Below are 72,089 nucleotides of genomic sequence, written 5' to 3' on the forward strand. Positions count from 1 at the left end.
CATTGAGCAGATGGGTGAGAATTTTGATGCTCAAATGGCTAGTTATTTTGAAGATTTCAAACAATCCATGAAACAGAGAATGAGAATTCTAGTCTCATTAGTGGAATGATATGAAAAAGATATTTTCTTTCTAGTGGATATTGATTATACCTAAATTCAAGAAGTCATTCCTAGAGTTAGATGGCTTAGACCACTAGGCTATGAACTTGATGTGGATCAGGCTTTAGCAACTATTATAGCATTACTTACAAAGGAAATTGATAAAAATGTAAAGCACTTTGGAACATATGACATTTTCAAATCAAGAGTGGTTACAGACCTCAAGATAGCAACAACAATCAAGAAAAAGGATAAGCTTTTAAAGAAGATTGAAAGGAAATTGGGTGTTGAAGAGACAGGTACTATAGAAGAAGCAGAAGAAATAAGTGACAATAAAGAAGAAGATGACAATGAGGACAAACCAGAGCAAGGGCCACTTCAGTTAACACAAAGACTAGGTGAAGATGAGGATGAAAGTGATAAGGAAGGTCAAGCTAAGGAATAATCCACTCAAACCAAGGTCACCAAGAGAAAGGAAAAAGCACCACCTAGTCCTTAGTCCAAGACAAAGAAAGCGACAAAGCCTACACCTAAGAAGCCTACTACTAGAGCCACTACAAGGGCTACTACACAAAAGGAAAAGGAAGAGGTAGCTAAGAGGAAGAAACTCACTAAGAAGATTGAAGAAGAGCCAAAGAAAAGAAGAAAATCTATGGCTCAACCTGATTCAGATGAAGAAAGGACAGAATCAGAAGACCACAGTCAGTTTAAAGTGGTAAGTCATCCACCAAAGTCTTCTATTGATAAATTATGTGCTAAGATTAGGAATGGAGACTTAAATTATTTGAAGAATGTAAATTTTAATAAGCTCACAAAAGATGAGCAAAATAAAATAGAGATATTTATCTAAAATATGATGGTAGAATATAAACATACACCTCTTGAACTGGATAGTTCATTGCCAAAGGAATTATATAAGATTGTAGAGGACAAATGGCATTTTTTTTCTGCAAACTAAGAAAGAAATAAGGGAGTCTACCTTAGCAAGGATGTTGCCTGATTTGACTAAAAGTCAAATAAAAAATGTAGTCAAAAGGCACAATAGTAGATTTACTCCCAAATACAGGGCATTTAGTATTCTACAAAATAAAATTGAAGAGGTTGTGGGAAAAACCACAAAAGTATGGAAAATTATTTACAAGAAAACAAATGATGTATTTGATGAAGAATACAAGGAAAAATCAAGTGTCAAAGAAAAGGGAATAAAAGAAGCAAGAAGAAAGAAGGTAGAAGAAAAGAAAGTGGAGGAAGAAAATAAGGATGAAGAAGAAAAGGAGGAGGAAATTAGTAAAGAAGAAGAAAAGGGGATAGGTGAGAAACAAGAACAAAGTGTATAGGACACACAACTACCACCTCCTAGCCCTCCTCATTCTACCATCACACCTACAGAGACAATCAAGATAAAGGATGTCATTGACACTTCTGGTCAAAAAATCAATCCATTAACTACAAAGGATCTAGAAAAGATCCTTGACCAATCAACACAAGTACCTAGCCTATGTTCAAGCCCAATATTGGTTAGTGTTGATGAACTCATGAAGGCAGTAGCAAAATTAAAGGAAATCAAGGTGCAAACACAAGAACCATCTATGATCACACAATCTTCTAGACTTCTACTTCTTCTACCACCATCTCCACCAAAAGTAGTCACAGTTGCACTTTAGGAGCTGAGTGTAGCAGTAGGGAATGATAAAGACAAATTAGTACAGTCATCAGGTACACCTCCAACCAGAATGACAGAAAAAGAGAAACAAATTGAAGAGAAAGAAGAGACAAAAGATAAGGAGGAATCTACAATACAAACTTTGGTTGAACTACCCAAAATAGGTACTCCTACAAAAACTCTTCAATAGCTGAGCACTGGAAAATTAGAATTGCAAATTAGAATGCTAGGCTCGAGCTCCACTAGGGTAGCCAGGACAATTCATTATGGAATTCCTGAGCTTGATGAAGAAATAAAGATACCCTATTATGAATCTAGTACTCTCACTAAGGAAAAGATGAATGAAATTCAAAGTTCATTGGAAAGAAGAAGGAGACAAGAGGCACTTAGAAAGGACTACAAAAATAGGAAAGCATTGAATGAAATCAAGGACATATTCATGGATGCATTCAGCCTATAGTCCCCAGATGAATCAAGACCAATAATAGAGCAACTATTAGATGTAGTTGATCAAGTAACAAATGAGGACCATGACACCAATGCCAAACTAATGGAATGGTCAAAGAAGAAATTCCAAGGTAAGGTCAATGAGAAGATAGAAAATACTATCATTGTAGGACAAGTTGACCTAGCTACAAAAATAGAGAGAGTCAAAATTGTACTACAGAATATATTCTCCCTTTACAATTGTGATTTTTCAAACTTCACACATGAGACTAGCCAGAAAATAATGCGCTTGGAGAGAAATCTAAAGATTTCTAGTATGCAACTCCCAAAAAATCTAGCTCAACGTGAGAAGCATTTTTCTCGGATGCTTCATACTCAAAGAGAACTAACTATATTATTAGTAGAGGAGGCAAATATAAAAGCTAAGTTAATGCAAATTCCATCCTTCATCACCCCTCACTTGGAGATACTCCACAAGGAGCAAATGCATGCAAAGATAGTCACGAAGAAAGATCCCAATCTTTCTACACATGAAGGACTGGTAGACCTAGCAGTAGAGCTTGCAATCCAACACAAGTCATTGGATACTACATTAAACAATTGGGATGGAGCTCTGAAGATACTCCTTGAGGTTAATAGCTTATTTTTGACTAAACATGGAATTACTCCATAGAACCCTTTGACATCAGTGTCAAAAAGGGGGATATAATATATATTATAGAGGGAGACATGGGTGATTACCAAAATTTTGACAAATTTTGATAATTCATTTTGAAAATAAATTGGAATGATTGTATATAGCCAAAAAAAAGGTGCAGACAAAGAATAAAGAAGTAAAATTTTGGTATTCATATGGAATATAGGGACATCACATAGATCAGATGCAACATCCAGGCTCAGAATGCAAAAACAAGTGAAAGGATAGAAAGGATCAGGCATATTGGCACATAATTTCAAATTCAAAGGCACAATCAACTTAGGGGGTGTCATAAATATTGCTACTCACAATTTTATTTCTTTTTTTTTTGAGATTTTGCATGCAAGTTGAGTGAGTAAAGAGTGTACTCAATAAGGTTAAGATCATCAATGCTTAGTTAATTTTTTTTGATACTCATGTAAAAGGGGGAGATTATTTATCAAATAAATAGTATTGACAAATGAGTGTCAACACACTTAACCATTTTCACTATGTATGTTTAGTACACAATAGATGCTGAGCCAAAATTTTAATAGGTGTCGAGTCACAGTTAGTGCAGAGCAGATTATAATATACTATGTGACAAGTGATCTAAGAATTTTTCATGTGTTGAGTAATAGAATCATTCAGATGCTAAGTGATATAGGTTACAACAGGTGCTGAGAAAACCAAAAAATGTAGTTGATGCCAAGCAATCCAAAAATAGTACATGCTGAGCATCAGTAATACTTCATGTGTTGAGCAACATAGGATCAACATAAGAGTTTGTACTTGTAGAAACTAAGATGTAAACCATTTTTGGAGCCAACTTAGAGAAATTTTGAAGGAGAAAAAGGATAAGGATGAGTCATTTGTATTCCCTATGAAATTTGAATGCAACCAATCAGAAAAATGGTGAAGGTGTGCTACCAATGAGAAAAATGCAAAATATGAGTAGGAATTTGATATTCAATTTGGATTGTACATCCATACCTAGCCCTAAGTCTTCACATTCTTTATAAGGAGGAATAATGCACCATTGTATTAGAGGAAAAAAACATAAAAAAAGGGGAGATTATAGTGAAACTTCAATGTGAATAGGAAAAGACTTAGTGGAAGGGATATAAATTATCTAGTTGATCAAAACTAAATAGAAGACATATTCAGAAGATTAGATCAAGCAAGGATTAGAAGAGAAAGAGTAGATCAAGTGCCTAAATCCAGTAATTTGAGATTGCATTAAATTAGGTCAAATGTTCTAATACTCTCTCACAATTGTATTAGAAGTTGAAATCCTATGGTGATAGGTTAACTTAATAGCTAGGTAGGAGTGCCTTTGGAGAAGGACAAGAAAATCCTATGTATTAGGTAGGTTTAACAACCTTCATGTAAATCCTTTAACAGGGTGACACCTCATGTAAAGTGTTTGTAAATCCTTTCAAAAAGTCACATTTAATAGTGTGTTGTAGCCTTTAACAGGGCAAGCCTTTAATAGGGCAAACCATTAAAAGTGGTTGAATTCATTACTGCAGTAATTTTTGTGGGTGTCATCCCCACCCTAGTTTTACCTTCTTATTACTGGAGGGTTTTTGGGTCACCAAAATATCTTGTTTTATGTGTTGATGCATGCTCTCATTTTATGCTTATTTACTTTGATACATGTTAATTTTAGTTATATGTTATTAAGGGTTTGAAACGATAATAATTGGTACTTCTGATTCAACCCCCCCTCCCCCCTCTCAAAAGTATTCTTCTCATTTGAATATTCCAACACTTGTCTTCTAACTAGCTATCTCTATAAATAAAGAATTAAGATCTTTTACCACTTAAGCACAATCATCCATTTTAGGGTTAGGCAGGATACAATGAATCTACCCACTTTTCCATTTGGTCCCTCTAGAAACTTTTTTTTTAATCCTCCTTGAATTCACCTCAAAATAGTTTACCTTAAATTATGTGCCACCAACTCATCATAGTTATCTTTCACATGCTTCACACAATTCAAGAAAACAAAATAGTCAAATTTTATTTGTCAAATCTTTGATTTGGCATATTTACTGGCACTTGACATCAACATGATATCCCTTGGCTTCTATATTGTTCTTCCACTTGGCAAACACTAGTTTACTTGGCAAACACTAAAGTTTACTAATGCTCGACATCAACCAAACTTTACTCGATATATACTAACAATCACTTGGCTTGCACTATTATTCATCTTTACTTAGTACCTCTTGTTTTTCACTTTGCTTCCACTAATTTCTGCTCAGCTTACACTAGCTACTCGGCAAGGCTCAATAGATATTTTTCAGACTTGATTTTTTTCTAGTCTTAACTTGAGTAACCTTTCATTTTAGACTTTAAGTAGATAAACAATATACTATAGTATCAATATCTTACCTGGTCTTAGGGCTTCTTTTACATACCAAATAACTCAACCTTTCTCTAGGTGCTATTGTTATCTCCTCTTCTCAAATTCTCTTCATCAATCAAGTAAATAATAACTTTTAGACGAAAAAGTAATTGTCTCATTAGTAGGTAGCAGCTTTTACATCATTGACAAAATAATGATTGTTCAATTATAGGCTCTTCACTTCAAAACAATCTTATATCAACAATCTCCCTCTTTGGCATTGATGGAAAGCCAATATCAACAACAATACCAAAAGAAAATAGATCTTTGAAATTTCTCCCTCTATCAGTGTAGTATATGTTCTTCCTCTATGTAGGGTAATGTAAGCTTTTTCAAGTTCCTATATTGTTTACTATATCTTCTCCCTCTAACTTATATCACCCTCTTATAGATTATCACTCCCTCTATTCTTCTCCCTCTGATTTACATCTCCCTCTTGTAGACTATCACTCCCTCTTTCTAATATTTAGGTGTATCCATATCTATCTGCTATATTCTTGTATCTCCCTTAGTAATTTCTCCCTCTTACTAGGTAGATGTATATTTCTTTTCCTTTCTTAGACTTATATCCTTTAGTACTTTCTCCCTCTTTAACAACAATGCCAAAGACTTGTCATTTGTATATGCAGATATAGTCAATTCTAGATTCTCCCTCTATCACCTTTCATGTGATTGTAAATTCTCTAATTCATCTCCTTACTTACTTTAGACAACTCCTAAAGTAATTCAAGTTGTAAGATGCAAAATTCATCTTAGTTGATGCAGGGCACTACTTATGCTTCTTAAACAGCCTTGGATAGGGTTATCACCCCTTTTTAACCTCTTAAATACTCATGAGCATCCTTAGGTAAGGATTTTGTAAGATATCAACTATCTAGTCTTTCATATTCATACATTCCATCCTCACTTCTTTGTCTTGAACTAACTCTCTCAAATAATGATATTTGATTAAAATGTGATTAGTATTTTTGTGCATCATAGGGTTTTTTGATATATTTATAACACTTTTATTATCACAATAAAGTACCACAAGTTCAGTGATTTTCGTCTTTATATCTTTGAGTAGTTGTTTGATCCATACAATGTTTGTACAATTTAGAGCAGCAACCACATTTTTAGCTTTGACAGTAGATTGAGATATAATATTTTGTTACTTGCTGGTCCAAGTGTCCAACCTCTTTCCTAAGAAAAATGTTCCACTACTTGTGCTCTTTCTATCATCAATGTTTTCAGCCCAATTAGCATCAGTGTAGCCTCTCAACTCAACATTTTCACTTTTCTTATAGTATAGACCATAGTCTAATGTTCCTTTCAGATATCTCATAATTCTCTTAATAGCCATCAAATGAATCTCCTTAGGATTAACAGAGAATCTTGTAACAATCCAATAGATAATGCAATTTTAGGTCTATTATGCACTACATATTGCAATTTCCCAATCATAGACTTGTACAATCTTTGATTCACATCAGCTAAATCATCATTATTTTACAACTTGTATCCTATCCCCGTAGGTGTGCCAATTGGTTTGAAATCTTTCAATTCAAAAAAATTCAATATTTCCTTCACATACTTAGACTGAGCAATGTATATGTTAGCATGAATGTTGATGCTATGGGGGAGCATTGTAGAACATTCATATCATGTATTTATAAATGTGTTTGTCATTGATGACAGTGTAGTAATAAGTTTATAAAAAATTGATAGAGTACTAGATAGTGATTTCAGTATTGAGAACATTATATTACTTATCTAATGATGTGCAGTTACTAGTCCATACTACATTGTGTATTTGTTACATAGGATAGTGTGTAGAACTTGAATCAACAATGTACAGAAGATATGGTTGATCTATAGAGAATTTTATGGAAACAGAGTATTAGGAAAGCAATTTCTATTATATGATTGCTACAGTTCATTACAATTGTAGTGAAGGGTTATGCAATCAACTAGAAATAATACACTAACCATTGATGATGTCAGAGAGTACACATGTATGGAAGTTCCATGTGTGAAAGTTTGTATATAACTATGAGCTGAAAATATTAATTAAATGCTTATTTTATTTAGTTAGTGTATGATAATGAACTGTGAATTTGACTCATGAATTTAATATTGAGTGTGGTATAAAGGAAAGATATTTTCCATGTCTTAAATGTGTAAGAAAAAATAAGACTTGTGAATTACTAAGAAGTAGAGAAGAGTGACTTACTAATACATGTAGGTGACCTTAAGGGTTACAACTACAGAGTTTAGAGTTCCAGATCTGATTGTATGATCTAAAGGTGAAAGAATCTAATGTACTAGACACAGGAAGAAGTGAAAGCTTGTTATACATATATTATTTTGAAAATAATATTACCAAGGTCAATTGGATAGCGGGTTTGTTGATATGATCCTAAAGCTATTTGGATAGTGGGTTCAACTAGCTTCCACAACTCCTAACAGGGTTGGAATCTCCTAACAGAGACTCTTGTACTAAATGTTGTAATAGACTCCTAATAGGGTACATCCTCTAACTAGGAATATTCATATTAGTACATCATTTTGTGGGCATAATTCCCACTAGGGTTTTCCCTCTAATCAAGGGTTTCTCTAGTCAACATATCTAGTGTAATTGTGTATGAGCATCTCTTTATGTTTTTTGTTTATAGTGGTTGATTTGTCAAGATTGTTTAAGAGGATAAAAGATTTAATTTTCATATAACTAATTCAACCCCCCCCCCCCTCTCAATTATCTTGGTAAATATTGTTTCTAACAATTGGTATTAGAGCCTCAGGTCCTTGAAGAAAAATTTTAACAACTTTGGGAGATCAATGTCAAACATGTTTAGAAAGGAAAGCCTAAGATTTGATGGCACAAATTATGATAGCTAGAAGGATAAAATGAAGGCTCATCTTTTGTGCATGGCTTTAGGATATTGGCTTGTAATCAAGGCATCTAAAAACATTTTGGAAGAAGACAATCTTGAAAGTTGTACCAAGGAACAAAGAGAAGTATTTATTTGCAAGAAAAGGGCAAGAGAAGAAATATTGTTAGCTCTACCTAAAAGTGAGTATAGCCAAGTAAAACAACACAAAACATCTAATGAAATTTGAAAAACTTTAGAAGCTAATTATGAGGGTGATACACATGCAAAAAGAGTTAGATTACAAAATTTGTATTTTGCATTCCAAGATGCTAGAATGATGGAACATGAATCTATAAGAAGCAATATTGGTAGACTAATTAAGATTGTTGCAAGAATCACATATCTTGGTGGAAAGAAATTTGATGATGAAGTAATATGGAAGATCTTGAAAAGTCTGACACCACCTTTTAAGAAAATAATACAATTGATTCAGGGGATGATACTCTATACTGCTAACTTCACCAAATAAACATTGCTTGGTAGATTGGAAGCTGAAGAATTTGATCTAAAACAATCTAGAGAATTAGAAAAATTTGAGAGAGCATTTAGTGCATTTAATACTAAACCTAGTCTAGCAAGAAACACAAAAGTGCAAGGAGACATTTCTCTTAGCAGCAAGTCTATTGAGGAAAAGATTTAGGAAGGAATGGTTCTTCTCATGGAAGGAGAAAAGGATGGTAAGAATATTTTTGAATGTTGGACATGTAATGAAAATGGTCATTATGCATCTAACTGTCCTAAAAGAGAAAGAAAGTATAAAGGAAGATTCAAATCTAGAAGACCTAGAAATTGTTTATATGCTAATGAAGAAGAAGAAGAAGAAGAATTTGACCAAAACAAAAGTAAAGATGAATTAGGATTCATATCTATAAAGGAGGATGATCTTGATAGATAAATCATAGAAGAAAGTGTTCTGATCTCACAAGTTGAAAGGAAATATTGGATCATTGATAGTGGTTGTTCACATCACATGACTAGTGATATGAGCAAATTTGTCAAATTCAAAAGCCATGATGGAGGAATTGTTAGGGTAGGGAACAATATAGCTTGTCACATTCAAAGAACTGGATCTATTACACTAGATAGTAAAACAAATACTGATGATGTTTATTTTTTTGATGGACTAAAAGATAACCTTTTAAGTGTTGGACAGCTTACAGACAAAGGTTACCAATTGCAGTTTGGTAATGACACATGCATTATCAAGAACAAGGAAGGAAAAATACTTGGTATTGGCACAAGAACTAGATGTAATCTATTTTAGTTAAACTCCACTAAAATAACATGTTTAGTAGCTAAGGTTGACAACAGTTGGTTATGGCACAGAAGATTTTGTCACAATAACTTTGATAACATTGTGAAAGCTAGTAATACACTTGATGTGAGAGATTTACCCAAGATCATTAAGCCCACTGACATTATTTTTAAGGAATGTATCCTAGCTAAGAAAAAGAAACTCTCATTTTCTAGTGAGTAGTTTGGTACTACACAAAAACTAGAATTGGTCCATATAGATTTGAGTGGTCCCAGAAGAATAATAAGATTCTATGGAGAGAGGTATTTTATAATTTTTGTTGATGATTTTACCATAATGATGTGGGTAGCTTTTCTTAAAAATAAATTAGAGGCATTTGGGAAATTTAGGATATTCAAGAATAAAGTAGAAAATGAATCTGGAGTTAAGATCAAGAGATTAAGATCTGATAGAGGAGGAGAATTCATTTCTAAAGAATTCAATATCTACTATGAAGAACATGGAATCAGGAGATAGTTATCTTCACCTCATTCACCTAAGCAGAATGGGATTGCTAAAAGAAGAAACAGATCAATTGTCGAAGCAACAAGAGCTATGTTATTTGAGAATGATGTACCAAAGACCTTTTGGAGAGAAGAAGTCAAATAGTAGTATACACACTAAATAGAGTAAAGATTAGAAAAAGTATGGAGAAAAAACCTTATGAGTTATGGTTTGGTCACTCACCAACAGTAAAATATTTTAGAATATTTGGAAGAAAATGCTACATCAAAAGAGATGATGATATCAATAAGTTTGATCCTAGGAGTGACAAAGGTATGTTTCTTGGCTATTCATTAAAAAATAAATCTTATAGATGTTTCAACTATAGAACAAAAACTATAGTAGATTGTGAAAATGTGAGAATAGATGATGGATTATAACTCTAATGGAGATTATTATTATAGGGTGACCAAAAGATGTAATGAATTATTTCTCAAGACTACCAATGACTTGCAGGATAATGTGCAAATTGAAGAAGTAAGAGAAGAATAGAGTGGAATACCTAAAATAAGAATTGAAGCAACAATTCGTACCCCAAATAAGAATGTAATAAAAAAATCATCTTGCTGATCAAATATTAGGAAGTAAAGAAAAAGGAGTAATGACAAAAAGTAGAATCAATGAAGAACTGTTTCTAATATCTCAAGTAGAACCAAAAATCACAAATGAAGCAATCAAGGATGATCATTGGATGAAAGTAATGGAAGAAGAACTTCAATAGATAATTAAGAATGACACATGGGAACTAGTCCCTAGACGTAAGAAAAAAAATGTGATTGGCACAAAATGGGTATTGAGAAATAAAATGAATGAACAAGGAGAAGTAATAAGAAACAATACAAGATTGGTATGCAAAGGCTATTCTCAATAAGAAGAAATTGACTATGAGGAAACATATGCACTTGTAGTGAGAATGGAAGCAATTAGAATGTTCTTAGCATATATAGAAAATAAAAACTTCAAGGTATATCAAATCGATGTTAAGTCAGCATTCTTAAATGGAGAACTTGGAGAAGAAGTTTATATTGAGTAGCCAGAAGGTTTTCCTTTTACAAAAGAGAAGGATATAGTTTTTAGATTAAAGAAAGCCTTGTATGGATTAAAGCAAGCACCTAGAACTTGGTATGCAAAGTTAGATAAATACTTAACAAAGCTTGGATTTGCTAAAGGAATAGTAGATAGAAACTTGTACTTGAAAGAGATAGAAAATGGTTTGTTGAAAATCATTGTATTTGTTGATGATATTATTTTTGGAGGAAATGATGAAGCCAATAACAAATTCTCAGAGGATATGAAGAATGAATTTGAGATGAGCATGATAGGAGAAATGAATTTTTTCCTAGGATTGTAAATTGTTCAAAACAAAGAAGGAATCTTTATTTCTCAGAAAATGTATTTGAAAAATTTATTGAAAAAATTTGTCTAGAAAATTGTAAACTTGTTGGAACTCCTATGGTAACTAGTCACAAGTTATCAAGCAAGGATGAGACACCTACTATTAAACAAAAGAACTATATATCTATGATAAAAGGATTTTAGTATCTAACTCATAGTAGACTAGAAATAGCTAATGTGGTTTGGATCATGGCAAAATTTTAGGCAGAATATCATTATGAAACTATAAAAAAAAGGATATTCAAATATTTGAAAGGGACATCTGATTATGGCATTTGGTATGATAGAGGTAATGATTTTACTCTTTTTACTTATACTAATGTTGATTGGGCTGGATATATGGATGACAGAAAAAGCACTAGTAGAGGAGCATTCTTTCTTGGAGGAAGACTAGTTTCTAGGCTCAATAAGAAGCAAGATTGCACCGCACAAAGAACTACAGAGGCAAAATATGTTGCAGCAATGAACAACTATAATCAAGTCATATGGATGAAAAAGATGATGAAAAATATTGGAATTACATTCAAAGAACCTATTATCATTTACTATAATAACAGTAGTATGGTCAACATGTCTAAGAATCATGTTTTGCATTCTAAGACTAAGTGCATCACTATAAAGTGGCATGTATTGAGAGAGAAAGTTTCAGAGAAGGAGATCAGACTGGAATACACTAGCACTATGGAATAGATTGCAGACATTTTCATGAAGGCCCTACCAAAGGAAACATTTGAGTACCTAAAAGGTATGCTTGGGGTTATGCCCCTACCTAATCCAGAATAGTAGATGCAAAAGTGCATCAGTCCAGGGAACAGAGCACTATTGATAGACTAGACTGAATGTTGATGCTTCCTATATAGGGGAGTATTTGAGATGAACAAAGTTAGCAAAGGACTCTTGATAATTGATAATTGGTATGCAGCAATGTCTTTAGACACTTGAGTTGTTTATGGATTTATATACAAAAGTTGTAAAGCAACAGACTAACTTGTGGTCATCCTAATAAATTATTGTATGTTCAAGAAATTGAACCATTTGTGTACTATCTTTTACATTTATGTCAATGAGGGAGAAGTATGGCATGAAAAACATTGTACTATGGGGGAGAAGTATTCCAATAAAGGATTTTCATAAAGCAAGATTTGATTGGTGAAAAGAAATTGAGAAGACTTTTTGGTATGCTTGGAACTAGATGTTTTTCATCTATGTTGCCATTAATGCCAAATGGGAAGATTGTTAGCATGAATGCTGTTGCTACGGGGGAGCATTGTAGAACATTCATATGATGTATTTATAACTGTGTTTGTCATTGATGACAACATAGTAATAAGTTTGTAAAAGACTGATAGAGTAATACACTATGATTTCTATATTTAAAACATTATATTACTTATCTAATGATGCATAGTTACCAGTGCATACTACATTGTGTATTTTTTACATAGGAAAGTGCATAAAACTTGAATCGATAGCATACGAAACATATGGTTGATATAGAGAATTGTTTAGAAACAAAGTATTAGGAAAGTGATTTCTATTGTATGAGTGTTATAGTTCATTACAATTGACATAAAGGGTTGCATAGTCAACTGGAGATAGTATACTAATCGTCGATGATGTCAAAGAGTGTGCACATACAAAAGTTGCACATGTGAAAGTCTATATATAAATGTGAGTCGATAGCATTAATTAAATGTGTATTTCATTTAATTAACATATGATAATGAAGTGTGAAGCCAACTCAAGGATTTATTATTGAGTGTGGTATAAAGGAAAGATATTTTTCGTCTCTTAATTGTGTGAGAAAAGAGAAGACTTGTGAATTACTAAGTGGTAGAGTAGAATGACTTACTAATGATCGTAATGAACTTAAGGGTTATAGTTACTAAGTTCAAAGTTCCAGTTCTGATTGCATGATTTGAAGGTGAAGGAGTCTGATATACTAGAAAAAGGAAGAAGTGAAACCTTTTTATACATCTATTATTCTAAAAATAATAGTACCAAGGTCAATTGGATAGTGAGTTCATTGATCTGATCCTAAAGTTACTTGGGTAGTGGGTTTAGCTTCCTTCCACAACTCCTAATAAGGTTGGAATCTCCTAAAAGGGATTCAAAGTCTCATAACAGAGGCTCATGTACTAAATGTTGTAATAGATTCCTAACAAAGTCCATCCTCTAACAAGAAATATTCATATTAGCACATCATTTTGTGGGCATCATTCCCACTAGGGTTTCCCCTAGTCAACATATCTAGTGTAATTATGTATGAGCATCTCTTTATGGCTATTTTTTACATTGGTTGATTGTTCAAGATTGTTTAAGAGGATAAAAGATTTAATTGTTGATTCACCCCCCCACCCCCCCTCTCATTTATATTATTAACTATTGTTTCTAATAGTACATACCATATTTCATCTGATATTCTTGCAAACCAACAAAGAACTTGATCTCTCCAAACATAGACATCTCAAATTATTTCTTCATTTCATCTACAAATTCCTTACATAAAATATCTTGACCTCCAAATATGATATCATCAACAAAAATTTCAGTTAGTAAAATACCATTACTTCCTTCTATCTTCAAGTATAGATTGTTGTTATCATCAGTCTTCTCAAAAGTCTACATAACCTATTCTTTTTTTTAGCATCAAAAAATCCTTTTGGATGTTCTATGTAAACCTCTTCTTCTAATATGTAATTTAGAAATTTTGACTTCACATCTCTTTGATAAACTTTGAAACGTTTAGATGCATAGTAAGCAAGTAGAGTTGTTACTCCTTTTGATCTTGCAATAAGGACAAATGTTTCTCTGTAGTCTATTCCTTGTTCTTGTGCATACCCCTTGCAAACTAATATTTTCTTATTCCTTATGAATTCACCATTTTCATCTAACTTGTTTCTGTACACCCAGTTGGTTCCAATCACATTCTTGTCCTCTAGTCTAGGAACTAGAGTCCATGTCTTGTTCTTCTCAATATTCTCAATCTCTTCTTTCATGGCCTTACTCTAGTCCTCATTTTCTAAGGAATCTTTTACTATCTTAGGCTCATGAAATCTCAAAAAACATGTATCACTTCTCATCCTATTTCTTGTAATTGGTCTAGCATCTTAATCTCAAATAATTTGTGCAACAGGGTGATGTCCCATGACATACTTTGACAATCTTTGTTCTACTCTTCTTTCGTCATTAGGTCTATCAACTTCAAAATCACTATGTACTTCTCTATCAAGTAATTCAAAATATCCTTCATGTACACTAATCTTAGAATTAGAATGTGCCTCAACTTGTGTTTGTAACCCAGTTCCTAAATGTAACTCAACATTCATTGTATGTGACTCAACAATCATTGAAACTTCTTGTTGATTTTCATCTTGGTTTACAACATCTTCATCAGTAGGCATACCTTCATAAAATTATACAACTAATTTGTACTCTTCATGTTCCTTCATAGGTTCAACTTCTTGTACCTCTGTATATTCATCAAACTTCACATTTTCACTTTCCACAACTTTGTTAGTGTTAGTATTTAAACACTTATAATCTTTGCTTCTTGTAGAATAGCCATGGAATATACATTCTTCACTTCTAGCATCTAATTTACCATTCTTGAAATCCTTAAGAATGTACCACTTGCTTCCAAATACCATAATTCAAAAGATGTCGAATGAGTACCTTTCTTGATTTTCACTTGGTTCAAGGTATAGATAGTTGTACTTACATTCTCTCTCTAGTACTTCAAAGAAACATTCTTCTCCATCATGAGTGTCCTAGCATAGTCTATTATAGATTCATTCCTCCTTTCAATAATCCCATTATGTGGAGAGGCCCTAGGTGCAGATGTCTATCTTTTGATTCCTCTATCATTACAAAACATCTCAAAATCATTTGGTGTAAATTATCCACCTCTATCAAATTCCATATATTTCAAGCTTTTTCATGTCTCCTTTTCAATTCTAGCTAAGTTTCACTTAAACATTTGGAAAGGATAAAATTTCTAATTCAGAAACATAATCGTCATCATCCTAAAATAATCATCAATAAATAGGATAATGTACTTGTCATCGTTGTAGCTTTGCACACTAATTTCTCCACACAAGTCAGTATGAACAATCTCAAGAATTTATTTAGAGGTGTGAGTCTTACTTCTAAAAATAGATTTTCTCATCTTATTTGCAAATTATATTCTCAAGTTTCTTCAATTTAGGAAAACCTTTGAATCTTTTCATGTTACTGATACTAACTAAGTTATCAAAGCTAACATGACATAACCTCGTGTCATAAGCACACATCATCAAATTCTTCAACAAAACATGTAGCATCATTCATATCAAGATAAAATAGATTACCTCTAGTTTGAGCACCTTTCCCAATTAGTTTCCCATCAGTGTCATAGAACTTTGCTCTCTTGTTCTCAAACTCAAATTTGCAATCCAAACTATTAAGTTGTAACACACTCAAAAAATTATAGTTAAGTACTTCAACATAATAAGCATTATCACACATGATCTTTTCTATGAGTTTTTTAGATCATTTTCATTTTATTAGATAGGGTACATAATTACAAAACCTTACACTATTTCCATCATAATAGCTCAAGGTATTGAACTCATTTTTATCTCTAGTCATGTGATGTGAACACCCACTAACAATGATCCATTTTTCACTCTTGTTCACATAAGACACTAGTGTAGTTGTCTCATCCTCATTAGAATCATCCTTCATTACAGCATACACCACTTCATCATCATGGTTGTTAGATCCATCTTTGGTTTCCTCTTCTAAAATGTAGCAAGATTTCTTTCCTTTATGTTTGTAATCTTTGTTGCTTCTATTTTAGTCTCCACTCCTATTATTCTTCTTCTTTGGACATCTAGCAGCAATATGACCAACCTCATTGCAATTAAAATACACGATAGGTAACTTACATTTGAATTTTTCTTTACCTCTATAAAATATCCTTGCTAGCAGTGCTTCAAGTTGTTCTACATCTTCCTCATATGTATCACTATCAACAAAAACATATTTGACCATTTTCTTCTTCTCTTTAGGTTCTTTTAATGATAGTTTAGCTTTAAAAGAAAATTCAACATTCTCAAATTTGAAATTATCAGAATTAGAGAGTTCAAAGGTAGTGAGGCTACCTACCAAACCTTCAAGAGTTAGATTAGAACCTGGCATACATCTTAATTCTTGTATGCCAAAAACTCTAATAGCATATTTGTGCAACAAATTTCTTAATACTTTTATTAATGTAGTATCATCATCAATCTTGACATTAGCTCCTCTTATAGCATTAAAAATTACCTTTTATACTAGAGAAATATTGAGAAATGTTCTCACCTTCCTCCATCCTCATGTCATCGAACTTTCCTTTAAAACTTTTAGATTTTGCTCTCAAAACATTTGTGTCTCCTCCATAAATAGTGTAAAGAGCATCCCACATCTTCTTTGTACTGTCACAACCCTTGATCTCATCAAACTCAAAATAACTTAGGGTAAACAGAATCTCCAACATTGCCTGATTGTGTTCTTTCTTCTTTTTCAAATCCTTAGTAGTTAGGGCTCTAGCAAGATCAACATGCTTGGTGTTGATGGTTGATTTTTCATGGTCTTAAAGACCTCCAAGGTGTAGCTTCATCATAATTTTCCATGCATGGAAGTTCTCCTTATTAATATTGGGTACCTCTCTTTTGGACATTTTAATCTTTTGTTTCTATTACCTTCAAACTAGTCCTCTTAAGCACTATGACACTCTGATTTTAATTGTTGGAATTATTTATGATAATTGAGAGAGGGGGTGAATTATTTATCCAAAGTCCAGATGTACAAATTAAATATTTCAATTCTTAGTAGACCCATATACATAAAACCTTTTGATGTATGAATCAATTAGATCATATAATACTTAAACTTTGTAGGTTACAATCCTAGGCCAAAACAACTTTGCAAAAATGAAAACATGAAATATAATAGATTTAATAACACATTTGACAAAAGGATTTTGCATGGAAATCCAATTTGGAAAAAAAAACTAGTAACATGCTACTAATTCTCACTCTTCTAAAGTGATTTCGTCTGGAAGGGAAACCTTGTTAAGGGTTACAATACACACTGATAAATGTGACCTAGTTTAAGGATTTCAATCACCCTATTAGGAGTGATTCTTGTTAGATGAATTTAGACCATTTGATTATAATTTCACCCAATTAAAATATTTACAAATGACTTTTAGGTCAACCTTAATGCAAAGGATTTACCCTAGACTGATACAATGATTAGAAATTGACATTAAGGCTTGATCTGATAGTGAATTACAACTCACTTTCACATTACTTATCTCTATTTTGGTCCTCCATTTTTCTTGGCATTCACACACTTCAACTTTGATAGCTTGTTCACCCTTAAAGCATTCTTTCTATGCATTCCAATTGTAGTCACTTCTATTCAACCTTGAATGAAGAAATACCCTAGACTCCTTGTCTTCCTTAGTTTCTCGCACATGACCACCTTTGCTTCTAACCAACTATCTCTATAAATAGAGAATTAAGATCTTTTTTTTCTTAACCACAGTCATCCATTTTAGGTTTAGATAGGATACAATGAATCTACCCACTTTTCCATTTGGTTCCTCTAGAAACTTATTTTTTGATCCTCCGTGAATTCACCTCAAAATGATTTACCTTGAATTCTATGTGATTAGCTCATCATAGTTATCTTCTACAGGCTTCACACAACTAAAGAAAAAAAAATAGTTGTCTTAGATTTGTCAAATATTTGATTTAACATGTATTTACTAGCACTTGGAATCAACATGTTGTCACTCGACTTCTATACTATTCTTCCACTCAACCAACACTAGTTTACTTAGTAAACACTAAATTTTACTAATACTTGTCATCAACTAAACATTACTCAACATATAATGATAATCACTCAACTTGCCCTATTTCTCATCTTTGCTTGGAACCTCTATTTTATCACTTAGCTTTCACCAATTTGTACTCAGCTTGCACTGACTACTCGGCAAGGCTCAACAAACACTTTTCATACTAGATCTTCTTGCAGTCTTGACTTGAGTAACCTTTCATTTCATACATTAAGTACATAAAAAATATACTATAGTATTAATATCTTACTTGGTCTTAGGGCTTCTTTTACATACCAAATGACTCAACCTTTCAATAGGTGCTATTGTTATCTCCTCTTCTCAAATCATCTTCATCAATCAACTAAATAATAGCTTTTAGACCAAAAACCAATTGTCTCATTAGTAGGTAGTAGGTTTGATATCATTGACAAAATAATGATTGTTCCATTATAAGTTCTTCATTTCAAAACAATCTTATATCAACATGTATGTGATATTGTGCATAGGCATTATATAAAGAATTAGATACCACCCTACCTAAGGCTTGGATTTTCTTTAAGGATCCAATGCAAAGGTTCAGAGGCTCTAAACTAGTTTGAGATGTGTTTTGCAGCAAGCATACTAAAAATGGTTGATTTTTTTTTTGTGTGTGCTCTCCTTCAAGTTTTCTTGTGGTTGAGCATCGATAAAATTAGGTTAGATGATATTATATATCTTTTTGTTAGCTCTATAACCATATAATTTATTTTGAATTCATACTATTTCAAGCCTTTCAACTATATTTTCCTTGAAATGTATGTCCACTTTCTCTCAAAAACCAACATGTACTAATTGGGGTGTATATCTTAGCTCATTTATCAAATTTTGGAACATGTTAGTTTTTTAAAAACTCCATTATACATAATTTGAAAAAAAGAAGTTTTGATTATGGATAAGTTTTCAATTATTTACAAGGGAAGAACCCAAATACTTCATGTTTTGGGGACGTGACCACTTAAAAAATTCATAATAATAATAAATACACATTATAAAATTGCCCAAAAATATAAGATAAACTTTATGGTATTAGGTAACTTTAGACTAGAGTGATCAAAGATTTTTTTTTTTAAATGTTGAATTTTAGGAGTCACACTTTGCACTATGTTATATTTTTTCTGAAAAAAATAGTACCCCTTTTTGTGGTCCTATTTTTTGAGGGCCTCAAACTAAACCATTTTGAAAAACAAATATTCTTTTAGATACTAGATTCAATGGACTACTAATTTTGTCTTTGTCATTCGTTAAAATTTTGAGCATAACTATTTTCATATTCTTGTTGAAGTTTTAAAATTATTGATTTCTAAAAGAAAAAATAAATAAAGTGGCCTCTTATACCCCCACTTTTGGCACCACAACTTTATGCACTTACACAAGTGCAACAACTATAAGAAGATAACCATACCCAATAACACTATATTTGTTAACTAGGGAAATCCTTAATCAGAGAGAAAATCATGGTGGTGATGTGTTAGCATAAATGTTGATGATACTGCATTGGGGGATTATCCTAAGCATTGGGGAGTATTGGCATGTTTCATTCATGATTATTTTATTTATTGATGTCAACATAGCATTAAGTTTGTGAAGACTAGTAGTGTAAAAAAGAGAGATCTTAGTTGTAGGGACAAGGTTTTTCTTTTTTGGTGATGCATGGTCATGGACATATTTAGTACAGTGTTGTGGTGGCATGGTTCAATGTGCAACATGTTATTTGAAGATGTATAAAAGTTGTACATGATTTACTAAGAGTAGTACAAAAATAGAGTACTTGGAAAGCAATTTATCATATTTGTATTATATCTTTCATCTGAGATGTAATAAAGAGATGTGCAGTCAGATAGTAATAGAGGATAGTTGAATGATGATGTCAGCAGATGTACAATCCCTAGTATCACATGAGTAAAATTTTGTAAAAATCGTGAGCCAATAGTGCTAGTGTAATTGTAATTAATTAATTATCTTATTATAATTAATTGGGAAAGCCTCATGGCTAACTCAAGGAATTATTTTAATGATATGGTAAAAGGAAAGATTTTTTCCTTGTTGTTAATGAAGCAAGTATGTTTGATGGTTGTATGAAGTACAAACTATGAAAAGGAGAAATATATTTGCTAATGCAAGTAAGCGATCCAAGGGATTATTGGATGCAAGTTTTGTGATCTATTACAAGATCAAAAGGAACAAAGGTCTAGTTGATAGGAAAAAGAAAGGAAGTACTATACATTTATATTATTCTACAAGGAATAATACAAAGATCATTTGGATAGTGGGTTCATTGGTCTTAACCTTGAAGCTTTTTGGGCAGTGGGTCTAGCGGTCTTCCACAACTCCAAACTAGGTTTGTACAACTCCTAACAAGGTTGGAATCTCCTAACAGGGAATGATATGTATTAAATGTTGTTATAGTCTCCTAACAGAGTTCATCCTCTAACAAGGAATATTTATATTATTACATCATCTTGTGGGTACCATCCCCACTGGGGTTTTCCCTCTAATCAAGGGTTTCCCTAGTTAATATATCTAGTGTTATTGTGTATGAGTATCTTTTTGTGGTTTCTGATTTAAACTTGATAATTATGATAATAGTTGGATAACTAATTCACCCACCCCCCCTCTTAGTTATATTGTTGGACTTTATATTATAGCATTTGATATTATAGCATCAGGTCATTGAAGGATAAACTTAACAGCTTTGGGAGATCATTGGAAAATATTTTAAAATAGGATAGTCCTATATTTGATGGGGCTAGCTTTGATAGTTGGAAGGAAAAGATGATGACTCATCTATTATGCATGGGTCTGGGTTATCAGATCTTGAAAAAGAGTCAGAAGATGATTGTGAAAGAAGAGAAGATTGATGAATGTAGTAAAGTAGAGAGAGATCTATTCAGGTGCAACATAAGAGATAGAGAAGCTCTACTATCATCTCTTCCAAAGAATGAATACAATTAGGTAAATTCATAACAAACATCTCATGAAATTTGGAAAGAATAAGAATCTATTTTTGAATATGATACACATACAAAGAGAATAAGATTTTAGAATTGCATATTTGCATTTCAAGATGCTAAAATGATGGAAGATGAATATGTAAGAAACTATAATGGTTGGTTGTCAGAGATTGTTGCAATAATCAAATCACATGGTTCAACCAAGGCATAAGATGAGGTTGTGTGGGAGATCTTAAAAACTATGAGAACACTATTTAAGCATTTTTCTCATATGATTTGGCTACTAATACCCTACACTAAGGAGTTTACTAGGGAAATATTGCTTGGAAGACTAGAAGCAATAGAAGTAGATCTGCAACAATCAAAAGAACTAACAAGAGTTGAGACAACTTTTAGTGCCTTGAATGTTTGACCAAGCCTATCAAGAAGCACAAGCACACAAGGAGATTTTGTTGGTAATAATAGAACTTGATTTGATGAAGACAAGAAGTTTGAGGAAGGTATAACACTTCTTATGAGAACAGAAAAAGATGGTAAGAATATCTTTAAATGCTGGACATGTAATGAGTTTGGTCATTATGCATTCAAATATCCTAAAAGATAGAAAAAGTATAAGGGAAATTTTAAACCTATAAGAGATAGAATTTTTTGTTTGTTAATGGTGATGAAGAATTTGGTGAAATAGCTCAAAGTGAAAGTAATGAATTGCTAGGATTTTTAGTTATTAAGGAAGATGATCTTGATAGAGAAATTAGAAAAGAAAAGGCTCTATTTTTCCAAGTTGAAAAGAAATTTGATTGGATAATAAACACTAGTTGTTCACATCACATGACTAGTCATATGAATAAGTTTGCTAAATTTAGAAACTATGATGGAGGTATTGTTAGATTCAATAACAATGCAACCTTTCATATTACAGGGATTAGATCCATTACTTTAGATGGAAGAACTAACACTAGTGATGTTTATATTGTTGATTGATTGAAGCATATTTTGTTGAGTGTTGGATAGTTGGTGGACAAAGGGTATCAATTGCAATTCATAGAAAAGACTTGCACTATCAAAGATAAGGATGGTATGATGATTGGAACTAGAACTAGATCCAATGGTAATGTATTTTAGTTGCATCCTACTAAAATGACTTGTTTGGTTTCTAAAGTGGATAGTAGTTGGTTATTCCATAGGAGATTCTGCCATATAAAATTTGATAATATTGTAAATATTAATAGTACATTTATAGTCAAAGATTTGGCTAAGATAATAAAGCCTACTAATGTGGTTTGCAAAGAATGTATTTTGGCTACACAAAAGAAGGTAACTTCTCCTAGCAAGAAGTTTACTACCATAGAGAAGCTACAGATTGTTCGCATAGATTTAATGGTCCCTAGAGAACAAGAGGATTCTATGGTGAAAGGTATTTCATGATTTTCTTTGATGATTTCACTAGAATGGTGTGGGTAGCATTTCTTAGAGAGAATTCTAAATATTTTGAGTGTTAGAATTCTTTTAGAATAACTGAGAGGGGGGGTGAATCAGTTATTCAAGGTCCAAATGCCCTATTAATACCTTTTTAGTGAATCCATACCCTTTTCATCTATGCAAACTTAAATCATTCATATAAGCAAATTACTGTAAATCAACATGCAAAGATAAAACAATCAAGATCAACACATGACACAATGATTTACGTGGAAACCCAATTTGGGAAAAGCCACCAGTAACATGCTACTTGATTCTCACTCTTCTGAAGTGATGCCCTATTAAAAGGCTACCCTGATAAAGGCTTACAACACACTGTTAAATGTGACCTTGTTAGAGGATTTCACCAAACTATTAGGAATGGGCCTGGTTAAAGGTCTTTAGAACATTGACTTGGAATGTCACCTTGTTAAAGGATTTATCTAATGGCTACTAAACCAACCTAAGTCCATAGGATTTATCTTACTGTTACAATTGCTAGAAAGTAATGATAATGATCTTTTGATCTGACATAACTTACAACATACTTTGCAAATTTCAGATCACTCTATCAGTACAATCCTTATGCTTGGCTTCAATCACTTCAAGGCTGACTGCTTGTTTTCCTCTCAAGCTTCGTCTCCTTGAGTCTTATTACTCATTCTGCCAATGCAATCATTATTGTGGTTGTCTATTTAAATAGAGTTCCTATGCTTTCTTCTCCTTATCACATTCTATAGCACTTCATGCTTTTATGCTTGACCACAGTTCTCTCTCTCGCTATCCCTTTTTTTCATTAACTTATGTCTTCTTATATAAGAGTCTGATTTGACTTTTGCCGCTCAATTTTTCTTTTCCAATCTTAGGGTTTCAAAATGGATTAGGTAGGATACAATGTATCTACCCCATATCTTGTTCTCTTCTAGAAACTTTGCCAGTTGTATCTTAAAAATGTTCTACATGGTGTTCTATGCCACCAACTCATCATTCTTATCTTCCTTTTAATTCACAGATTTCTAGATAATAGCGTTGTTGGCTTAGATCTGACAAATCTTTGATTTCCAAAATAATGTAGCAACTTGGCATTATTGAGTTACTGGTGCTCGGCACCTCTGTGTTACTTGGCACCTATACCTTCTCGGCACTTGGTTTTGCTCGGCACTTAATTTTTCTCAACACTTGGTTTTGATTGGCACTTGATTCTGCTTGGCACTTGGTTTTTCTCGGCACTTGATTCTGCTCGGCACCTTCTCTCTAATGAACTTAGTTTGAGCTTTACAAAAGATTTAGCTAAAACCTTAGATCTTTGATATGTTTCAGTGTGCTCATTCTTTGTATCTTTTAGTATGTTATCCAATACACTGTTTCATCAATGGCTTAACTGATTCTTGTACTTCATTACAACATCATAACTTCAACCTTTCTCTAGGTGTTGTAGTTACATCTTATTGATTGCCTCCACCTTGACAATCAACTAATGGATAGTATTTGGATCACTAAAGCAATTTTCATCCCTGCAAGTAGCAAGTTTGACATCAATGACAAAACAATGATTGAGGACATTCTTTACCAGTTCCATATATTATTCCAAAAAAATTTCTTATGATCATTTCAATCATGTCCAACAATCTCCCTCTTTGGCATTGATGGCAAACCAAACTGATCAAGTAATCAATTCAGTTACCACCAAGATTGTATATGTTGGCTTGATGCATTTTCACTACTGATCACATATATCTCCCTCTTTTATATATATCTCCCTCTTTCTTTGCATTGATCAGTTTTTTGTATATTTCTCCCTCTTTGACATAAATGCCAAAGATGTAGCATCTTTATCATGCAAACTATAAGATTTGGCTTCTTGTTGTTTTTTTCCCTCTGTCACCATGCTTGTGACTGATTTGGAGTTTATGTTCCTGCTGTCATCCTTTGTATCAACCTGTTAATATGCAAGGCAGCTTCCTTGTTGCCTTAAACTGCTTGACTTAGGGGTATAACCCCCAACTTTCCTCTAAGATATTCATAGGCATCCTTGGGCAATGGTTTGGTGAAGATATCTGCAGTTTGTTCCTTTGTGTGAATGTATTCCAACTTCACTTGTTTGTCTTCTACCAATTCTCTGACATAATAATACTTGATTGCAATATGCTTGGTTTTTGCATGCATTATTGGATTTTTGGATATATTTATAGCACTTGTATTATCACAATACAATATCACCAGTTTTGTTAGTACTTTCATTCCATTCAATAGATGTGTGAGCCATACAATGTTTGTATAATTGACTATGGCTACCACATATTCTGATTCTGCAGTGGACTAGGATATACATGTTTATTTCTTGCTAGTCTAGGTAACCAGCCTTTTGCCTAGAAATAATGCACCTCCACTTGTGCTTTTTTTGTCATCAATGTTTCCTCCCCAGTTTGCATCTGTATATGCATTGAGTTCAAATTTTCTATTCTTTTTATAGTATAGACCAAAGTCATCAGTCCCTTTGAGATATCTCATTATTCTTTTTACTGCTATGAGATGATTTTCTTTAGGATTAGCAGAGAACCTAGCCACTATTCTAACTGCTAATGCTATGTCTGGTCTACTATGTACAACATATTGTAGTTTTCCAATCATGGATCTGTACATTGTTTGATTGACTTCAGTTGACTCATCATTTTTAGATAGCTTATTTCCTGTGGCCATTGGTGTGCTGACTAGTTTGGATTCCTCCAATCCAAATGTTTTAAGAATTTCTTTGATGTATTTTGATTGTGTAATAAATATTCCATGTTTGAGTTGATGTACTTGCAATCCAACAAAAAATTTGATTTCTCCAAACATAGACATCTCAAATTCATGTTTCATTTTGTCAGCAAAGCCTTTGCAAAGTACTTCCTTACCACCAAATACTATGTCATCCACAAAAATTTTAGATACAATAATGTCTTTACCTTCTTTAGCTTTGATTTACATGTTGCTATTTTCATCAGTTCTTTCAAATCCAATTTGCACTAGATACTTGTGAAGTCTCTCATACCATGCTCTAGGTGCTTGTTTCAAACCATAGAGTTCTTTGTGTAACTTACACACCATATCCCTATTGTTTTCATCAACAAATCCTTCTGGTTGTTCAATGTAGACTTCTTCTTCTAGTATACCATTTAAGAAGGCAGATTTTACATCCATCTAATAGACTTTAAAATCTTTGTAGGCAGCATATGCAAGAAAAGTTCTTACTCCTTCCATTCTAGCAATAGGAGCAAATGTTTCTCCATAGTTTGTTCCTTCTTCTTGAGCATAACCCTTGCATACTAATCTGGCTTTGTTTCTGGTAATCTCACCATTCTCATCTAATTTGTTTCTGAATACCCATTTGGTGCCAATCACATTCTTGTTAGTTGGTCTGGGAACCAAACTCCAGGTTTTATTTTTCTTATTTGATCAATTTCTTCTTCCATAGCTTTATACCAGTCATCATCTTGTAATGTGCCATGTACTGTCTTGGGTTCAGATTGGCTAATTAGACATGATTCATGTCTTAGTCTATTCCTTGTCATTGGTCTTGCATCTTTGTCACCAATTATTTGTTCAGCAGGGTGATGTCTTTTCACATATTTGGATAATCTTGGCTCTGTCCTTGTTTCCATGTTTGATCTTTCGGATTTAGGATCACTATGCACTTCATTGTCAGGTTGTTCTTCATCATGTATGCTATCTTCAGAATTAGATTGTGCATTTTCTTCATTCTGTAACTCATCTCCTGAATGCAACTTAGCATTCACTGGTTGTGAATCGGCTAAAACTGACACTTGTTGTTGATTTTCAATTTGATTGACATCATCCTCATTAGCAGTCATTCCTTCATAAGAATATACAAAGGTTTTGTATTCTTCCATTTTCTTTGGTATTTTAGCTTGGACTTCTGTGTGCTCATCAAAATTTACATTTGCACTTTCCACAATTTTGTTAGTGTTAATATTCAAACACTTATATGCCTTACTTCTAGTGGAGTAACCAAGAAATATACCTTCATCACTTTTTGCATCAAATTTTCCATTTCTAACATCTTTAACGATAAAAAATTTGCAACCAAACACTTTGAAATGTTTTACATTTGGTGAGTAACCATACCATAATTCAAAAGGTGTTGTATTTGTACCTTTCTTGACTTCTACTTGGTTCAGTGTATGAACAGCTACACTTACAGCCTCTCTCCAGTATTTTAGAGCAACATTCTTTTCCATCATTAATGTTCTGGCATAGTCAATTACAAATCTATTTCTTCTCTCAGCAATTCCATTCTGTGGGGGAGTTCTAGGAGCTGACATTTGTCTTTTGATTCCATTGTCATTACAAAATATCTCAAATTCATTTGATGTAAATTCACCACCTCTATCTGATCTTAGGCATTTCAAGTTTTTTTCTGTTTCCTTTTCAACTCTAGCCACATACCACTTAAACATTTGAAAAGCATCAAATTTTTGTTTTAAGAACATAACAGTCATCATCCTGGAATAGTCATCAACAAATAACATTATGTATTTATCTCCTCTATAGTTTTGTATTTCTATTGGACCACATAAGTCAGTGTGAACTAACTCAAGTATCTCTTTAGATGTATAGTTTTTGCTTTTGAAACTTGATTTTGTCATCTTTCCTAGCTGACATTGTTTGCACATGATATTATCAGGCTTCTTTAATTTTGGTAAACCTCTGACTTTCTTCATTCTACTGATGTTGACTAGATTGTCAAAGTTGACATGACATAATCTTCTATGCCATAACCATTCATCATCAAATATTGCAAGTAGATAAGAAACATCATCCATATCAAGGTAAAACAAATTACTCTTTGTTTGTTCTCCTTTTCCTATCAATTTACCATCATTGTCATAGATTTTTGTAGTTTTGTTTTCAAATTCCACTTTGCAACCTACATTGCCTAATTGTGAGACACTAGGTAAATTGTAGTTTAATCCTTCAACATAGTATGCATTGTCACATGAAATTTGTTCTGTGAGCTTAATGGAACCTTTTCCTTTGATTTGACATGGAGCATCATTGCCAAATCTAACACTATTTCCATCATATTGAGTAAAGTTAACAAACTTACTTTTGTCTCCTGTCATGTGATGTGAGCATCCACTATCTATGATCCATCTATCATTCGTGTTTATACATGTCACCAGTGTTGTGGCTTCTTCTTCATCAGATTGGTCCTTCATGGCTACATAAACAACTTCATCATCATTGTCATGAGAATTTTCTTCAACAATATAACACTTCTTACCTTTTTCTTTGTAATCTCTCTTGTCATCATCTCTTTTGTTCTTGTATTTCTTTCCTTCCTTGGAATCCTTTTTCTATGGACATCTTGCAGCAATATGACCTACTTCGTTGCAATTGAAACAAATGATAGGCATCTTACCTTTGAATTTTCCTTTGCCCCTATGAAATCTTCTAGCGAGCAATGCTTCCAATTGTTCCACATCTTCCTCATCAGTGCTATTGTCACTAGATACATACTTCATTTTTCTCCCTTTTCTTGATTTCACCTATTCGGCATCTATCAATGATAACTTGGCCTTAAAAGCATATTCAACATTTTCAAGTTTGTAGTTGTCAAAGTTAGATAACTCAAATGCAGTGAGTCTACCTATTATACCTTCAAAGCTTAGATTATTTCTTGGTATACATCTTAGCTCTTGTATTGTTGATACTCTAATAGCATAGATAGGGAGAAAGGTTCTTAAGAACTTACTATTAGCAGTATCTTCATCTAGTTGACCATTCAAGCATCTTATTTCACTTATCACTTCCTTTATTCTTGCACCATACTGAGCAGCATTATCATTTTCTTCCATTTTCATGTCATCAAATTTTCCTCTGAGACTTTCTCTTTTTTCTCTTTGTACATTTTGATCTCCTCCATAGATGTCTAATAGGGCTCTCCACATTTTGAATGCAGTGTCACATCCTTTGATATCATCAAATTCAGCATAGCTGAGTGCAGAGGCAATTTCCAGCATTGTCTGGTTGTGTTCTTTCTTGTTTTTCATGTCTTCAGCAGTAGGAATACCTGTTGGATCTACATGTTTAGTGACAATTGAATTTTGGGCATAATCTCCTATGGATCCAAGATGTAGCTTCATCAAACTTTGCCATGCAACAAAGTTGTCTTTGTTGAGCTTGGGAACTTCTCTCTTTGGCATTTTGATCCTTTCTACTAGTAGTCCCTTTAAACTGAATTAGTAGTCAAGCTCTGATACCAATTGTTAGAATTCTTTTAGAATAACTGAGAGGGGGGGTGAATCAATTATTCAAGGTCCAAATGCCCTATTAATACCTTTTTAATGAATCCATACCCTTCTCATCTATTCAAACTTAAATCAGTCATATAAGTAAATTACTGTAAATCAACACGCAAAGATAAAACAATCAAGATCAACACATGACACAATGATTTACGTGGAAACCCAATTTGGGAAAAACCACCAGTAACATGCTACTTGATTCTCACTCTTCTAAAGTGATGCCCTGTTAAAAGCCTGCCCTATTAAAGGCTTACAATACACGGTTAAATGTGACCTTGTTAGAGGATTTCACCAAACTATTAGGAATGGGCCTGGTTAAAGGTCTTTAGAACATTGACTTGGAATGTCACCTTGTTAAAGGATTTATCTAATGGCTGCTAAACCAACCTAAGTCCATAAGATTTATCTTACTATTACAATTTCTAGAAAGTAATGATAATGATCTTTTGATCTGACATAACTTACAACATACTTTGCAGATTTTAGATCACTCTATCAGTTCAATCCTTATGCTTGGCTTCAATCACTTCAGCTCTGACTGCTTGTTTTCCTCTCAAGCTTCATCTCCTTGAGTCTTATTACTCATTCTGCCAATGCAATCATTCTTGTGGTCATCTATTTAAACAAAGTTCCTTTGCTTTCTTCTCCTTAGCACATTGTACAACACTTAATGCTTTTATGCTTGACCACGGCTCTCTCTCTCACTATCCCCTTTTTTTCATTAACTTATGTCTTCTTATATAGAATTCTGATTTGCCTTTTTCCACTCAATTTTTCTTTTCCAATCTTAGGGTTTCAAAATGGATTAGGCAGGATATAATGTATCTACCCCATATCTTGTTCTCTTCTAGAAACTTTGCCTGTTGTATCTTAAAAATGTTCTACATGGTGTTCTGTGCCACCAACTCATCATTCTTATCTTCCTTTTAATTCACAGATTTCTAGATAATAGCTTTGTCGGCTTAGATCTGACAAATCTTTGATTTCCAAAATAATGCAGCAACTCGACATTATTGAGTTACTAGTGCTCGACACCTTTGTGTTACTCAGCACCTATACCTACTCGGCACTTGGTTCTGCTCAGCACTTGATTTTGCTTGACACTTAATTATGCTCGGCACTTGATTTTTCTTGGCACTTAATTCTACTCGGCACTTGGTTTTGCTCGGCACTTGATTCTGCTCAGCACTTGGTTTTTCTCAGCACTTGATTCTACTCGACGCCTTCTCTCTAATGAACTTTGTTTGAGCTTTACAAAAGACATAGCTAAAACCTTAGATCTTTGATATGTTTCAGTGTGCTCATTCTTTGTATCTTTTAGTATGTCATCCAATACACTGTTTCATCAATGGCTTAACTAATCCTTGTACTTCATTACAACATCATAACTTCAACCTTTCTCTAGGTGTTCTAGTTACATCTTATTGATTGCCTCCACCTTGACAATCAACTAATGGATAGTATTTGAATCACTAAAGCAATTGTCATCCCTACAAGTAGCAAGTTTGACATCAATGACAAAACAATGATTGAGGACATTCTTTACCAGTTCCATATATTATTCCAACAACTTTTCTTATGATCATTTCAATCATTTCCAACATTGAGATGTTTAAGAAATTTAAGAATAGAGTTGAGAATGAATCTGGTGTTAAGATAAAAAAATTTGAGATCAGAGGAGGAGAATTCACCTCCAGAGATTTTGTGAAGATAATAGAATCAAAAGGCCATTATCTTTTCCCGGGGCACCTAAATAGAATGGGATTGCAGAAAGAAGAAATAGATCAATAGCAAAGGTAGACAGAGTAATTTTTCTTGTGAATGATGTATCCAAGACATTCTAGAGAGAAGTAGGCAATAAAACAATGTGCACCATATGAACTATGTTTTGGTCATTCACCATTAGTTAAGTATTTCTCAATATTTGGAAGCAAGTGTTATATTAAGAGAGATGTAATGTTGGCAAGTTTAATCCAAGAAGTGATGAAGGTATATTTCTTGGCTATTCATTTAAGACAATAGTTGAGTGCACAAATGTAAATATTGATGAAAAATTTGGAACTAAGGAAATGATGTCAAATTATAATTCATATGAGGAAGAAGATAGTTCTAAAATTGTTAGACAAAATGCTAATGTTTTCTTTTACACTAACAATGATCTGCACAATGATGTCTTAACTATTGAGAAAAGAGGAGAGAAAATGCCTAAACCTAGAGATGAGATAAGAGTTGAGATGTCAACTCCTACCACTAATATGAATCTAATAAAGAATCACCCTCTAGAATAGATAATTGGAAGCAAAAACAAAGGTGTGATGAGAAGAAATAGAGTTAATGAAGAGATATGTTTGATTCCTCAAGTTTAACCTAAGAGTGTAGATGAAGTATATAAAGATGATCATTGGATTCAAGAAACAAATGAAGAATTAGATCATGTTGTGAAGAATGATACATCATGGTTAGTTACTAGACCTAAAGACAAGAATGTGATATGAACCAAATGGGTATTCAGAAACAAGATGAATGAGCAAGGAGAAGTTATGAGGAACAAGGCTAGACTTGTATTCAAGAGATATTCATAGGAAGAAGACATAGACTATGAGGAGAAATATGCCTCTGTAGCCAAAATGGAAGTAGTAAGAATGTTCTTTTCTTATGCAGAGAATAAGAAGTTCAAAGTATATCAGACGAATGTTAAATTAGCCTTCCTAAATGGAGAACTTGAAGAAGAAGTATATATTGAGCAGCTTGAAGGATTCCCTCTGATAGAAGATAGAGACATGGTATGAAGACTAAAGAAATCTCTATATAGTCTAAAGCAAGCACCTAGAACCTCATATGCAAGGTTGGACAACTATTTGAAAAAACTTGGATTTGCTTAAGGTATGGCAAATAGTAACTTATATTAGAAAGAAATTGAGAATGGTTGGCTAATAATAGTAATATTTTTTTCAATGACATCATATTTTGAGGTAATGATGAAGGAAGTGATAATTTTTTCTGAAGAAATGAATAATAAGTTTGAAATGAGCATAATAGGAGAAATGAAGTTTTTACTAAGATTGCAGATTGTGTAGAATAGTGATGGTATTTTCATTTCACAAGCTAAATACTTGAAAGAATTGTTGAAGAGATTTGGATGGAAAGTTTTAAGCCTGCTGGTACACCTATGATAACTGGTCACAAGTTATCTAGCAAGGATGAGACACCTACATTTGAGAAAAAGAAGTACAGTTCCATGATTAGAGGTTTGCAATATATTGCTCACACTAGACTAGGTATAGCAAATGTAGTTTGGATTGTAGCTAGATTTCAAGCTGATCCTTAGGAGTATCATTATACATTAGTAAAGAGGATATTTAAATATTTGAAAGGAACATCATTATGCAATTTGATATGATAGATTGAGTGATTTCAATCTATGTGAATATATTGATATGGATTGGGCAGGCAATATGGATGATAGAAAGAGCACTAGTGGAGGAGCATCCTTCCTTGGAGGAAGATTGGTTTTTTGGATAAGAAAGAAACAAGATTGTATTTCTTAGAGTACAGATGAGGCAGAGTATATTGTAGCAACTTATATTTGCAATCAAGTGATGTGGATGAAATGGATGCTAAAGGATATTAGAAATGAGTTTGTACAACTTGTTATATCATTTCCTATGATAAGAAAAATATAGTAAGTATATCTAAGAATCTTGTATTGCATTCTAAGACTATGCATATATCTATTAAGTACTTGAGAATTATGTTTAGAGTTATGTCCTTGTCTACTTTTGAGTAGATGATGTAGTAAGTGCATTAGTCTAGTGGTACAAAGCACTATTGTTAGACTAGATTGAATGTCGATCCTTCCCAATTCTATGATGAGGCAGAGTATGTTGTAGCAACTTATAATTGCAACCAAGTGATGTGGATGAAATGGATGCTCAAGGATATCATAAATGCGTTTGTACAACTTTTTATATCATTTACTATGATAACACAAATATAGTAAGTATATCTAAGAATGTTGTATTACATTCTAAGACTATGCATATATCTATTAATTACTTGAGAATTATGTTTATAGTTATGTCCCTATCTACTTCTAAGTAGATGATGTATTAAGTGCATTAGTCTAGTGGTACAAAGCACTATTATTAGACTAGATTGAATGTTGATCCTTCCCAATTCTATGATGAGATGAGTCGTTAAGGACTCTTGGTATTTGGTCTTAAATAGTGACTTTGGACACTTGAGCTAGTTAAAGACTTGGAGTAGCAAACTAACGTAATGAGGACTTTTTCATTGATGTCAATGGGGAGACAATATGCATGAAAATAATCTGCTAAGAAATGGGGGAGAAGAAAACATCTCCTAAGTATGTATGGGGAGAGTGCATGCAAATCTCTACTTTATTATGGAGATTTAGAAAGATTCATGTAAGAAATAAAGAGGGATATCTCTATGGGGGAGATATATATTTCAAGACTTTTACTGTGAACTATTTTGATCCTAAAGAAGAAGAAAAATAGAGTGGTATTGTAGAGGATTTCAAATTTGATTAATGAAAATGATTTGAGAAGATGAGTACAAAAACAACAATAGAGTACTATTTTGGTATTTTAGGAAATTATATACTTTTCATTTATGTTGCTATCAATGCAAAAGGGGGAGATTGTTAGCTTGAATGTTGATGATAGTACATTGGGGGAGTATCCAAAGCATTGGAGAGTATTGACATGTGGTATTCATGACTATTTTTACCATTGATGTCAACATAGCAATAAATTTATGAAGACTGGTAGAGTAATAGAGAGAGATTGTAGTTGTATAGACAAGGTTTTTATTGTCTAGCGATGCATAGTCATGGACATATTTAGTACAATGTCTTGATGACATGGTTCAATGCGCAACATGTAAGTCAAAGATGCACATAAGTTGTACTTGATCTGCTAAGAACAATACAAAAATAGAGTGCTTGGAAAGTAGTTTTTGATGTTTGTATTGTAAATTTCATGTGAGATGTAATAAAGAGTGTTAGGAATAAGGTGTCTCAACCTTGTATAATTCCTATTCTTATTATTATTTGTTTTTTAAATGTATTTTTACAAATAATATGGAAATGTGAGTGTACATGTCTAGTTGGCATGTTGATCACTTACATGTGTCAGCATCTTGAAGTGTGTGAAGGAGATCATGGCTAAAATGGTTATGATAGATTCCTATGACACATAAGAGCTATTTAAGGAATGAACTATGATAGGTGTAAGAGCATCTTATGACATGGGGCCTATTTGAGCACCCAAGAATGAGTGGTTGGTGTGTGTAAGAGAATATGCCAAAAATAGATTGGTATGTTGGATTCCCTTACACTTCTCTTGTGACCGCTATTTTTGGCAGATTCTATGACAAGATGGCATTGCCTATTCAAGGGATGGATGCTCTTTTCTTGGTATTGCATGTACATGTGGCATTGTGCATAGTTCTTGGTGGTTGAGCCATGAAAAATGCCCAACTCCTTTGTGGGCATTTTGTTGGGTTTTAAGATGTTCATAAAAGTGGTATTGCATGTTGTAAATGCAAGAGAGAGGAAGAGAAGAGTGTACAGGTACTGAGGTGCTGCTGGAGTCTTCTATTGTTGATGTTAAACTTGCATTGCAAGTGTATTGTAACCTTGTGTTGAAGATAATACATTGTGCAGGTTTTGGAGGGGTGGCGTTGTTTTACCGAAAGGTTTTTCCCCACCAGCAAATCTTTGTGTTATGTGTTTCTTTCTCTATCTATTTTCTGTATGCATGGTTGGCTGCAATATTGTTGTTTACATGATATTGAATTTGTAAGTGTAGAAGATTTTAATAGGATTTTCTCCATACTTTCCTTAAGAGATTAGTGTAGGAAGTTGTTTTCGCACCTGAGTTTCCTTACAAGTGGTATCAGAGCTTGATCAATTTTTGATCCTAGTTGTTGGGTACAATTTTTTGAGCTAATCTCAAGTTCAGTGAGAGTCTTGTGCAGAGCATCCTGAATCTTATTTTGTAGATTGAGATGGTGAGTTCATCATATGGAAGAATGGAGGTGGAGAAATTTAATGACACTAATTTCAAGTTGTGGAAACTCAAGAAGGAAGACATGTTGAAAGATCGTGACCTATGGGAAGCAACTTCAAATGCTACAAGACTAGCAACTATAACTCAAGCAGATTGGGATATCAAAGACCATAAAGCTAAGGGTCTCATAAGACTTTGTTTAACCGATGCAGTTCTTCTGAATGTTCTAGATGAGAAAACTGCATATAGTTTGTGGGAAAGACTTGGGGCCATGTACAGGCCAAATCTTTGGTGAACAAGTTGTTCTTGAGGAAGAAGTTGTCTCTCTATGAATGGAGGAAGGTGGATCCTTAACAGATCATTTAAATGTATTTAATCTGCTGGCTACACAGTTGACATCAACTGGTGTCAAGTTAGAGGAGGAGGATCGTTGCTACACACTTTTGTGTTCTTTACGGGATTCATGGGACCATCTTGTGATGGCTCTCGAAAGCACATTAGTCACTTTCAAAATGTATGATGTGGTGTCTTCACTACTACCAGAGGAGATGCAGAGAAAGGCTTCCATTTTAGAAAAAGAAGCCCTTGCTGTTCATGGGAGATCCATGGAAAGAGGGAAGAAAAATGATAATAAGTTTGATAATAAGGGTAGATCCAAATCCTGTAGGAAGTCAAAGACTTCCAATAAGTCCAAGGCCAAATGTTGGAATTGTGATAAACTTGGGCACTTTCATAAAGATTGCAAAGAGCTGAAGAAGAAGAAGAAAGGTTTAGATTCAACTTTAGAAAGATCTCAAGAAGATGGTGATGCATTCATCATAGCTTTGGCAGCCCATGCATCTAATGATGTGTGGTTGGTAGGCTCGGGTGCATCTTTTCACATGACCTCTCATCGAAATTGGTTCTCAAAATATGAAGAGTTCGATGGTGGAAAGGTGTACTTGGGTGATGATTCTTACGTAAAGATAGTTGGACGCAGAAGGGTCACTATCAAATTTCCTAATGGATGAATTAAGGGAATCAATGGAGTTATGCACATTTCAGGTTTGGAATGAAACCTATTATTTGTAAGTATGCTAAATGATGTAGGTGTGCAAGTTGTTTTTTCAAAAGAAGGATGCAAGATGATGAGAGGATTGATAGTGCTTGCAAGGGGTACTAGGAGAGGTAGCTTATTTCAGCTAGATGCATGTATTCCTCTATGTAATAGTTCTTCATCCTCACCATCTGAATAAGCAGTGAAGAATACTATGGTTATTGGTTTTGATGGCAATGCAAACACTTTGGAAGGTAAGCTTCCTGCAGAAAAGACAATGTTATGGCATTTGAGATTTGGTCACATTGGTGAAAAGGGTCTCAGAACCCTAAAAAATAAAAATCTCATTGAGGGGTAAAATGATTGCAATCTCGAGTTCGACTTCTATGAACACTATGTCTATGGTAAACAAAATCGTGTTCAATTTTACTCTAGTTCTCACAAATCTTTAGATGTTTTTGATCTTATTCATTCTAATGTATTTGGTCCTATAAAAGTTCCTTCAATCTCCATGTTTGTATTTTTTGTATCTTTCATAGATGATTACAGTAGGAGGACATGGATTTATTTCCTTAAAAGTAAGACACAAGTCTTTAGTCAATTCAAGGAATTTAAAACCCTTGTAGAGAATCAGACTAGTAAGAAGATTAAGTGTGCGAGAACTGACAATGCTGGTGAGTTTTTCTCAGCAGAGTTTGAACAGTTCTGTAAAGAACAAGGTATCAAGAGGCATAAGATAACTCCTTATACCCAACAACAAAATGGAGTTTCAAAGAGAATGAATAGGACACTGGTGGAGAAGGCTAGGAGTATGCTTAGTGGAGCTGGTTTAGAACAAAGGTTTTGGGCTAAAGTTGTGGCCACTACTTGCTATTTGGTTAACAGATCTCCTACATTAGCCCTTGTTAGTAAGACACCCATGGAGGTGTGGTCTAGTAAGAAGCCTTCAATTAGACATCTTTGTGTTTTTGGTTGTGAATTTTATGCACATGTTCCAAAGGAGAAAAGATCTAAGTTGGAAAACAAAGTTGTTAAATGTATTTTCATTGGGTATAGTGCTGGTGTGAAAGGATACAAGCTTTGGGATCCAGTGACTAGTAAGCTAGTGTATAGTAGAAATGTTATTTTTAGAGAGCTAACATCTTCTCCTATTGTGCTAAAACCAAATGAAAAAGAAAAGAAAAAAGATGTTGTTCAGTTGCCTCCTACCCCTGAAGACTAAACATAGAGACCATGTTGGGTCTAATGATGAGGAGAGCTCTAGCAGCTCTAATAGTTTAGAAGAAGATGAAGAACAACCTCAACCTCAGCCCTTGAGGAGATCCATGAGAGAAAGAAAGCAACCAGAAAGGTTTGGTTATTCTATGTTAGATTCCAGTTGTGCTTTTGCTTTTATTACTAACACTAATGAGCCTAGATCTGTGAAAGAGACTTTGGGCATGGAAGATGTAGGTTCCTAGATTGAGGCTATGGATGATGAGATGGCTTCATTAGAGGAAAAAAAAAATATGGGACCTTGTACCTTTTCCTAAAGGGAGAAAATCTGTTAGCTATAAATGGGTGTTCAAGAAGAAATTATGTGCAGATGGCAGTGTTGAGAGGTACAAAGCTAAATTGGTTGCAAAGGGGTATTCACAGGTAGAGGGAATAGATTATGGTGAAATATTCTATCCTATTGCAAAGTTGACATCCATTAGATTTATGTTATCTCTTGCTGCATGATATGATTTAGAGATAGAACTGATGGATGTGAAGACAACTTTTCTTCATGGTGATTTGTAGGAAGAATTTTATATGTCATAGCCTGAGCACTACATTGTTAAAGGTAAAGAATCCTTTGTTAGCAGATTAAAGAAATCTCTATATGGTTTGAAGCAATCTCTTAGGATGTGGTACCTTAATTTTTATGCCTTTGTGTTGTCAATTGGATTTGTAAGATTGAAATTAGATCATTGTGTTTATTTCAGAGTTGAAAATGATCACCTTCTTATTGTTGCATTAAATGTTGATGATATGTTGCTGTTTGGGAAGGGTAAGGGTATGATTTCTGATTTTAAATCTCAGTTGTAAGCATAGTTTGAGATGAAAGATCTTGGGGCAGCTAGGTACATCTTGGGTATGGAAATTAGTAGAGACAGGTCTAATAGAAAACTTTGGCTGAGTCAAAGTATGTGAAGTCTGTGTTGGACAGGTTCAGCATGGCAGATTGTAGACCACTATGTGTTCCTATTTTTGTGGGAACAAAGTTATCTATAGATGATTGTCCAAAATCTCCTAGTGAGATGGAGGACATGAGTAGAGTACCTTATGCTAGTGCAGTTGACAGTCTTATGTATGCTATGGTCTGTACTAGACCAGACATTGCCCAAGCAGTGGGAGTCCTGAGTCAATTTATGGCTAATCCTGGATGGGTACATTGGGATGTAGTTAAGCAAGTATTCAGATATTTGAGGGGTACATCAGATTACTCCATATGTTATCATGGTAACTCTTTTGGATCTTTACATTTAGTTTGTATTCATGGGTTTGTGGATTCAGATTGGGTAGGTGATATTGACCGCAGGAGATCCACCAGTGCTTATGTGTTCACTATGTTTGGTGTGTCATCAATTGGATGAGCAAGTGACAACTTGTGGTTGCTTTATCCACTACAAAAGCTGAGTACATGGCTGCTACTCATGCTTGTAAGGGAGCCATTTGGCTTAAGAGATTGTGTTCTGATGTTGGTGTTGATGCAAAATAGATTACTATTTCATGTGACAATCAGAGTGCTATTTGCCTTGCAAAGAATCTAACTTTCCATGCTAGAATGAAGCACATTGATCTGCAGTTTCACTTTGTGAGAGCTATGGTGGAAGATGGAAAGGTAAATTTGGAGAAGGTAGATACTGTGAAGAATGTTGCAGATGCATTAATGAAACCAGTGGGCATAGAGAAGTTCATATGGTGTTCGGATTCTATGAGCCTTTTGGCCTATAGTGGTTAGTTCCTGTTATGTTGTTGCTCTTACAAGGTGTTCGACAAGTGGGAGAATGTTAGGAATAAGGTGTCTCAACCTTGTATAATTCCTATTCTTATTATTATTTTCTTTGTAAATGTATTTTTACAAATAATATATAAATGTGAGTGTACATGTCTAGTTGGCATGTTGATCACTTACATGTGTCGACATCTTGAAGTGTGTGAAGGAGATCATGGCTGAAATGGTTGTGATAGATTCCTATGACATGCAAGAGCTATTTAAGGAATGAGCTATGATACGTGTAAGAGCATCTTATGACATGGGTCCTATTTGGGTGCCCAAGAATGAGTGGTTGGTGTGTGTAAGAGAATATGCCAAAAATAGGTTGGTATGATGGACTCCCTTACACTCCTCTTGTGACCGCTATTTTTGGTGGATTCTATGAAAAGCTGTCATTGCCTATTCAAGGGATGGATGCTCTTTTCTTGGTATTGCATGTACATGTGGCATTGTGCATAGTTCTTGGTGGTTGAGCCATGAAAAATGTCCAACTCCTTTGTGGGCGTTTTGTTGGGTTTTAAGATGTTCATAAAAGTGGTATTGCATGTTGTAAATGCAAGAGATAGGAAGAGAAGAGTGTGCAGGTACTAAGGTGTTGCTGGAGTCTTCTATTATTGCTATTAAACTTGCATTGCAAGTGTATTGTAACCTTGTGTTGAAGATAATACATTGTGCAAGTTTTGGAGGGGTGGGGTTGTTTTACCGAAAGGTTTTTCCCCATTGGAAAATCTTTGTGTTATGTGTTTCTTTCTCTATCTATTTTTTGTATGCATGGTTGGCTGTAATATTGTTGTTTACATGATATTGAATCTGTAAGTATAGAAGATTTTAATAGGATTTGCACCATACTTTCCTTAAGAGATTAGTGTAGGAAGCTATTTTCACACCTGAGTTTCCTTACAAAGAGATGTGTAGTCAAATAGTGATAGAGGATAATCAAATGATGAGGTTAGTAGATGTGCAAGCCCTAGTATCACAGGAGTGAATTTTTTTATAGACTGTGAGCTGAAAGTGCTATTGTAATCATAATAATTTAATTATCTTATTATAAATAATTGGGAAAGCCTCTAGGCCAACTCAAGGAATTATTTTGAACATATGGTATAACAGAAAGTTATTTTACTTGTTTTTAATGAAGCAAGTGTGTTGTGATGATTGTATGAAGTGAGAAGTGCAAAAAGTAGTAGAGTGTTTGTTGAATGTGAGTAAGCAATCCAAGGGATTATTGGATGTAATTTTTGTGATGTAGTTACAATATTAGAAGGAGCAGAGGTCCAGTTGATGGGACAGAGGAAGGAGGTACTATACATTTCTATTGTTCTACAAGAAATAATACAAAGATCATTTGGACAATGGGTTCATTGGTCTTGACCTTGAAGCTGTTTGGGTAGTAGGTCCAACTATCTTCCACAACTCCTAACAAGGTTGGAATATCCTAATAGGGATTCAAAGTCTCCTACTAAATATTGATATGTATTGAATGTTGTTATAAACTCCCAATAGGATCCATCCTCTAACAAGGAATATTTATATTAATACATCATCTTATGGGTACCATCCCCACCATGGTTTTCCCTCTGATCAAGGGTATCCCTAATTAATTTATTTAGTGTTATTGTGTATGAGTATCTTGTTCTAGCTCTTGATTATATTACTCATATTGTTAAGTTTTTTTAGAGTTGATAAATTTAATAATAATTGGATAACTGATTCACCCCCTCCTCCATCTTAGTTATATTGGTGGACTATATGATTTAACAAGATGATTTGCACAAAATGATATACCAATATATAACTTCCTTGTGAGAGAATGGACCCTATTAGGAGTCAATGAAATACATTCAATATATGTTAGTCTCTATTAGGAGACTTTGAATCCATGTTAGGAGATTCTAATCCTATTAGGAGTTGTGTCAACCCTGATAAGAGTTGAGGAAGGTAGAATGACCAACTTTCGAAACAACTTTAGTTGAAAGACCATAGAAGTCACTCTCCAACTAGCCTTAGTACTACCCTTCTCAGAATAATATCAATAAACAATTTTCCACAATAATCTCTATGAAAAATAGAGTCTCTTTGTCTTCTCAATGTACCTTAACTAAACCAAACACTTCTCTCATCAAAAGATATTCAATATTGGATCTCACATACAACAAGTGTGCATGCTCACATTAAAAAAATATTACAAGTATAATAAAAACCTCACGATCCTCACTATCACAAGGAGAACTAATTATTGAGTTAACCTTGAGGCTTTCCCAATTACAATTACAATATAGGACTGCCTTAGGATATTACAATACATGTTACATAAACAATATTACAACTTTTTACAAATACAACCATGATGTTAGCTCAGAGTCTTCACAACTCTTCATGTGATGCTCATAAAGATGTTCATATTTGACCATTGCATTTCCATCATGTCTACTACCTATTTATAATTCTACTTAACTAGATTCTATCTCTATTAGGAGATATAATCAAAACATCAGTAAGTATTTCTCACAAACTTTGTGTGAATGTTGTCTTCAATGAATCTTGAATAATTGTTAATTTCTTCCATACTTCAGCATGCACACTTAGCCATATCATCAAGATATCTTGTAGAACATGTCCTCAACTATACATAACCTCATCTTCAATCCTTAAACTAAGGTACCTCAATCTCTATCTGTTGCTTTATCAATCTCTATAGAATAACATTTATGTTGACATCAATGATAAACATAGTCATGAATGCAAAATATGATCATTGTATCATCTCTTCAAAAATGATAGGATACTCCTCCATTCAAATATAATCAACATTCATGCTACTAGGGGGCTCAATCTGTATCCTCCAAAACTTTGATCTTAAGAAAAATTATAGATGCCCTTACCATTTTTTCAACTTGGTAAGCACATATCACTAATCATGATACTTGTAAATGAAAGTAACTTTATCTAATCTAACTTGTATTGACCATTAAACCATTAACATAAATTAATAACACATAAAAAAATTATTTTTTCATGTAGAAACCCTTGGTTAGAGGGAAAACTATAGTGGGGATGGTACCCACAAATCAATCACCACTACAATAAGAGGGTGCCTTGTTACAACTATAATGTGTTTTTCACTTCTAGTGATTTACTCTATTAAGAGTATACAATTAGATCTGCTAAGGTATACCTTCTTCAAGTATTTTACAAAAATATACTAAGTTTTTTCTCAATTATGATAGTTTATATAAGATTGTTAAGTTTACCTTGAAAAAGGATTCAGTCTACCATAATTATTAGAAAATCACAATAAATTGATTTTTAGAATGCAAGTTTTTTTTCCAATCAGATCTCTCATCTACACAATTGTGTATCGCCTTATTGTGACATATCTTCAATTATTTTCAACTCTTCTTGGATATCTAATCTCTAATATACTTGACCCTTTACTCTTTTGACAAAAAATACTATTCAATAATAGCAATACCCCTCTTTATTGCTTCAACAACTAAGTTAATATGCTTCCATATAGGTCCTTTATAGTTTTCTTTTACCTTTTCAATATCTAACCTGAGTATGGTTTAGGAACTCTCTAGAATATACCATCATTCAAAATCAATGATCTAGAATAATCCACATTTTGTACTTTTTCTCTCTTCATTTTTATTGATCTCCTTTTCCTTGAAATCAAACAATAACCAATGCACTCTTACCAATAATATTTTCCAATCTTTTCCTCAATAAGTGGGAATCTTATTTCCCACTTGGTATGATCATTAGACATAGTCTTAAGTGTCAATTCTAACATTGAAGTGACCTCTATTTCTTTCAGTATGTATATTATTCTTGTTTGGTACCAATGTTGTCTCTTGATGATGTCTCTACTTGATAATTATAGAAGTACTTGGTAGGTACTGAATTTTGGCATAAGTATAAACTCATATGTCTCCTTCATTTCACAGTCAATATAATGACTCTTGGTGATGCTGTTCACCAACTAACTCAACAACTTCTCAAAGATAACAATCTAACTCATTTTCGCCTCTCCATCAGCCATATAGTTATCAGTTGTTACTCTCATAAATATGTATGAGAGTAACAACTGATAACTATAAGGGTGATGGAGAGGGAAAAATAAATAATATTAACCCACTAGATTCTACCAAACACGTAAAAAAACTTTTATTAAAATATATTCTATCCAAAATACAATAGATCCTCCTATTACCTCTTTGAGAATTAGACCAAGTATACCACATGCCCTTAAATTTATCCTTCAAATTAGCTACTGAATAAAAGAGTCTAATATTACAGATCATCTTATTCCAAAAAAAATCAATCAGTACCCTTCCATTCAAATTTCATAAAAATAGTCTTATCACATTCTCTCACAATCATATTATATTTGTAGATATTGCAAGTCTCATTCGTATTAAGATTGTGAAATATAAAGGGTTTCGTCATTGATTAGAAACTAGTCAAAGGATGGAGAATTTATAAGGTAACATGGTTACTAGAAGATGAGTAAACCAATATGCATATACATACCAAAATACCACAAACATAGAAGAGTGAAATAAAGATGATTGAGATCATCAATGAAGTGAGTCACTGTGGATGTGACATGAGAGAGGAATGGTTAGAATGGATGTGAGAGAAGAAAAGGAAAAAATGATAGTAGGAAAGGGAAAATGTTGCATATAGGTTTACAGATAGACTAACAAGGCTACTAGTCCATACCCTAAGAGTAGGGGTCATTGGTTTCCTACAAATAGAGTAGAAATCAAATTTAATTTTTGAATTCAAAATTGAGTCTGATATTTTATCATGGGTAACTATGCTCTAATAATAGAATAAAGGTCAATCCTACCAAGGTTTTGCACTAGTGTTGACATAAGAAATAAACTTCTCACTAAGAAGAAGAAAGATAAGGAGACAACCCCACAAAGGGTAAGTAGGAGTCAAGCCTCAAGACCATTCAAGAAGGCGCCATTTAATGTAATGAGCACTAAAGAAATGGAAACAAAAATGGTAATGAATCCCTCCAACATGAAATAAGATCAAGAGGGAGAAAAAGAGCCACCTCTTGCTTAGCCATACAAAGAATCATTAGAAACTAAGAGTGATGATAAAGTAGTTAGAGAAACAATAATTGAAGAGGCAAAAAAGGAAGTGGATGTTGGAATATCTAAGAAAACAAAGAAAGGTAAGAGAAATTTAAACCTATTCTTATTAAATAAATTACAGTTCAAAAAAATCAAAAATCATAATTACTCAGTTTTAAAGAATAGATTCTCAAAGGATAACAAGAACAAATCCATAAAGGTTGTTCTCACTAGTACGTGAGAAACTAGAGAGAAGCCATAAGATATTTGGGTATGGATATTGATGCAAAGTACACACAATAGAAACTCTAAAGTTCCTTATTCAATCCTTCAACATGCACAAATGTATCATTGAGTAGAACAAGGATCCTTTATTATGCAACTTCAATCAACATTGTTTCAAATTTCACCGTTCCCTCCTGTTGGTGTTTTGAAACAACATGGTTCCAAATTACCCCAATGAGAACAAGATACGTCTAGGGGCAGCTAACTCCCATCTTTAACATACCATTTTAGACATTGGGCCAATTATAAGGCTAGACCCTTCTTCTACTTCAAGCTTTGCAAAACCTAGGTGGGTAGACCTCGGATTAAATTTATATGGTACCAGTGCTAAAACATATTCCTAAATCTAACAAAGTAGATAAAATCCTTAATCTCCTATACCTATGCAATAACAAAGATGTGAAGTAGAAAATTGCAACTCTATGAAATTCATAAGCTGAGTGAGGGCATCATGTTCTAGCTCTTCAAACATAAAATATAAAGATGATTTGAATTTGATTTGATTTTATGTGGGTGGGGAATGTGGATGAAAACCAAGTATGGACAAAAAACTAATGATCCTATAGCTAATCAATGCCTTATCCATTGGGAAATTCACAAATTTCTCTCATGCATTTTGGATATCTAAGACATATATCCTATGCCAAGACCCCAGATCTATCCATTTACCTTGTAAATTGGATATCAATGTTCAATTTAAATCTCATTCTTTCTTGACATCCTCCTCAATAAACCTACAACCCTATTGATTTCCTTGAAACATTTACATAACTCTTTGAATTATAAGCAACAATGAAACAACATACAACCTTAAGGGATTGCAACTATGATCTAAGCCCTGTGTTCAAAGATCATAAAACATTACAAATCATTGATAAAGAAGACAAGATTTAAAGTGAAACTCAACACCTATTGTTCTTTGTATTAATTTCCTTGAAATAATACATGAAAATGCATGAAATTGAGTCACAAAATACCAAATAAACTAGATTGTACAATATACATATGTTGTCATACAAGAGAGAAAATGGTGGGAATGAGAAATTGATGGCATGGGAAGAGTTATCATAGACAAAGCATAGCTTCATGGTCTGGAACCAACACATCCTAGATACTCTCCATTCAAACTTCATCTATTCCATTAACCATTTTTGGTTCAATTTCCAACTCCAAAACCTTTCCAATATTTTCCAACCCTAAATGAAAGAGAGAAAGATACATATATAGGATGAAAGAATTCAATCCTAACATAGAGATATTTTCATTTCCTCTTCCAAAAAAGTTTGAATTCTTCAATTATGACTCCAACTTCAATCTCAAAATTAATCATAGCTAGAAAACATAATATTCATCATAGGTAAAAATTGGAGCCAAATTATACCAGAATGGCATAATATTCTCAAAATTAACCCAACAGACCTTTTACCATGTGTTTTTACCATGCCTATAACTATTTTTTCAATTTTCATCAATTTCACTAAGAAGGCCCAAATTTTACATTTCTACCTATACCTTGAACTAGTGATTTCTTGTACAAATAAAAACTCCAAAATTGGAAAGTTTGTCTTCTCCCAATTCCAACGATATATAATATGCCTATATTTTCTTATCGAGAACTCCTAAAATCTAGCTTTGAAAAATCAACTCCTATCAAGGCATCATATAACATATTTGCAAATATTTGGCATTTTATAAAGTTTGAACTATATCGTTAAATCAAACTTTATTTAAATCTATTATGTACGTATTCTAAGAGAAAAACTTTTTTTAAAAATTTTGATTTTTGATTTTCCCTCCTTTCTAATCTGGGTCAAAATTCATTGATTTCCCTCACTACGTGTCATCTTTTGATAGGCCAGATCCTACCCAACTATCTAACATTCACCATGTGGCACTCTGTTACTAGTTTGAGATCTGCATCTGCCATGTCATTGCTAACTTGGGGCCCACCGCCACGTATTAGCTAGGCACTTTCTTGCATGCATAGTCAATAGCTGCCATGTTGCATGTGGGAATGTACCTTGAAAACATGTGGCACACTATGCCATGTCAACACCTCAAAATCTGCACTAAGCTAGGCCACCCTTGACATGTGTCACTTTGGAATTCATTTGACGAATGCCACATGTCAATTTTGAATTCATTCTCAAGTTTGCCTCACTACCACCTAATCATGTTGACTAAAGTGACACATCACCTTTGATTGGGGCCATTGACACATGTCAGCTAGGTGCTTCCCTGCATTATAGTTAGCAAGGTGTTGACTGTGCATGCAGGAAAGCACCTTCATGACATGTGTCTCCTGTGCCACATCAACACCTCAAATCTCATGCCAAGCTAGAAGGTTGTTGCAATGTGTCAGCCACTGGTTCATCCATAGGTCACTATGTGTCATGTTTTGACTGGTCAGAGTCCCACATCAGCAATGGCATCATCATACTTGGTTTACATTTTCTCAATCAAAACTTTCTTGGTCTTTGTCCCAACTGTCCATCCATGAAAGACCCCTCTTTGCAAGCTTTTGCCTTCCAAAAGGCACATGTCTTTGAGACATTTGATGTTATGTGTGATTTTGCATTTAAACCTTAAAGTATCCCCAAAACTGGTGAATGTGGGACAATGTTTATTATTTCTTTTCTCGCTGCTCATCCCGTTCTTCCATGGCATCTACTCTAAATAGATTCTCCATTGGTTTTATGGCTTCCTCTAAGGGAGGTGGGTGACAATGACAAGAAACTCAGGCTCCTATGATTGGTAAAATATGTTGACAATGTGTGTGCCATTGTAACCTGGATTATGGAGGCATTGGGAAAATTGTGCTCTCACCAATGGAAGACTGTGAATTTTGTGGCTATTGACAAGGTAGTGTTTTTTTTGGTTGAGCACCTCCCTCAAAAATCATCATGTTTAACAACTCCTCTTTGATTGTGTTGAATGTGGATGGATCCTCCTTTGTGCATGTCATTGACTAGACTCTCCACCTTAATTAATGGAGTTTTTTCCATCCAAAAAGGAGTGAATTTCCCCATTACATGTCACCTTCCACTCACATCGTGGGCTGCTCAAGAAAGGAGGAGGTGCCTATCACTTTGATTTGTCCAAACTTATTTCTTTCATGAAACAAGCATGAGATTTAAACAAGTTGTTGCTTTCCTCTTCCACCTTGGACACTATTGCTGATTGGTTGTTATAGATAGTGATTCTTGATTTCATATGTCTCCTTAACTATTGACCATCACAGTGTTCTCAATAAATGATTCAACATTAACTGGCCTATTTTCTCGCATTCTTCTCCTAAAAGTTTTCTGCATTAAAAAAAACCACCAGGTCACACTCTAATGGGTTTAGTTTGAAAATGCATATCCTCTTAGTGTTATGATTAGGATCAATTTTAGAGTTAGTTCCTGTGGTACAACTCCAAAAGAAGCTTGAGAATCTAACATGGCAATCTTCAAATTTACAAGTTAGAAAGATTCAAGCTTAAGGCACATAGTCAACATAAGGCTCAAATCCAATGCAAAAATATTCACACTGTGAAGGGTAAGAGATTTCAAACAATGAAAACTGTTAGTAGCTGGGATCCATACCACTTGTTGAAGTATAGCCCAATACCAAAACTTCCAACTTTTACCTGCCACATTTCTCAAATATGTTCATGTTGGGGTTTGTATGGAATTCCTAATGGTGTACGACTTCAACAATAGTCCACATAGTCTTGAAAATTCAATGGCTACTATTAGATGACGTTTATATGTTGGGATTTTAATTATGGTTAATGTATGTGTGAAAAAATTTTAACAATCAAAATCATTACAATCTCCTTTTCAAATCTCCAAATTGCACACATAATATCAGTCTGATGGAATTAGTCAGGCCCCAAGATGGGTTCGATTGAAAAAAATTAATTTTCAAACACCTAAACTACCAATGTGATCCATTGAACCCATCATACTAGTTAGAATCAAGTTTAACCACTGAACAATCAATTAAAACTCATTTTACTATTGATCTACAAACTGACAATTTAATGCTAGGAGGTCCTTTGACTAGCTTTGAAAACTAATCGAAACACCTACCTGGGCTCTAAAATCTAACAAACTGATTCTTTTTTGCACATGCTTTCACCCTATTTAATCTCATCTCATGAAGAATTCTAAGTCAAAAGACATTGACTGTCAAAGTTGCCCTCTCAAAAATACCTCAAAAGACAACAAAACGTGTTCGGATTTGGCTTTGAAAATAGGGAAGACTGACACTTGGGCATACAAAACCTAAGGAATTGATTCATTTTCATGAGAAAAATATGAATCTATAATTAGGGCTCATGAAAAATAACAAGACACATTTAGTGATTAGTCAAAGTGGGCAACTCAGATTTGTAGACTAGAAGCAATGTCAGAAAAGCATTTTTGCAAATGGAATTGACTTAGGAAAGTGTGCAGACAGATTCATCAAGACTTGCAAATTGCCACACTTAAATTATTTCCAAACTAGAACATAGTGGTACAATCTATTTAACCTCACCTATCATGGATTCAGAGTTATGACATTATGAATAGGGGTACCAACCAATCTGCACTTTATGACACAAGTAAAAAGTTACAAATTAGATTTGGAATAGCATTCAAAAACTAATCAAACGGATTTTTGATAAGCTCAAAATTGAAACATAGAAAGTCTCTAACCTCTAGAATGTAATGAAATAGGAATTTTATCACTTAAGACAACTGGGTCAAAGTTATGACAAGCCAAGCAGGGCCCTCTAGAATTCTAAACAAATTGCATCAGGATGACAACAATAAAAGACCAAATTTGAGGGGTCAAAAGCTAGTCAAATGGATTTTAAATGACTCAAAATTTGAAACATAGGTTTAGTGTTATGGACACCAAACACTCCTAAAGTAGTGAGTCATGAAATGTTACTGGGTGCAAGATATTCACATGCAAACAAGGCCTCCTGTCGTTGTTTAACACTTGGGCAAAAATGCAAATTTGGACACTGCTCAAAATAGGACTTCATGGAATGGCTCAGAATGATAATTTATCATTATGTGATGCATAGATGTACTAAAAGTACGATGTTAGAAAAATTGAACACCTCTTAGGCCTCGAAAGGACAACTGGGTACATATGCATTGAAAGGAACTTAAAGGGCTTAATTGTTTAGTGGTACTCAAAATTGGGGCTTTAATTTTAAGTCCTAACACCTCCCTAGGTTTCCTCTTTACTCCTAGGGTCTAACTTCCTAGGAAGACACAATAACTATGAAGATATTGAATCAAGTCATAGGTCACTCTAAACTTGTTAAAATTATGGATTTGTCCCAAACAACAACAATCAAAACACCTTGCAAAATTTGGACACACAAACTACAATTTTGTGTCCTATAGCCTTGTTTCCAACTAGGTCTCTCCTAGCAATTTTTCCTCTAAAAAAGGGTAATGTGGTGGAATCAAAAGATTTTTTGATGAATTAAACTTACTCAAATTCCTTTCTTACACTTCCCCAACTACCAAGGACTAATCTCACTCCTACAATATAAACACTCTGAATTGAACTTTAGCCTAATTGATCAAGTTAAGATGGAGCTTGATTGAAATGCTTCACATTGGGTTAATGAAATTGATCCAGTGGTTTTTTGACTTTATGTATACTTAGTTTTATCTAATCCAACTAAATATTGTAACCCTAGAACCTTTGTATAATGATACCATGCTAAAACAATTGATTTCATGCTAAATACATCGGCTTATTTAGCCTATAAGGACATAAAACAAAAAGAAAAAAGAAGATTTACCTATCATGTCCTTTGATAATAATAAATTATAGTGTTCTAACTTGCATTCCACCAAGTGGAATTGAATTCCAATGGTGAACTTGCAATTTAGGGCAACATCTTTTCTTCAAACCATAGAGTTGAGGGTTTCAGATCTCGCTCAAACAAAATGTTGTAACTTCTTTTAAAAAAAAGCAAATCAACCCAAACCGAGTGAAAATTAAAGCTAGTTCAAAACTCTAACTTCATAAAAAATTCATTTTATTCTACCAATCCATACAACATCATACAAAACAAGTTTCTTCTAAAAAATATGTTTTTCTTTCATAAAATATTGCTATAGCCCATACAATTTGATGATTTTCTTAAGGAAAGATGTCATATTCCTTAAGTACCTTTAAATAATATATTCAAACCAAATTTTGGTAGTTACAAATGTCAGGAACTTGAAAGTCCTTTTCATGACAACTTTTCAAAAGTTGTATGAGCAATTTTTGCCATTTTTGCAAAACATGACAACATTTTACAATAAGACTCCTAGTAGATGCCAAATGCTTCCAAACCATTAGCAATGGTGAAAAATACATACCTAAGCCAAGAAAAAAACTAATTTCCATTCATTAGACTCCAAAACACACACAAACAAAAAAGCACATCCTAGTGAATGAGGGACTCTTTTGGTTTATATGAACAATTTTGATGAAAGTGTAGTAACTTTTATTTGCTTGCTTGGATTTGGCTGCAACCTGGGGAAAATGTAGGTAATTCAATTTTCTCTAATTTCATGTAAATTATTGGTTTAATTATTTCATTTATGGAAGTTATTAATGATTGATTAAGGGTTTTAAATTCTACCCTTGTTGAGAAATTATTCTTAAAAGTTGCAACATTAGTGCATTCATTTGAATGGCTAGAAACAATTATAAATGTGAATTGCTACCTAATAATTAAGTGGAATAATATATTTTAAGCTCTGGATTGATTCTACGCACCCATTCCTTGGTAATTTCTTTGTAATCCAAGCCTAATTAGATCTATTAGGTCTGTGAACATAGTAATGGTTAAGGAGTGCTAGAGTAGAGTTGGTTCTATAAATTTGAAATTTTGTGGAAGGCCCATAAAACACTTTTTGTGTGCTCTCTAAATCAAGTGGTATAAGTGTCCAAAAGGTTTGGGAAAAAGGTATTTTGTGGTTGTGTATTTTTTTTTTTATAGGTTGAAGAGATGGAACCTGGATACTGAGAGACTAGGCCAAGAGAGGAAAGGGGAGAAAGGCCTAAGGAGATGTATAAAAGACAAGAAGAAGAAAGGTAAAAGATAATTTATTGAAAATGGATTTATTTATGAAATTCATGCATGGTAATTTTTAGTTTAATGATTCACAAAATAAGAAGAAGAAAAAAGTAAAATACAAGAGAAGATAGAAAGATTGGAAAATAAAGTAAAGGAGAAAAAGAAGAAGTTTGAGGTAGCCAACATAAACTCCATAGATAAGAGCCATAGTTTAAAGGATAAAGAGGAAGTAGTAGAGGTATCAATCTAGCGATGAAGACAAAGAGGCAATAGATTTGTCTACAGATTCTCACCAAAGCATTTCCATGGGAAATGGAAAATGTTCAAGCTCAGCAGTATGGTACAGGAGCACCTAGTCATAAAGATATTGTAGATGATCCTAAGAAATATTTCAATTATTTAATATAAGTCCATATGTTTTTTTGTGATATTCCATTTTTTTTTTGTGATATTCCATTTAATGGAATCAATGTTAATGCCTAAAGACAATATATGTATTGTTGTCAAGAAAGTGTAAAACTATAAAGTTGTAACATTGCAAAAAGTGCAAAAAGGATTAAAGGCATGTAAAAGGTTGGTTCAAAAGTTGGTTGGGACGCTGTAAACTACCAAAAAAACTATAAAAGTATTTTATTCTTCATTAAAAATTATTAAGGAGAAGAAGGACAGGAGGGAAATACTTTGAATCTATTTTGGAGATTTTCTATATTGTTGTTTTGATTGGTTTTTTTGTTTTTGTGTTGTTTCCAGGCCTTGTAGAGACATGTACAACCTAGAAACCATGTATAATATATATATTTGGATAGAAAGATGAATAATATTCCTTTTTCTTTTTTATTTGAAGTAAATTCCATGAAGTGTAGAATAAGTTATGAGCATTTTGGTAAAAGTGGTTGTTTGCAGATTTGGGATTCTCTAACTATAGTTAGATTGAAGCATATTTTATGGATACATTTTGAATAATCAGAACCTATAAATGGATTCATTGAAAAGATATGTGACTCCACTTTCATTTCCTTTTCATTTAAGTTATTTTTTATGCAAAATTAAGGAATATATGGATCTTTTAGTGGAAACTAGTTTTTAATATCTTCAATGGAGTTGCAGTGATAGATTTGCATGCATGGAATCATCTATGGATTGGAAGAAAAAATAGCTTATAGATTTGGCAACTAGACTCAAGAAGGATTAATATGATTTTTTTTGGGATCATTAGGCTTTTTTCAAGAAGAATATTGGATTTATTAGGCAGGGATAAAAGTTTTGTTTCTTTCTTATGACAGTGAAAATAGGTCTTAGTATAGAGACCATAATTTGTAATTGGTGTATTGGATTGGACTAAGATTTCCAGGTATGTTTTAATAGGCCTAGTTTTAAAAATATTTATGTAGAGCTCACACAATTGAAAATCTAAAGGACCTTGGAACATCCTTCAACATTCACAAATGTATTATTGAGTGGAACAAGGATCCCCGATTATGCAACATCAATATTGTTTCAACTTTCACCTTTCCCTTCTGAGGTTTCCTCTTTACTTATAGGATCTACCTTCCTAGGAAGACATAACAACTCTCAATATATTGACTCAAGTCCTAGGGCACTCTAGACTTGTTCAAATGATGGATTTATCCCAAACACCAAAAATCATAACATCTTAACAAATCTAGACACACAAACTACAAATGGCTTTTAGCCTTCCTTCCAACTAGGTCTCTTCTAGAAACTTTTCCTCTAAAACAAGGGTAATGTTATGAACTCAAAAACTTTTGTGATGAATTCAAATTATTCAAATACTTTTCTTTCACTCCCCCAAGTACAAAGGACCAATCTCACTCCTACAACACAAACACTCCAAAGAACACTTTAGCCCAATTGATCAAGTTAAGCTAGGGATTGATAGAAATGCTTCACATTGGGTGTATGAAATTAATCCAGCAAATTGGTGAATTTTAAAAAAAATATTTTATTCTAATCCAATTGAATATTTCAACTCACAACCTTCCTATGTTGATATCATGCTAAAACAATTCATTTTAGGATAAATGCATGGGCTTATTTATCCTAGCACGTGAAATTACAAACAACAAACAAGCTTTCCCTATCCTATACTTTTGGAATCATAAAGTATAATGTACTAACTTAAATTCCACCAAGTGGAATTGAATTCTAATTGTGAACTTTCAAGTTAGGGCCACATCTTTGCTTTAAACCCTAAATTTAAGAGTTTCAAACCTACACTCAAACAAAATGTTGTAACTTTGTTTAAACAAAACCAAATCAGCTTAAACTAGGCAAAAATAAAAAATAGTTAAAAACTAAAACTTCATAAAAACTTTATTTTCTTCTACGAATCCATACAAGGTCATGTAGAACAAGTTTCTTTGAGAAAAAAGGTTTTTGTTTCATAAAATGTTACTACAGTCTATACAATTTAATGATCTTCTTAAGGAAAGATGTCATATGCCTTAAATATCTTCAACCAATTGATTCAAACCAACTTTTGGTGGTTATGAAAATTGGGAAGTTGAAATTCCTTTTAATTACAACTTTTCAAAAGTTGCATGAGCAATTTTTACAATTTTTGCAAAACATGACAACCTTTTGTAATAATACTCCTAATAGATGCCAAATGGTTCCAAACCCTTAGTAATGGTGGAAAATACATATCTAAGGAAAAAAAAAAGTAACTTGCAATCATTAGACTCCAAAACATAGAAAAATAAAAAATCACATCCTAGTCAAGTAAGGACTCTTTTGGTTTATAAGATGACTACAATGATCCTTTTCCACACAAAAGGATAAAACCAACCCACAATGGATGGTGCCAACACATCCTTATTACATCAAAAACCAAAGAAAATGTAACTCCTCAATAAGGAGATAGATTCCCTGCACCATGCTACTAGGATTGGAAGAAACCCAAGTCCCTTCGAGTGGAATGGTTGAAAAAGTAAATTGAGCTTGTTCAATGGCTTCTTTGGTCATCCATGAAGCATTTTCCAAAGGTTTTCCTATCCATTGAAACAAGTACTCATAGTAAGTCCCCCATCTTGTTTTCTTGACCACCCTTTCATCCAAAATGCATTCAATCTCCAATGTAGGTTTCTTGAGGAGGATTTTAGAAACTCATCCAGTTGGGAACTCATGTAACCTATAACAAAAGAATCAGCTACAACACATTGTAAGCATAAGGGTGAGAAATATTAAAAATGGGTGATGAATGAATATGAGGAGGAAGATCAATATGATAAAATTTGAACCACATTTCTTTAGGATATTTTTGGAGAACCTATCAACTACCAAATACACACTATCATGACTTATTTTTGTCTTGGATAGACCTAGAACAAAATCCATAATAATTGAATCCCAAGGTTTGGATGGAATGGGAAGTGATCATTATAAAGTCATGCATTAGAAGTATGACCTTTGGATTTTTGACAAACTACACAAGTTTCCACATATTTCATTATAGTATTCTTTAACTTAGGCCAAAATTAGAATCTCCTAACAAAATTCAATGTCTTTTCCACTCCAAAATGTCCTACTAGTCTACCACAATGTTTTTCATTGATGATATTTAACCTTATGGAACTTCTTGGCACACAAATAAATCCATAGTTAAACAAATAGCCATCTTGAAATAAGAAATTCAAAAAAAATTGTATGGTACCTTTCTGCCATGTACACACATACCTTGTAGATATCTTTGAAGTCCTCATCTTCTTCATACATGCATTTGATAGCTGAAATCACTACACTTTCCAAAGCAATATTTTGAACTATTAAATTTCTACTATTGAGAGCATCAACAACCTTATTAGCAATACCATTTTTATGTTTGATTATGAAAGTATAAGATTGCAAAAGCTCCATCCACTTGACATGCCTATGATGAAGTTTTTTTTTCCTATTCAAGAAACTAAGAGCATGATTATTAGTAAAGACAATGAATTCTTTTGGTGAAAGGTAGTGTCTCCATTTTCTGAGTGATTGTACCATAGCATAGAGTTATAGGTCACATTTAGAGTAATTTTGTTTTACCTCATTTAGGTTTTCACTAAAGAAGGAAACTCACCTTCCATATTGACTAAGTACTCCCCATATGGCCTTATTACTTGCATCACATTATATCACAAAGACTTTATGAAAATTGGGAAATACTAGGATTGGTTGTTCTACAATTTTTGTTAGGAACCTGTGTGTTCTTTCTGTTTATTTTGTTAGAGTAGTGTTGTTGGACGCATATGCTTTGTAAGTCGTCCCGTGAGTATATTTTATTATCCCACATGCATAGGTAGTATTACTTTTCTAGATCGTACCCAGTATATAAGAATAGGTTGAGGCCCTTGATGGGCAGGGACGAATTTATTGTATTGAGCTTGCTCAAAGGAGGTTACCCCCTCGAAGTGGCCTGCGATCAATAGATTCATTCTGAGTTCTGCTATCACTTTGTATTCTGTTATTTCGAGCATTCTCACGATATTGCTATAAGGAGGTTCTTCTCATCTGGTATCAGAGCACTCTCTTGGGCTCGCTGGGTGGAAATTACATCAAATTTTTTTTTTCTGTCGTGGCCTTCAGGTTCCTCTCACTTCTAATATCTCTTGTTATTGCAATAACTCTTTTCAGTTGTTCTGTCTGTGAGTGAATTTTTCTAAGTCGACTGTTCAAAAAAAAAAAAAAAAAAAAAAAAAAAAAAGAGTTTGCCCCAACCCAACCCCAAATTTTACATATCAAAGCCCTAAATCCCTCATTTATCTAATTTTAGGGTTTGCCCTATCTTTTTCACCTCTCATCCAATCGCCACCAAACTGAGCCACAAGATTCAATTCCTCATTTTGCTCCCTTATCCCTCTTGGACTGTTTGCCTCATTTCGCCTCCCTACCCTTGAAACCCTCATTTTTCTTTTTCCCTTGTCCCCAGATAGTCTCCCACCACCCGTCGAACACCCATTTCCTATATGAGTTTTACCCAAATCCAAGTTTGCCGTAACTAAAAAAGTTTTTGTTTCTCATCTTCTACCCATTCCAAAAACAAAAAAAAAAAAAAAAAAAAAAAAAAAAAAAAAAACCTTGTTTTATGGTTGTTACGCGTACAGGAGCAAAAATCATGGAAGAGGAAATTGCATCCCTCAAAACCAAACTGCAAGATCTGGATGACAAAATTCTGGGTCTTAACTTTCAGCAGTCAGCCATGAGCCGAAACCATTCAGGAGATACTGGGTCCTCTTCTGGCAATTTTCGTGGACCAAAGCTTGATTTTCCACGCTTCGATGGTTCTGATCCGACTGGATGGATCTATAGGGCAGAGCAGTATTTCAGCTTGCATAATACTTTGGATAACCACAAAGTCCCCCTTGCATCTTTTCATTTGGAACATGAAGCTCTTCAATGGTTCCGTTGGTACATCAAGGCTAATGTAGGCCCAACGTGGAGCGAATTGTGCACCCTCATTTTGGAGCGCTTTGGCCCTAGTTCCTTTGATGATTTCATAGGAGCACTCACTAAACTGCGTCAAACAGGCACTGTAAGAGAATACCAGACAGAGTTTGAAAAATTAGCTAATCACACAGAGAGCTTGTCTGATGAATTCTTCCGTAGTTGTTTTGTCAGTGGTCTGAAGGATGCACTTCGCTCAGAAGTCAAAATGTTTCGACCTACTACAATGATGGAAGCCCTTGGGTTGGCTAAGTTAGCGGAAGACAAGATTAGTGCTCTACAACGTTCCAGATCTAATTTTGTTCCATTCAGAAATACAGGTTCTCACAACCCTCCAGTCATACCAGCTCCCAGAACTACTCCGATCAAGCACTTGTCTGAAACAGAGATGCGAGTCAGGCGAGACAAAGGGCTTTGTTATAATTGTGATGAGAAATGGTCTCGGGGCCATAGATGTGTTCAGCAAAAGCTCTATCTCTTGGATGTGGATTCTCCACCGGAATTGGAAGAATATGTAGATGCTCAGGAAACAGTGGATGATGCGGTTGAGCCTCACCAGCCTGAACCTCCTTCACCAGAAGCTCCACCAGAGATATCTGTCCATGCTTTGGCCAGAGTCACTACTCCACAAACCATGCGGGTCTAGGGTTTCTTCAAGAAGATCCCTCTTACTATACTCATTGATTCTGGTAGCACTCATAACTTCATTGATCCACGAATAGCCAAACAGGCTGATTGCTTTATCCATCCCTGCTCTAGCTTTGAAGTCATGATTGCCAATGGGGGCACTTTACCTTGTAAAGGGAAATGTCGCAATGTGCGTCTCTCTATTGGAGATTATAACATGCGCTCTGACATGTTTGCCTTACCCTTAGGTGGCTGTGATGTGGTTTTGGGTGCCCAATGGTTACGCACTCTTGGCCCCATTCTCTGGGATTTTGCTGAACTTTGGATGCAGTTTTCAGCCGAGGGGCACCAACACACTTTGAAAGGCTTACAACCAGGGTCTCTCAGCATCATCAGTTCACACCGTATGGAAAAACTTCTTAAGAAGAATTCCCATGGTGTCATCGCTCAGCTCCATTCCATTCAGATGCAGCCATCAGCAGTCTCTAGCACTCCTGCCGATCTCCAACACATTTTGGACAAGTATTCTGGTATATTTGCTGAACCTGTGGGATTACCTCCTTCTCGTCCAGAGGACCACCGTATTCAACTCCTTCCTAGCAGTGTTCCGCCCAACATCAGGCCCTACCGCTACCCATTTTATCAGAAGACCGAAATCGAGATACTTGTCCGTGACTTACTGAAGCAAGGTACTATTCGCCCTAGTACCAGTTCTTTTTCTTCTCCAGTTCTGCTTGTTCGCAAAAAAGATGGGTCATGGCGACTCTGCATTGATTTTCGAGCACTTAATCATCTCACTATAAAGGACAAGTTTCCCATTCCAGTTGTTGATGAACTTCTTGATGAACTTCATGGGGCTCATTTTTTCTCCAAGTTAGATCTTCGTTCTGGGTATCATCAAATTTGGGTTAATGAGGAGGATATACCTAAAACTGCCTTCCGCACACATGATGGTCACTATGAATTTTTAGTCATGCCCTTTGGCCTCACGAATGCTCCTTCAACATTTCAGGCAGTGATGAATAACATATTTCGACCATACCTCCGGAAATTCATTCTGGTCTTCTTTGATGATATCCTCATATATAGAAAAACTTGGGCTGAGCATCTCCATCATCTGGAGCTTGTCTTGCAACTTCTCTCTGATCATCAACTCTGTGCAAAACTATCTAAATGTGTGTTTGGCCAGGAGGAAGTGGAGTATCTCGGGCATATTGTTGCACACCATGGAGTGCGGGTGGATCCTACAAAAATAGATGCCATGAAAACTTGGCCGCATCCCAAAACTCTCAAGAGCCTTCGGGGTTTTTTGGGGTTGACTGGCTACTACCGCAAGTTTGTCAAAGATTACGGGAAAATTGCAGCACCATTGACAGCTCTGTTAAAAAAGGATGCCTTCTCCTGGACCCCTGTTGCTGAGACTGCATTTGAACAACTGAAACAGGCTATGTGTAGTACACCTGTTCTCGCGATGCCAGATTTTTCCAAACCCTTCACTATTGAGAGTGATGCTTGCGGCAATGGATTGGGTGTTGTTCTCCTGCAAGATGACCATCCTATTGCGTTCACTAGCAAAGCCCTCTCTGGTAAGAATCTAGCCCTCTCTACTTATGAAAAAGAAATGATGGCTATTTTGCATGCTGTACAGAAGTGGCGGCCATACCTCTTAGGGAGTCATTTTTGCATCAGAACCGATCACCAAAGTCTGAAATACTTCCTGGAACAACGGGTATCCTCTCCTACACAACAGAAATGGGTCAGCAAACTCATGGGGTATGATTATGAGATCACCTACAAGAAGGGTAAGGAGAATATTGTGGCAGATGCTCTTTCTCGCACATTTGATAATCAAGCTTCCCTTTCTGCTATTTCTATGCCCATTCCCAATTGGTTAGCGTCTGTTCAGCAGGGCTATGACAGTGACTCTTCTTTATCTCAAATCATTCACCAGCTAGCCAATAATCCTTCTGCTATACCACATTATTCTTGGGATGGTGCTTCTCTTCGATACAAGGGTCGGCTAGTGCTTCCTCAGAACCCAGCTCTACATCAGGCTATTTTTTATGAACTCCATGCTTCTCCTTCAGCAGGGCACTCAGGCTTCCTCAAAACTTATGAGCGAGCAAGGAGAAACTTCTTTTGGAAAGGGATGAAACAGACGATTCAATAGATGGTGGCTGAATGTGATACTTGCCAACGCCACAAGGGTGAAACGACCCTCCTTCCTGGCTTGCTCGAACCATTGCCCATCCCTACACGGATTTGGACTGATATTTCTATGGATTTCATTGAAGGGCTTCCTAAATCCGGTGGCAAGACAGTGATCTTGGTTGTGGTTGATCGTCTCTCGAAATATAGTCATTTTTGTGCCCTCAGCCACCCCTATACTGCCTCCTCTGTTGCACAAATCTTCATGGACCAGATATTTCGTCTTCATGGACTCCCTTCTTCCATTGTCTCTGATCGTGATGCAACTTTTACCAGTCATTTTTGGACTGCACTGTTTCAGAAAACTGGCACCAAACTGAAGATGAGTTCGGGCTATCACCCACAAACTGATGGTCAAACTGAAATTGTCAATAAATGCTTGGAAACTTATCTTCATTGCTTCACTTCCGAACAGCAACATCAGTGGGCCAAGTGGCTCCCTTTAGCTGAATGGTGGTACAATACCTCTTACCACACTGCCTCTAAAATGACTCCATGTGAAGCATTCTATGGTCAGGCACCTCCAGTGCTCCTTCCCTACACTCCCAACAGCTCACCAGTCCAGGCAGTTGACATAGTTCTCCGCAGCAGGGATCAGATTCTTCGTACCTTACAGGATAATCTTCACATGGCCCGTAATCGGATGAAACAGCAAGCAGATCAACACCGTTCTGAGCGCTCATTTCAAGTTGGGGATATGGTTTTTCTTCGTCTACAGCCATACAAACAATCCTCCCTAAAGCTGAAAGGGCGTCATAAGCTGGCCCCAAAATTTTATGGGCCTTATAAGGTTCTGCAGAAGATTGGTTCAGTTGCTTATAAACTGGAACTTCCTCCTTCTTCCCGCATTCATCCAGTCTTTCATGTTTCTTGTCTAAAGAAAGTTCTGGGTACCACTGTCAGAGCACAAACTACTCTCCCTGAAATGGATACGGAAGGATCCATTATCCTGGAGCCGGTGGCAATCATTGACCAGCGCACTCGCCAGCTTCGCTCTCGCTCCATCTCTGAGGTCTTGATTCAATGGCATGGCATGCAACCAGAGGATGCTACCTGGGAACCCCTTCTTCAGATTCAACAACAATTTCCACACCTTAAGCTTTGAGGACAAAGCTTTTTTCTAAGGGAGAGGGGATGTTAGGAACCTGTGTGTTCTTTCTGTTTATTTTGTTAGAGTAGTGTTGTTGGACGCATATGCTTTGTAAGTCGTCCCGTGAGTATATTTTATTATCCCACATGCATAGGTAGTATTACTTTTCTAGATCGTACCCAGTATATAAGAATAGGTTGAGGCCCTTGATGGGCAGGGACGAATTTATTGTATTGAGCTTGCTCAAAGGAGGTTACCCCCTCGAAGTGGCCTGCGATCAATAGATTCATTCTGAGTTCTGCTATCACTTTGTATTCTGTTATTTCGAGCATTCTCACGATATTGCTATAAGGAGGTTCTTCTCAATTTTCCTCTTCAAGAACTCAAATGAATCATTTACCTTTCTAGTCCATTCAAAAAAAAAATTTCTACCCCCTTAATGGTATTGATGATGGGTTTGCATATACCACTAAAGTTTCTTATAAACTTTCTATAAAAGCAACACAAGCCATGAAAATGTTTTACCTCAGGTGCTGAAGTAGGAGGTGGCCTATTCATTATGGCCTCTACCTTGGTGGAATCCATCTTCAAGTTGTCTTTGGTGATCAAAAAACCCAAAAATACCAAATCTTCCTACATGAAAGAACAATTTTCAAGTTTATCTTCAAATCCTCTTCATGAAGCCTCTATAAAATCAACTCAAAATGATGAAGGTGCTTTGCCCTACTACTACTAAAAATAGAATATCATCCAAATAGACCACAATGAACTTGTTAAGAAAAGGCTTCAAAACTTCATTCATTAACCTCGAAAAAGTCCTAGGGGCTTTTAACAAGCCAAAAGGCATAACTAGATATTCAAATAAGCCTTCATTAGTCTTAAACGAAGTCTTCCATTCATACCCCTTTCTAATTCTTATTTGGTGATAACCAATTTTAAGGGAAATCTTGGGATAGAATTTAGCACCTCAACTATCCATGAGGTCTTCCAGTCATGGCATTGGGAAATGATATCTTATAGTGATTATATTGATTTCTCTTGAATTAGTGCATAACCTCCATGTCTCATCCTTCTTAGGTGCAAGGACTATAGGAACAAAACATGGACTAATTCTTTTCCTCATAAATCCCTTGTGTAGAAGTCCTTGGATCTACCTAGCAACTTCTACATTTTGTTCTGATGTAAGGTAGATCTTGGTGTTAGGATAATACAATGACTAATCTCTCTATATGGTGGTAGAATTTTAGTTTGACTATCTACAATAACTTCTTTATACTTATCTAGCAAATCTACAACCTCCTTTGGACCAACATTCCTCAAGGATTGTTGCTTTGTTTTCTCTCTTCTAGGCATGCTCTTCTTAGGTTTCATCACAATAGAAAAACATGGTTCTTTATCTTCTTTATGGCTTTTCAATAATTCTTTCTACCCAACCATTATGATAGTAATAGGCACATCCTTATCTTTAGGTTCTCCTATTAAAGGTGTCATAGTAAAAGTCTCTCCATCCTTGGTTAGAGTATATACATTGGTTTTCCCATCATGTTATGCATTAGTGTCATACTGCCAAGGCCTTCCTAAAAGGATATGACAAGAATCCATGTCTAAAATTTCACATATCACCTTATCCCTATATTCACCTATTTGAAACTCCACACAACATTATTCACTAATCAAAGTCTATTGCTCCTTACTTGACCATGAAACTCTATAGGTATTTGGGTGTGGTATTCTTTTTAGACCAATTTTATTCACCATTTCAATAGAGGCTAAATTCTCAATTTAACCTAAATAAACAATTATTTTACCTACCTATTGATAAGCCTCTAAAAGGCCATTATTTTGAGAACCTTTTATCTTATTTTTAAACAATTATCTCGCAAGAAACATTCTATGACTCTATGGTTTAAGCAAAAGAACTTATGTTTTATGAATATACTATCTATATGTTAAGACATGAAGATTGAAGTATAGATTGTTTAGTTATGCTATGTTTTCTTGAATCTATGGTTTTTTATGGTTTAATGAAGGAATATTACATGATGATACATATTTCCTCCTCCATGTTATGTTGGGTAGGTTCCTTCCTACAACCGTAGGATTTGCAAGAGAGATAATTTGAACATTATACCTTTTCTAACATTGATGATGAAATGAATGCATGTATGTAGAAGTTGTTGTGTTTAATGCTTTTCAACTATTTTCCATGCATATTGAAGACAACACTTCAGTGTTGAGTCAAAGTTTACCGAATGATTGGTGAATCACCATGTAAGAAAATTATGGTCTGAATTTTGTTATGGCAGTCTATGAAGATAGCTTCCTCAACCTTCTTTATTCTTGGAGGAGTTAAAATGAAATTAATAGTGTTTCTATTGTAAACTTTATAATCTATAATTGATCCTCATTGATGGAGTGATCATAGGAGTATGAAGATGTTGAATTTTTCCTTTAAATAATTTCCATTGCAACTTTGAAAAGAGATTTTGGATTATTGATTTGTCCCTAGTTTTGACCAAAAGGAAAATAAAGTAAATTTTTTTGTTTAGTAGAGTAGAACCTTATTTTTAAATGTAATCTCTTATGATGAATGAATAGAATAAAGATTCCAAGTTTTCACCTTCAGACTTGATTGTTTTTTGTTCACTCATCCAAAGGGGCCCACTTAGTGAGTGAACTTATTTGTTATAATAGAATTCCTTTCTTATTTTGTTTCCTTGAAAAGCAGACTTTTTCTATTCCTATAGCCATTCATAGTATAATCATTGAATTATTCTTGCAGCATAGGTGTTTAAATAAATTTAGTGTTTACAGAATTACTCTAAGCTTTAAGGAAAATGTAGTTTTAGTTCCTAGCTTAGTTTCCTTTAGCATTTCTTTCATGTTGTAGTTGTAATGACTTAAAAAGGAATCAAAGCATATACTTTGCAGCTATATTCTCAAGCTTACACTCTCAGGTTGACAAACAAAATGAAGTTAGCATGTTATTCTTAGGAAGGTACATGATTCTGTCTAATAATGGAGTCAATGTAGAAGGATGTCTAGCCCTTTATTATAAAGGTATTTAGCTAACCAACTATTTTTGGCATTGTTTCCAAGGAAGGTGTCAATCTAATTCAACCCTAAAGTCATTATGTTAGATTAGATTTTGCATTTTCTTGAATGCATAGACAAAGAGACCCCTTTGGGAGATTTCATCCTCATAATATTTAGGAAGACATTTTTAATCCTAGACCTGAAGAACCACACAATGAGAAGGAAGAAGAACCTTTTGAAAATCCATTTGTTGTTGCTCAAGAACAAATACCCTCATCCTTTGATGAATCCTTGCATCTAAATGATCTCTTTTCTGAACCTAAATACCAAGATAATCCACTTTCTCTTGTCATATATCAAGCACAATTAGTAGTACCTCCTCCATGAATGGCTTAAGCCTCAACTAATGTTTCACTTTCCTATCCCTCCTTAGAAAGGTAACCAAAATTTGAAAAATATACCTATTGCTGCACTTCTCAAGTTTTATTTCTTGATCACTAAAGACCTTGAAACCTTTCTTTTTGAGTTTGGCATACTATGTAGAAGCTATGACTATACAACTAATACCCACAAATTGATGTTGTTTCCTTCTACCGTCAAAGAAGCTACTCTAAGATGGTTCATGGGGTTGGGTGCTAATGTTGTAGTAGATTGGCCTGCAATGAACAATATTCTTCTCACAAAGTATAAGGAATAGTATAGGGGTCAAAATTTAAAAGGGGATGATATTTTCAACATGTCCCAAAAGAATGATGTAGCATTGGAAGATTATATTGCCTAGTTTATGTTCAACTTGCAATGTAAAACACATCATCAATTGAATGAGGAGTCAAAGAAACATCTTTTTTTTAGAGGTGTAAATAAAGGAAGCATTGAAGCTCTAGACCTTATGGTGGGAGGGGACATTACTCAAAAGACTTTAACTGAGATACAGAGCATATTCCTAAACTATTCCAAAGCTACTATAAAGAAAGGTAGGGTACTTAGAGACCTACCACATAAGTCCAATGGTAGTTTAGGAGTGTCCAAGATGGAGTTATCTAATTATTTATCAGACTTCAAGAAAGACATCATTAATGATTTAGCCACTCAATTGGACACAATCCAAGCCTAAAGAAAGAAAGATGAAGTTGATGCCATCTTGACTGAATATTATCCACATTGTAGAGAAGAGAAAAAGAATTGTAGTTGTAAGTATATTGCAAGTATGGAGACACAACCAATGCCAACTGAGTTCAAAGCCATTGATGAAAATGGAGAGGTACTCTATGTCACTCAAAGAAGGCCATGGGATCAAAGACAAGGTATGCCTCAAGATCCTCTTCAAATTTATCATAATAATAATCAATGGAAAAAATTTTAAAATGCTAATATTAGTGGAAATCATAGTTGGCAACAACCCCTACAAGGTTGGCAAAAACCCCAGTAGAGTTGGCAACAACCCCAACAGTGTTGGCAACAACCTTAGTAGGGTTGGCAACAACCCCAAAATTGGAGTCCTTAATCTAGTCAACTAGCCATATTACCACCAACTCAGAAGCAAGCTCTAATGCATCCTCCTATAGCCACTAATATTCCTTCCAAGTAGACTTAACTACCAGTTCAACCTAACCTAAATCCAAACAATACTAAATAGTAGCCTCAATAGTAAAGCTATGCCATCTCATTGAATGATATTCACTTAAGGTCAAACATCACTCTTCCTACAACCCAAAAACCTATAATAACTAAAGTTGACAATCCTCCAACTTAGCATACCAATGAATTAAATCAGCATACCTCTCCTATAGCCAAAGAACCTATATTTCCCCATAGGTTGATAGAACATGGCCAATCCAAGTAGAACCATGTAGTCATTGATTTTCTCAATCACCTAAAATAGATGATAGTAAAAATACCATTATTGGATGTTATTAAAGAAGTCCTTGCCTATGCTAAAGCTATTAAGGAAGCATGCAGTATGCAGCTAAGAAGGAAGAGGAAAGATCCAAAAACTATTCATGTCCTAGGATAGTTGTCTGACTTAATGCTAGAGAAATTAGTTGTACCCAAATACTCTGACCCAGGGACTCCTATAGTTATAGGTACTATTCATGGCATCCAAGTTCAAAATGCATTGGTTGACTCAGGAGCATCTATTAATGACATGAAAAAAGAGATATTGTCTCATTTGCATATTATTGGCCTTAGAGAGACACCCACCATCCTTCAACTTGTTGATAGCTCCACCATTAAACTAGATGGGATGATAGAAGATGTTTTACTCACCCTAAATTCTTAGGACTATCTAGTTAATTTTATTGTTCTCTCCCCAAAAGCTAGTATGGGAGGATATCCTTTAATCTTAGGGAGACCATGGTTAACCACTACAGATGCTTATATAGCTTGCCAATATAGGAAGATGACAATATCCAATGGAGTTCATACCAAGAACCTAACTTTATACTCCCATGCTCAACCATTGTTACTTGACGACTGAGTAGTTTGCCCAAACTTGGGTGATGATGATCTAGAAGCCAATTCCATCCATTAGTTGATGATGATAGGAAGAAAATCATTCATATCTGCTCGAAAAGAAGATGAAATCATTTTATCCATTACTCTAAATGAATATGGAATACAATCTCAAATGTGTCCTCCAGCTAAATGTATCCTAAAAATTGTTGTACCATCTTTGAATTCACTGCATCATTTGAAAGCTTCATAGTTTCTATATTCATTATTACTTCATGAGATGGATTCTTCTCCCATTTCTCAATTATTCATGGTAGATAAGATTATTAAGATGGAAATTTTTCTAGGTAAGGAACTAAATGTAAACAATTCCTTATTACACTCCCAACAAGAAGCTATGTTGCAATTATTGTAGGAGAATCAGATTGCATTTGCTTGGGATTACACGGCCATGAAAGGATTAGATCCTATGCTTTGTACTCACAAGATTTATATCAACTTTGACTTCAAACCTATTAGACAACCTCAGAGGAGAGTTAATCTAGTCTTAAAACATATTGTTAAGAATGAATTGTAGAAACTATTAAGTGTTGGTTTTATATACCCCATCTTTGATAGTCAATGGGTTTGTTCCCTTGGTTATAGTACCCAAGAAGGGAGAAAAATGGTGGGTTTGTGTAGAATATAGGGAGCTTAATTCAGCCACTAAGAAGGACCATTTTCCATTACCATTTATAGACCAATTCCTTGACAACTTAGCTAGTAAAAAGTATTTTTCTTTTCTGGATGGTTCAATGGTTACAATCAAATTTAAATAGCCTCAGAAGATCAAGAGAAAAAAAACTTTTACTTTCCCATGGTGAACATTTACCTATTCAATATTAAATTTTGGCTTGTGCAATGCCCCAACCACATTTCAATGAGCTATCATCAGTATTTTTTTAGATATTTCTACTAACTATATGGAAATCTATATGGATGATTTCACTATGCATTGTATTACTTTTTAAAAAGAAAAAAAAAATTGAGAAAGAGTACTTAAAATATGTTAGGACTATAACCTATCTTTAAAAATTTATAAATGTTTTATGATGGTGGAGGAAGGGGTTATCTAGGCCATTTCATTTCATCATAGGGCATCCAAGTAGATCCAGCAAAGATTGAAGTTATCAATACCCTACCAAAATCAAAGAAGCAGAAGGATGTACACAATTTTTTGGGACATGCTAGATATTACATAAGATTTATTAAAAGCTTCAGTCAACCTGTAGCACTTTCTACAACTTTCTCAAAAAGGATTCTAAATTTGTTTGGGATTCTGACTGTGTGACATCCTTCCTACAGCTTAAGGAAGTTCTTATCATAGTTCCTATTTTGAGAGGACCCAATTGGGGATTACCTTTTCACATTCATATTGATGCCTTAGAATATGCTATTGGTGTTGTGCTGAGACAAAAAATAGACTCTGTTAAAAATGTCATTTATTTCATCAATAAAAATTTACAAGGTGCATAATTTAATTACATAGCCACTAAAAATAAAGTACTTGTGGTCATTTATACTCTCAATAAATTTAGGCATTACATCACTAGATATGAGATATTTTTTCATATTAACCATTCTACTATAAAATATTTGGTGAACAAATCTGCAATTTCAAGAAGATTAGCTTGATGGCTATTGCTCATGCAAGAATTTGACATCACCATAGTTAATATCTTGGTAAGGCCAATGTGGTAGCCAAATTTCTCTCTTAGTTGCATCTTCCTAATGATCTTATAGCCATTGATAATAGTTTTCCAGATGAGCACCTTTTTCTATTAGCTACACAAAACCCTTGGTATGCAAATATTGGTACTACCTCACCATAGGAAAAATGATAGTATACTTCTCTATTTAAGCTAGAAAGCTACTAGCCAAGAAGAGCTTTAATTATTCATGGATTTCTAGATTTATGTTCTATACTGGTCCCGATCAAGTCATGCATAGGTGTCTAAGAGGAGATGAAACATATGATTTCTTGAAGGCCTATCATGATGAACCTTATGGAGGTCACTTTTTAGCCAAAAGAACAACCTTCAAAATAATAACAACTGGATATTATTGGTCAAGCTTACATAAGGATTCAGCCAAATATACAAAAATTGTGACAAATGTGAATGAATGGGAAGACCCATGAAGTTAGATGAAATGCCCTTATAGCCTCAAGTAGTTGTCACACTCTTTGATAAATGGGGAATTGACTTTGTAGGAACTATTGAGCCTACTTCACAAGAACAATCCTACATTCTAGTGTGTACTAACTATGTCACCAAATGGGTGGAAGCTAAACCCATGAAACATGCAAGTGATATCAACATGGAATTTTTTTTATATGAATCTACCCTTACACAGTTTGGCATTCCTAGGAAATTAACATCTAATCAAGGGACTTAGTTTACATCAAATTTGATAACTACTCTTATGAAGGAGTATACTATTAGGCATGGAAAATCATCACCTTAACATCCTCAGGCTAATGGTCAAGTTGAAGTTACTAATAGGGATTTGGAATCTATTCTCACCAAGACTGTAGCACTTCAGATGAAGGATTGGGCAACACATCTTCCTGAAGCTCTCTGGGCTTACAAAACCACCTAGAAATCCACAACTAGTTTTACTCCATTTGAGCTTGTTTATGGTAAGTCAGCTATAATGCCTATTGAATTCAAATAAAAAACATTGAAGACTACCTTGGAGCTTAGAAAAGAACTCAATATTTTCTAATAGGATAGAATCTTGAGTTTAAACAATCTTGATGAATGGAGGAAATCTACATTAAACAATACTAAGCTCATGCAGCACCAAAGGAAATAGTGGCATGATAAGTTTATCAAACAAAAAAAAAATTTTGTAGGTGATTGGGCACTTCCTTATGACACGAGATACTAGCATAATCTAGGAAAGTTTCACTCGCATTGGTTAGAACCATGTGAGATTATTGTCATATTTCCTAATTGTGCAGTTCAGTTATCTACCATTGATCCCATTCGCATCAAACTACTTGTCAATGAGCACTGCCTTTTAAGCTTTACCATAAACCAGCTAGCCATGAAGATTTCTTGTAGAAATTCTAGCACAATGAGGATATCATCATTACTGTAGCCACTAAGTCTAGATCTTCCACCTTGACTCTTGCTAGTTCTTGGCTCTAATCAAGACATTCATCATAAAAAATTTCTTTTTCAAAGTGCTTTCTTCACATCCATTCCACTTCAAATTTTCTCTCTTCCATCTTACCATTCCATCCCATCATTCTATCAATTTCCATGATCATTTTAGAACATCTTTCATACAACAATTGCCAGGGGCCTTCTGCATAATTCTGCGTGCATTTTATGCTATTCATGCTTTGTTACAATTTGGTATTGTTTATATTTGTTCGCTCTTTCTTATCCTAGCTTGGTGGGACCCATGCCTTCACTTAGTTTGGGGTGGGGGGGAATATTTAAATAGATATTTGATTGTCTTTTTAATAGCATTTTTCTAATCACATGTATCTTCAAAGTGCATTGAGATGATTGGAAATAAGTGCATATTTAATATCACATGCTGGTGACATGTCCCTCTATGATTGCATCATTATGAAATTAAAAACATTTAAAGTAGTCATTTAAATTTTAATGATGATTTTCAATGTGTTCAAGTAATGAACTTGTACACATACACACACACACACACACAAAAATCATGAAATTTGATGCAAAAGGATATTTTGAGATATGGTGCGCTTAACTTCTCAAGTACATGATGTTTCTCTAAAAAACCAAAACCAACATTGTAATCCTTGATTTGCTAAGCTTTGAACATCAGAGTTTTTCCACAATTCAGTTGCAATCAACCATGGATAGAGGTTTATATAAAAATGAGCCTATTAATCATCGAATTCTTTTGGGAGATGCAACCAGTAGTGAAATATTTATGAGAAGGGGATGGATAGATTATTGCCTTTGTTTGAATGGATTTAATGAAGAAGTAGCTCTTCAATTTATGACAACCTTAAGAGATGGAGTTAGAGTAGTTAAAGGTTTGAGAATTGAGTTGTTAGAGGAGGTGATAGCTAAGGTCACTAGGTTCCCCTAGGAGGGTAAAAATTGGGAGAAAGAGTTTGACTTGAAGACAACTAGGGCACAATTCACCATACACTAGGACCTACCATTGGACATTGATAAGAAACAAGGAACTTTGAGGCTATCCTTACCAATGGAGGTTATTCAACCTACTACATTTATCATATGGTATTTCATGTGTGAGGGACATTACAAATATCTACATGCCCTACATTTCAAATTGTTGGCTCACCTATGACATGATTGCAGATAGGTAAACATTCCCAACTTCCTACTTAACATTATTAAGAAGAAAGCTTCCCTAGTGAGGTCAGGAAGTGATCAGACGATCTCTCATCATGGTTTGATCAAATTAATTGTAGAAAGAGAATTAAATAGGAAATAAATTGGGTCATGGGAGGAATTATTGCATTTAAAAGAGGTAGAACCTAGGTTTGTTGGCCCTAGAGGCCAGGGTGTAGGACAAAGGGAAAGAATGTCTATAGGATTCTATAAAGTTGTCCCTAGAGATGAAAATGCTCCTAAAGCCTCTCCCTCTAGTCTTAGACCAACTAAGAAATGGATTTACAAGGTTGAACCCTCCATTTTTAGGAAGAAGAAAAGCAAAGAGGTAGAAATTACTAGTGCTCCCAAAGCCCCATCATCTGTTAAAACTAGGTCTTCCACTAAGAAGGAAAAAGGTAAAAATTTAGAACCTGAAGCAAAAAGGCTAGAAAAATCATATGAGGAAAGTAACCTTAATGAACCCCTGCACTCTCATGCGGAGGAAAACTTACAAAAACCTTCTAAAGTGTCCATGGTAGAAACACCTGTAAGCAGGCAAAAATGAAAGACTTCCCCATGCCTGTCAACACCACCCACAAGGAAAAGTGCAAGACTCTTTGAGAATAGGGTTCCAGAGGCCTCTATTCCCATAATTACCCCTGAAGTGTCTAAAATTGAAAATGAGTTCTCTTTGGGGGAAAAATTGCCACAAACTAAAGCTAGTGAAAATGAGAGCAAAACCTAGAATTTGCCACCTGAAGCTGAGTGTAGCATGAATTATGTTCTTATCAATAGTGATAAGGAATTTGATCAGATTGAAATTTCTAAGGAATTTGAAGAAAGACCTACTATCTAAGACATTAGTGAAAATTTTACAGAACTTTGTTCAAAGAATTATCCAAAATTTAGACTTGAAATTATTAAATAAGTATTGGAAAAACTAGATCAAGAAGGATTAGACACATTAGCTATAGCAGCCATATAATCTAGTAAGGAAGAAAAAGATGAAACATTTTTTATCATAAGAAAAAGAGGGTGCTCCACACCATAAAATGTCAACAAAACTCATCATTTGGTGCCTGAATAGATAGACCTCTTTTATCCTAAGCCATTGTCACCACCAAATTTATCCACACCTTTGTCTATAGGAATTAATTTGTTTCAACAACTATTATGGGAAAGAGCTTAATGGAAGTTGGAAAAAGAAAAATTAAATCATGTTATTAATGAGTAGAGCTCCTAGTTGAAACAAAGTTCAGATCAAAATGAAGTTTTGAAGAGAAGAATTG

The sequence above is a fragment of the Cupressus sempervirens genome, chromosome 2 (assembly GCF_028749045.1).
Source record: "Cupressus sempervirens isolate cs-2001-9-10 chromosome 2, ASM2874904v1, whole genome shotgun sequence".
NCBI classification, from domain to species: domain Eukaryota; kingdom Viridiplantae; phylum Streptophyta; class Pinopsida; order Cupressales; family Cupressaceae; genus Cupressus; species Cupressus sempervirens.